This window comes from Callorhinus ursinus, unplaced genomic scaffold (genome assembly GCF_003265705.2).
Source record: "Callorhinus ursinus isolate GAN/ISIS: 27379988/994484 unplaced genomic scaffold, GSC_fseal_2.0 scaffold11, whole genome shotgun sequence".
Lineage (NCBI taxonomy): Eukaryota > Metazoa > Chordata > Mammalia > Carnivora > Otariidae > Callorhinus > Callorhinus ursinus.
This window is the reverse complement of record NW_027397073.1, coordinates 18,054,159-18,126,247: the sequence shown is the minus strand read 5'-3', so window position 1 is coordinate 18,126,247 and position 72,089 is coordinate 18,054,159. Positions and strand designations below refer to the sequence as shown.

General features: G+C 40.9%; 1 protein-coding gene and 1 long non-coding RNA gene across 2 annotated transcripts in view; one reads left to right on the top strand and one right to left on the bottom strand.

Moving 5' to 3' along the window:
* Positions 1-14,153: 14,153 nt before the first annotated feature.
* On the top strand, positions 14,154-36,545 carry LOC141373667 (uncharacterized). The gene is made up of 5 exons (XR_012379907.1): positions 14,154-14,263; positions 14,468-14,612; positions 16,200-16,237; positions 33,454-33,557; positions 36,260-36,545. It is a non-coding gene; the product is annotated as an uncharacterized lncRNA (long non-coding RNA).
* Positions 36,546-71,662: 35,117 nt separating this feature from the next.
* Positions 71,663-72,089, bottom strand: part of TXNL1 (thioredoxin like 1) — a 32,442-nt gene continuing 32,015 nt past the window's right edge. The window contains exon 8 of the mRNA XM_025886353.2: positions 71,663-71,897. Within this exon, the coding sequence (XP_025742138.1) occupies positions 71,868-71,897 (30 nt within the window). The 3' untranslated portion in view covers positions 71,663-71,867. The remainder of the gene's footprint in view (positions 71,898-72,089) is intronic.

Sequence of the window (72,089 nt, the reverse complement as noted above, 5' to 3'; positions counted from 1 at the left end):
CCTGCTCCTTGGGAAGCCTGCTTCTCCCTCTCCCATGCCCCCTGCTTGTGTTCCCTCTCTTGCTGTCTCTCTCTCTCTGTCAAATAAATAAATAAAATCTTTTTAAAAACTTAAAAATAAAAAAATAAAAATATGACTCCTGTTACAATAAAAAAATGCAATCTGTATAAAGACACAAAGGAAAATATGGATCTTTTGCATAGATAAATTTGAAGATGATAGTGACCCAAACAGATTTAAGCCTCCACATTAAAACAGATTATATATATATATATATATATATATATATACACAACAATAGATTACTTAGCTTTAGTCAAGAAAGGAGTCATAGTCTCTTTATGTCTTCATCAGCCTATTCAAAGGATTGGAGAAAGAACATTATGGGTACTCTATCAAGGATATAATGGATGGATGACACAATTAACATTACTGCAGCACGATGCTCCTTGGGTGTGCAGATAGAATTATCGAAGCACCACTCTCTGGTCATAAATCTGGCTTGTCTAGAGGCCATGCATGCTCTCTCATCCATATCCCTTGGGACCAATGACATGAACTATTGAATGGCTAACCAAAAGTAAGGTACAGAATATAGTTTAGAGCTAGCATGTGACCCACAGAGATATAAAACTCGTGACCTTGGTCTCATTGGTTTTTCTGCCTTGTCTGTCAAACACATTTGAGTTTAAGAGACTGAGAGACCACATCATATGAGAAGGAGAAGCTCCCTTTTTGCAAGCCCTCTGGTTCTTGAAATGCTTACCCAGATTCTCATGCCCACTTCTCATTTGCCATCTGGCCTTTTCTTCAACTCTGGCTCTTCCTGGCCTGCTCATTTCTCTTCCTTCTTATACCTTCTTTTCCTCTGCTTCTCCCTCAAAGTTCTCCGCTCATTCATTCCTTGTCCTCTCTTCCCATACCAAGGCCCTGCTTCCTCTCCAGCTCAGGTGCCCCTGCTCAGCTGCTGAGTTCTCTTTCTTGTATTTGAAATGTCCTGACTCCACAGTTATATCATCCAGGACTCAGCCACACATAGGCCTACATAGAAAGGAAATTATTTCGCTCTTTAGTAGACGCTTTTGACTCTACAAAATTCCATAAATAGAACTGTTTTGTTTTGTGGGGGTTTTTTTTTTGTTTTTTTGGTTTTTTTGGTTTTTTTGCTTTTTCTGTCTTTTGAATTACATATGATAATCCCCGCAGTGCTCTAGAACACCTTTCTACTCTGGGACTTTGGCCAGAAAGTGTTGATGAGGACACATATCTTTCCAACTGCCTGCCCCCTATTCATCTCCCTTCTCCTTTCTATGAACCCCCCTTCCTCTTTCTGTCTTACCCAGACCTCCCCTGTGTAAAACTTCATGGGTTTTTTTTTCTTTTTGTTTCTTACCAAGTATGACACCACACATTTTGGTTAGAATCACACACACACACACACACACACACACACACACACACACACACTAGCAGCAGAAACAGCAAACTTATTTTCAGGTAAAATCAATAAATGAGGATTGTCTTGTGCTATGATCTCTACCTCTCTGCCCCAACACATATTCTCCTGTATTCTGGGCTCTAAACAGCCAATAACTTATGCAGGGAAGGAGGGGTGCAGGGAGGGGTTTGTAGGAGCTACAGTCACATAAATAACACCATTTCCACGGGGGGAAGCTATGCGATATGATTTTATTGCTGCCCCTGACCATTGGCACTAAGTCTCTAGCCCCATCATTGGTAACAGAAACAGGACAAAAGCAAAAAAGGGGAAAAAAGAAAAGAGAGGGAGAGAATCTCTGGTTTTTAGCACACCGGCTTAGGCATGCAATCCCTGTTTCACTGTTTGACTTTGTTTTATTTTTCGCTCAACCATTTTATGGTCACTGTGACGACATAGTCCAAACAGAACCATTTAGAAAACAAAACAGTCAATAAATCACTGAGACTGCTTAGATGTAAGGCCTAGACCATCCCCTTACAATAAAGCCACTTGTGTTTTTCACTCTGGATCACTTTCCCTGGAAAAGAAACTTGCCTTATTTATCGGAGGTAAGAGAAAGGCAACAAATTAATGATTTATGTGAGCGTGATAAAGTTGAAAATCACATGTCTAGATCTTCCCAGACCTGGAGTCTCCTCAAAAAAGTCAGTCCTCAAATTGAGTGCTTGGACCACAGACTGCTCTCACCGGTCAATTGGTGATATATGTGTTTTCTGTGGGATTTTGACTGTGGAAGCAACAAATTAAATGAGCGATAGTGATAAAATAGCTCAACGGTTAAATAACTTCAAGATTTTGAGTTGCATGTGGGAAATCTTAGAAATTTGTTTTGCCTATTAAGGCCCAATGGATAACAGTTCATTAATTTATTGTTGTATAACAGACCTAATGGTTCAGAACAATTCATTATTGCTCACAATTCTCTGCGTTGGCTGAGCTCAGCTCTTCTGCTCCATGAGGGAGAAGCTGAGATCACTCATATGGTGGTATTCACCTGGGAGCTCAGCTAGAACTGGATCATCCAAGATGGCACCTCATCTTCCAGAACCCCTCTCCTGTGACTCTTCCTCATTTAGTGGTTGAGCCCAAGCTTCTTTATCTAGCAGCTAGAGCATCATAGAGAGGCTGGAGCCAAGGTAGATGCTGACAGACCTCTTACGAGTGAGACCCATAACTGGCCCAGTGTCACTTTTGCCGCAGTCTGTTGGTCAAAGCAAGTCAAGGCCAGACCAGATCAGAAGGGAGAGGAAATTGCTTCCACCTCTTGAAGGGAGGAGGAAGATGCATGGTCATAGATGGGAGTTTTTGGCCATCTTTGGGGACAATCTACCCCAGATGAACAGGAAAGAATGCAGACTCCTTCTCCTATAATATGCCACATTTAAAACAGGGTGATTTTAGCTGATATTGATAACATTTGGAAGTTAGTGAAAAATAACGCTTGTTTCCTTGCAAACAATATGATCTATTTTTCTAAGACTATTAACAAGAACTCCTTACTGCCCTTCCAGTGGGCCCCCAAATCCCCAGTGTTAGAGCCATTCCTTTGAGTTACGCCGTCTTTAGGAGGCTGCCCCCAAATGCAAACACCTCTGGTGTTGATTTAGTGTCAGCCACTAATGCCTTTGAGCGAATCAGAAATTAGCAATGAAGTGAATAAGAGACCTTTGGGGCAGAGTTCTTAGTCCACAATCCATCGTTGGGCTTTGGGCATTTAAAAGACCTTGAAATCACTTTCAAAATGTTGTAGTTATTGTGTGCATTTTTCTTCAGTTTCTCAAATGGGGCAAATACCAAAAAGGTTAAGACACACTATTCTGAGGGCACGGTCACAAATAAGTCTCCCTAGGGAAAAGGCAAACCAAACAATTCTCTTTGGTGAATACTTCACAATGTAGCAGGTAATTGTCTTCTGATTATCTAACACCTTCACCTATGTCTCCCCCCAACACACATTCTATCTTTATATGTGGAAGGAAAGGTCTTCACTTCTGCTCACATCCCCCACTCAGCAGAATCCTTTAGAGTCCTCAACGTGTATCTAATCTAGTTCTCAACTCATATTCCTCCGGATCCTTCTAGAGCTAAATGAGGCCAAGGAGGAGCATGCCTCCAGGGAGAACCCAGGCAGTGACTGGGGTCAGGCTTGCCCCCATTCAAACAGAGCAACTCTACCTTCCACTTGACCTTATACTTACATATACGTTTCCCTTTGAAGAATGAGTCCTGAGGCTAAAAGAAGTTTGAGAATTACTAACAAGCCCAATGCCTTTATTTTCCAAGGAATTAAAAAATGGTGTTCAATGGCTTTAAATAATTTTCTCAAAGTCTGGAATGAGAGCTAGACTAGAACTGTAATTTGTGTTTCCTGACACTTAATTCTGTAAGTGTTCTAGTCAACACACTATCCCCCACCGACCACCACCAAGGACAGACCCTACCACCTTCTTGGACACCAGAGTGTGCCCTCCCCAAACTCCAATGCACGTTTTCCACCCAAGCCACAAATGTCTCCAGTCAAGGAGCAGCCAATTGATGAGTCTAGAACTTAGGATAAATCCAGGAGGAAAGCAGCCTGCGCTAGGCAACAGAGAGGGAGGTGGGATGGAAGAATAAGGGAACTCCAAGGAGGCCATGGAAGAGGCTAGCTCCACGTTGGTCTCACTATTGGACTGTGACCTCACCTTGATTCGTCCTACAGCTTTCTTTTTCTGCCAAAGAATGAATTCAAAGGAGCAACAAACGGCCTTCTTTTTTCTTATATAATGCAAAAACACACTGTCCCTGATCACTTAATTCCTGACAGCTAGAAAGTACATTTCAAAGTCATACAGCATATTCCAAGCCTTCCAAAATGCCTAAAGGAGAGAATACTAGACAAACCCCAATAAAGATATGTGTATAGATTTCTATACTTGCAGTGTTAATGGGCCTTGATGAAGACCACTGTGATTTTAATGCATTGTATTGTTTTATTCCTACTGTATTTTTAAATAGAACATCTCAAAACAATTAGATTAATTAAATATCCACGGGGATGCAGGAAATGTTTTCTTATCACACTTGGGGACTTGACCAGCTCAGCTCCTCGGATTTTTTCAGAATGAAGGATTCTCACTCCATCGGAGCCTTGACAACTACTTCAATCTGTCATCAGGAAGAACATTTCAGTACCTGGAAAATTGTAAGACTTCTTGAGACTTAAATTTGCCAAATGTAGCTGCACAGTTTAGGGGGAAGCCATCCTTCACCATGAGTGGCGAACTTTTAACCTCCCTAGCTTATTGTCTGAGAACGCAGAGTGGGTCGTGGTCTTGGGGAGTAAAATACTGGTTAGAAAGGTTAGAAAAAGTCACTGAGCAATTTTTATTGTCTATGTTTCATCAAGATACTGAAAGTTGAAAATTTCCCCCCGTGCTAATAACACAGTATTAGTTACACTTGACTGCTTTGTTGGAGGCAAACCAACCTCACTTCTGTTCTCTCAAGCCTAAATTCCAAGAGCGGCCAGGTTTTTAAGAAAACAAAAGCTTCCATAATCTCTAGTAGAGGTTGGTGTCAAACCACAGGAGTTCTAGCAAAGACCACATATTATCATGAGCTGCAAACATTAAAGAATTCTGTGGCATGACAAGCTCTAAGAAAGAAACTCTTAAAAGAGACTCATTTTTCTCCACAATGCCAGCTGCAAGAATAAACTAGCAATGAACAAGAGGTTGAGAGTTAGAAATGAAAAGACCATGGGTTCCTCCATTTCATGGCCAAGTCGTTTGATAACCTTCGGTAAGGCATTTCATTCACCTAAATGTCTCTACCCGGGGACTTGCTGGTTATGCCCTTTGTGAATGGTGAGTTTGCACAGTTGCATGAGAGATTCTTTTTCCTTTTGTAGGATGATAGGGCTGTCAGTGTCCACCAAAGACTACCACTTCTCAGCCGAAGCAGTAGAGCAGACTGGTCAGGAGCACCGACTCAGCCCTGGAGGACAGGGCTCCACCCACAGCTTGGCTTTTTCCCTTGCAACTCTGTGACCTTGGACGGGCTATTCCAACTCCCTGCATCTCAGTGTCTGCAACAGTAAAATGTCAATGATTTAACTATAGTCCCACTGAAAAGGGTGTAAGGATTAAATGCATTAATGGCTTAAACCATTTGGAACAGTGCCTGGCATACCCAAAGTGATACAAAGTAGCCGTTAGCCTGCCTACTCTATAGCTTAAGTCAAAGGAATCAAACTATTTCTCTTCAGTGTTTGAAGATCGTCAATTTCAGGGCCTCCTGTAGCCTGCCCCTATTCTAGCATTTCAGGATCCTCACTGAGGAAATGAGATTGTTTAAAATAAATATAAGCCTATTTTTCTTAGAAACCTTTAGCAACTACACTGCCTAATAGGTTTCATTTGAGAATGCAGATCAGAGATGAATTACAGAGAAGACCAGTTCTTTAATTTTTTTACTGCTTAACCACCTGCAAACTCTGAAACCAACTAATCCCATTGTACAGAAAAGCAGAATCCAGGAATGACCAGAGCTCGTGGTATTAAAGAGGTAAGGAATATTAGCAATCATTTAGCCCAAACTCTTAGTTTTGCAAATAAGGAAACTGAAGCACAGAGCAAGACATGTCTCTGGTTCCTTTAATATACCAGAAATTATACTTAATAGCTAATGGTTTCAAAAAAATAATTAGTGGTATCCTCTCGATATGTTTACCTAGATGGCTATAATTTATTCTAGTATTACTGTGATTATTGGACTGTGTTTCTGAACTTCTTGCTTTTCATGGCTTGCTTAAATAAGAAAATCATCATCTATACTTAAAAACCAGGAGTCATAAGGAATGATGGAAATGGATCTTATCTCTGGAATAGACCAAGCAAAGTTGTCCTTTCTGGTTAGCCACACCCTAGAACCCAACAAGGGTGAGGAGATTTCTCAACCATTAATTACACTGTTCTCTGGGAACACAGGACTCAGGGAAAGCTCAATACCTTCATCACAAAGATGGTCATATCTTTGAGGATCATCAAAAAAAATGTACTCAAGCTCTTAAGACCACTAACTGCTCAGTCCACTAATGTGATCCCCTTGAAGTCTGTCATTTGAATATTGTATGATCTAGATGGGATTTTTCCCAACTCATTTTTATTATCTTGTATCGGACAATGACATCATTTTTTCCTGGTGACCCCTTTCCTGCATCGTTTATCTGAAACTTTAAAAAACAAAAAGGTGCCGCACCACTGCTAAAGCAGTTCAGCACTACCTGGACACATGAACCTGAGAAAAATGAGTAAACCTCTTATCCTCCATGAAGCCATCTTACTCATCTTGTTAATAAATCTTGCACTCTTCAATATAATAATCACTTCCCATACTGGGAATAGAAAATATGATGAACTGAATTTCTGAAATTCACTTGAGTCTTGAACATAGAAATAGTTGGTTCAATATCAGTAGATACGGATACTGTGTCCAAAATAGCATCACTATAATTTCCCAGTGATAGGGCTTGACATAAATAGTGTGTGTGTAAAAATTGAGAGTTTGAAATTTGATTTTCCTGACTAGTTAATTCATTCAGGTTTTCTCTGCCTCTCATTGTCTTTGGCTAGGCTATTTAACAATTCTGAAAAGATAGAAGTCAAATTGTAGGAACCTGGTAGTAATGCAACTAACTCCTGTCCATAAAAATGCAAAAATCTGGGGGCCCTGATTGACTCAGTCAGTAGAACATGTGACTCTTGATCTCAGGGTTGTGAGTTCGAGCCCTGTGTTGGGTGCAGAAATTAGTTAAAAATAGAGTCTTTTAAAAAAATGAAGGGACGCCTGGGTGGCTCAGTCGTTAAGCGTCTGCCTTTGGCTCAGGTCTTGATCCCAGGGTTCTGGGATCGAGTCCCACATCGGGCTCCTTGCTCAGTAAGGAGCCTGCTTCTCCCTCTCCCTCTGCTGCTCCCCCTGCTTGTGCTTTCTCTCTCTCTCTCTCTGACAAATAAATAAATAAGAAAAAAAAGAAAAGAAAAACAAATCTGTCCAGTGGAAGTTTGACATCCCTCTCCCACTGTGAAAGAAGTCAGTTTTGCATTTATTTACACAAATTTATTTTGGCATTCCTAATGACCTATAAATGTATCTGGTCTTTGGATTCTACTTTGAACCAGTTATAATACTTTTCTGGTTCTCTCATTTTTTTTTTAAGATTTTATTTATTTATTTGAGAGAGAGAGAATGAGAGATAGAGAGCACGAGAGGGAAGAGGGTCAGAGGGAGAAGCAGACTCCCTGCTGAGCAGGGAGCCCGATGTGGGACTCGATCCCGGGACTCCAGGATCATGACCTGAGCCGAAGGCAGTCACTTAACCAACTGAGCCACCCAGGCGCCCTGGTTCTCTCATTAATTAAAAAGTTAAATAAAATCTTTGACATGTGTTCATTTTATGTTCATTTCAGAATCATGGTTTTACCTTTAAGACAATCCTTTCACATATGTAGATAAACATATGTAAAGTATCATTAACTCGGACTTATTTTAGAAGGGGAAAAAGCTTTCTGATTAGAGCATGTCCAAAGAAAATTTCAATGCTTTTAATACATTCAAGTTTATACTAAGAGATATCTAACAGAAGTCAATATTTAATAAATGACTTAAAATGAGTATATACTTTTTCTAAATAAATTGGTGTTTCTAGAGCATTTAAACACAGCAGCGTATTTTAACTGATTTTAAAATCTTCCTCTAATTTTATTTATACTCTCTTTAAAAAGAAAAAATATGTGCTATGTAATGAAAGACTTCAGCCCAATTATTCCAAATTACAAATTAGTGAAATCTCACTTTAGTGAAATTTTACATATGTAAATTGATAGAACACTGATTCTTAGAATGCTTATAATTGATGAGATTGACACCTAAAACATCAGATAAAACACAATGCAGGAATCCCTTCTAAATTGATCTTGATGGGTAATCCGCCAGGCTCTGCCTGAACACATCTATTAACAGGAAGTTCACTCTTTCAAGAAGGTCGTGTCATTGTTAAAAGCTTCTAGGATTTGAACATTTTCCCTACAGTTAATCAAAATCTCCCTCCTTGAAACCACCACCCATTGGTCTTAGTTGCAGTTTCTATAGAAATAGACATGTAACCTGTCCTTTATCTTCTTTTTCCTCTAATGGCACAATTTACCTGGCCCTTGGGGACTCTTTGGGGGACAAAATAGGTCCAGAAGAATTATCATAAACTAGGTCTCACCACCTCAAAGGCAAGAACTAACAACTGGAAGCAAGGATGCCTTGGCTAGTGCTGTAAACTATTCAAACGAACCCCTCTTAAACACAGAGTCTAAATCACGTAGAGGTGATAGTGCTTTTCCTTAGTTCTCATGGGTATTTTTCTAGGTATTCTGTTAAACCCAGAACCTTTGATTGAAAATTAAAAGCCCCCCACAGCCAAAACACCTGATTCTTTTGAAACCAAAACAACAAACAATAAAATAAGATGTCGCCCCATTTTGCCCTATTACCCTATAATTCTAAGAATGTCATAGAACCTTTTCTGTGCAGATATTTTAGAATACTTTCATAGTTTGTCAGAGAAATAGCCAACCTACTGCTTCAAATGACACCATGATACCAAAAGTGTCTAGAGAATTCTTTTGTTGTGGCACCCTTCCTCCAATGTCAAGGCTTATTCAAAATAATGTAGAGTTTAAACACTAAGACATCTTATAGTTTCCTCCATGACTTTCTCCTTTCATCCATCTCTTTCCTCAAGAGGAAAGATTCAATGTATGGACAGATGACTAGAAATAGATTCCCTTAGAGAAGGGACAAGCTGCAGAATGCAGGATTTCCCACTACACCGGCGAGAAGAGAGAAGTCCTGCAGCTTTTATGGATTATTTTGCTAGGGAATAAAGAAAATCTTGCCATGTTCCCTATGTCAGATGTAAAAATAAAAAACATAGAGGAGAAGAATGGGGCCATAAACTTGATACAACGTATTGCAATAGAGTTTCATCAGATAAACTACGGAGACAGTTTCGATGATGCTCTTGTCAGAAAACACATGGTATGAAACACTGTATATGCGCCAGATAGCTTCTGCACTTTCAGAAATGTCACTTCTAAAAATGTCTATCCATTTGGAAAATAAGTATGCAATAAATCTGTAAATATTTATTATAAAAGCAATAAGAAAACAGTAAAGAATGAATGCAGTTTCTGACAACACTGCATAAACTGTTAACAACAGACCTTTGGAGCCGACAGCTCTGTTTCTAGATCAGGGGCCAGGGCTCGAATGTTGCAATAACTGGGGCCATATCAGTACGTGCCATCCCCGCCCTCCCATGCTAGGAGGTACACCTGATCGAGATGCCAAAGATGAGATGGAAAATGTATAGATCTTGTGTTTCTGATTCCATATGTCTTACTTGATCAATGGACCAAAATAGCTACTCTTTGGAATTGAAATGCAGTAAGAACTTGCTGCTCTTCTTTTTTGTTCGCAGTCCAATAGGAAAGGGCTGGGAGATGAGAACAGGAAGAGAACCTCCCAAAGACAAGAGAATAGTCACACTTCTGCAGGACTTGGGCCACCCGGAAGCTATTATTTGAAAACACCCCTTTCTCCTGGGCAATGAGCTCTCTGTTTTGCCTGGTAACCCAATCCTCCTGAACTCATGGAAGAAGAATGGTTAGGAACAAATTGCTGGAGGCATGAGGTATTAATGACCTCCTCTTAAAAAAAAAAAAAAAAACTTTCTATTTGGACACTTTTTTTTTTTTTTTAAGATTTTATTTACTTATTTGACAGAGAGAGACACCGCGAGAGAAGGAACACAAGCAGGGGGAGTGCGAGAGGGAGAAGCAGGCTTCCTGCAGATCAGGGAGCCCGAGGCGGGGCTCGATCCCAGGACCCCGGGATCATGACCTGAGCCGAAGGCAGACGCTCAACGACTGAGCCACCCGGGCACCCTGGTATACCTTTTCTAAATAACTGTCTTCTGGACATCTTAGCTCAACACTTCTTGACTTAATCCACAGAATTAGAACATCTGCTCCAAATCGAAGATTTACGGAGGGAATTATACCTACTCCATCTAGAGATTGTTTGCCTCTGATGTCATTCTTGATTAGATGATTTTGGAATTTTGATTGCTTCACATTAGATCATTATGATTTCAAAATGCAGCTTGTAAATGTATTCAGTTCATCAAGGGCTATAAATATAAATCTTCAACTACAGATTTCTCCCTTGCTTAGGTCCCCTTAGATGCTCTCAGGTTGGTGGGAGACCAAAAGAAGTCTCTTCAAGAAAAGGTGAGAAAGTCCTACATTAGAAACAATTTTCTAAACATCTGGTCTCATATTCAGGAGTTTGATAATCATGAGCATTTTCTGGTTTTAAATTTAAATTAATGGCTATAGGGTAATGAAATCTGGCTCTTTGGAAAAACAGATGTAAAAAATGTAAGGACTATTCATGCTCTGTTCAGTACAACAATTACATGATTAGATAATAAATTCCTCTAGATTTTTCTACGTGGTTTTGGGGTCTACCTTCAACTTTCTATTCCAAAGCTAACTATCCATTTCCTATTCATACACCCTTGCACTATAGTGAGATTTGGATCCAACATGGAGGTGGCGGTGGAGGAGGGGCGGAGTGTTATATCTATTTATAGGGAAAAAAGAGATTTCAAAATTCCTGAATTAAAATTCAATTTAATGTATTTTAAACCCCAAATTCCCTGGAACTTGACTTACTTCTTTCCTGATTTTAATCAAGTATATATACTCTAAAAACTTTTAGATTCTAGGATTCTACAAGTTTTATGTGAGTTCTACATGAAATCATGTCACTGCTTCTATTTGTGTTTAAGAACTCTAGGAAAGGGACGCCTGGGTGGCTCAGTCATTAAGCGTCTGCCTTCGGCTCAGGTCATGATCCCAGGGTCCTGGGATAGAGTCCCACGTCGCGCTCCCTGCTCTGCAGGAGCCTGCTTCTCCCTCTCCCTCTGCCTCTCCCGCTACATGTGCTCTCTCTCTGTATCTCTGTGTCTCAAATGAATAAATAAAATCTTAAAAAAAAAAAAAGAACTCTAGGAAAGAGGAATAACAAAATGTGTACCAGCAAGCTGGTGGGTCAGTTTGCAGGGGAAGGAGAAAGAAGCATCATTTATTTCCACAAGGCTGCAGTTCAGCATGAAAACTAGCCTATCTGACATGCAATTATGTGTCATGAGTTACAGTGGTAATTAAGTCTCTAGAACAGCAAGCTACCTCGGGAACCCCCTAGGACTTCAGGTGGCTGGCTCCCAACTCTGAATCATCTAGTACTTCACTGTGGATCATTCATCTACATCAGTCCTTTATTTATCACCATCCTAAGCCAGGGGACTGCAGTTGGCTCTAAAGCACATTTTCTTCTTTGCATGCCTACTTGCTCATGTTTCCATTTCCTGAACTTCCTTTGAAAAGGAAGCCCGATATCTCAGATGGGATAAAAACCAAGTGTCTTCATCATTTTCTTTTCTTTCTTTGCCACCCCTCCTGTCTGCCTGACCAAGGAACTGAGTCAAGGCATCAGTAACGGTCAGTTACATCTACCTCTTTTCAGTCCCCCTTGCACACCCCGAGAGTTGGTGCATATTGCCAGTAGTACTTTTCATTCATTCATTCAGCAAATATTTACTGAGGCACCAACAGCTGAGGCACATAGACTAATTATCTGAGAAGGGAGAGAAAGAAGGAAACAAATGAATAAAATGAGAGCCATAAATCCAAAGGGAGATGTGCTTTTATAGGAACACCCATAAAGCCAGGCTGTTTTTGAGCTTCTCAGTCTCTGTGTGGCCCCTCTTTGAATTTGGCAGCACTACCCGCCCCCGTGATGGAGTCATATGTAAAGAATTAAGCATCAAAGAGGTGTCATGTTATAGAGTGTATGAACTTTTTATGTACTCACCCAATGGGAATATGAAAGAAAAATGAGGGAAGAAATGCTCACACCATATCCAGTGGATCCATGTCTTGGTGCATGATAGGCAGAAGCAAATCAGTCCAGGTTGTGGCTGATGGGCCACTTATGTCTACTCTAGGCCCCATTAACTTATACTAGCAATTTTGGAGAAGTAATTTCTTCTGCCAGATGGCAGCCCAGAAGTAGCTCTCTTGATGAGTGAGGGAAGTCACTCCCCACTTCCTTCCTTGGCATCCCCAGTGCAGCCCCCTCACTTTGTCCCCACAGGCTGGGACTGGGCAGTGGGATCCACGCAGACCATTATTAAATGACTCATGTCCTTAGCGTGACTTGATTGTAAAGGTTACTCACAACAACAACAGCAGCAGCAGAGCCCCAGCTCTGCAGTGGGTATTTGTCACAACTCAGTCAAGATAATAGGGAACCATTGAAGGGAACACCTACTCTCGGGTAGGAGAAGAGCAGTGTTTGCAACCTGAGGTGATACTCAATTGAACACTTTCATCCACCCTTTAGAAAAATTTGACCCTTACAACAGAATCAATTCTTGGTTTACTGCTAGTTACTCAGTTGAGACCACAGACTCATTTCTGCCCATGACTTTGCCAATCATAATGGCATCCACACCTTCAGTCAAATCAATAGTGTGCCCGCTCTGGTTCCCTGGGTCCTCTTGGTGCTGCCAATTATGACAGGAGGTGAGAGAGTAGCAGCTCCAAACCTCAAAGCCAAATTAATCCTAACCCACTCAATTTCAAAATCATCAAGAAGAAATTAAAGAAAATAAAAATCAGCAAACCTCTTAAGTGGTGATTTATATTTAAGGAAGGCATATCATAAAATAAGACAAAAGCAGCCTGTAACAATCTTTTGTTGCAAAAAAAAATAAGGTTTGGAATTGTTCAACAGACAACAAAAAAGGAAGTAGGGAATTATTAGAGATGTCCTCTAGAGTTGCTATAACAGATGAGTAGCTCTAGAGGATGATGGGGAATAATCGGCCCAGTAAATGACTCAGAAACTAATAGCAAGAAAGGGGAGTGTACATTTGTTAAGGGCTAACTTATGTCAGGCAGCATGTGACTACACAGATCATCTTATTTAATCCTTAAAAGAGCCTTGTTTGGTAAATATTACTATTCTCAGTTCATAGTTAGGAATATTGGGACTTGGAAAATATTAAATATAATATTTAATATGTCATATATAAGTATGGTGAACATTTGCTGAGCATTTGTCCCTTTTTGGCTCCCTGGCAACCAAACATTTTGAATATTTGAGAGACCCTTTCTGGGTGATTCTCAATGCTCCTATTAAAGTAGCCTTGCCAACGAAGGCAGACACTCCTTCTTCCTCCTACTGGTGCACAGGGCACACAAATGTGACAGGTCCACTTCAAAACCCCAGGACTTGCCTCTTGAGTTAAGATGCAAAGGTCGCCCAACAGGAATATGAAAGTAAAATGAGGGAAGAAATTCTCACACCATATGCGGTAGATTCATGTCCATGGCAGCCTGGAAAGCCTGGTTATAAGGCAGTACTGAAAATTCAACAGCAGAAAAATTAACAATAAACACTGTGTATGATTAAATACCAAGAAGGCAGTATAGGCTATCACTAGTGGGAATTCTGAAATAGAACTCCCTTTATGAGTTAGAATAGTCAGGGAGAAGTTGATGGAGAAGCTGGGGCTTTGATCACACCTTGGAGTGAAGGTATGATTTGGAGAGGGAAGGTCATTACTGATTACAGGAATACTGCATGAAGATGAGCATGGTATGTTCCAGGGATCTGCTTTCAAACAGGAATAACACTGGGAAGGCCAGAGATTCAACATTGGGGTAAAAAGTCCTTGAGGTGCTACTGAAGGTCATTCAGCCAGGGGGCACATAAGGGGGAGCGGTGTTTTCAAAAGATTGCACAGTGTCAGACAACATGAATTTAAGGAAAAAGAGCACAGTGACAGGGCTTGTGTTTCAGGAAGAAGAGCTCCTGACTCAGAGTCTATTTGGAACTGAAGGCCCAGTTCTAGATGCTCAGCGACGTGGGGAAGACATGATGAAGAAGCTGCTACCGGCAGGACCGGCTTGAAGGAAGAGCCACCAGAGTGGAGAGCCAGGAAGAGGCAGGAGCAGAGGAACGCTTCCTCTTTATTCCTTTCACAGGGTGCCCCCCAGGCTCAGGGACTGGTCCTGTTCAATAGTCCAGAGGCTTCCTGCAGTAACCACTCCCCACACCACCACCCCAGAGTACCAGAGCTGAAATCAAGTCTCCGCTTCCAAACCCTGGGACCCATTTAGTCCTCACTAAATATGGCGGCCATCTGTTTCGCATGTTCAGGATCATCCTGTCTGCACTTGTATTTTTCTTTAGAATTGGCAAGACAGTTATAACTTCCCCTCTTCTCAAGAGAGGGACTTTGGGATCCAGAAAACAGAATTGCTCTCAAGTTGCAGATATGACATGTGCCCAAGGAAGAGCCTGAGGTCTATACTAGGGGGACTGATGATGCCAGGGGTGAGGGCAGGGAGGGATGGGGGATTTCAGATTTTAAAAACCAGGTAGGCAGTTGCACAATAGTTATGTAGAATATAACCTTTGGGGAAAATAGATAAAGGGTACAGGGGACCTCTCTGTACTCTTTTCACAACATTCTGTGGATCAGTATTATCTCAAACTGAAAAGTTAACCAAAAAAGCAGCATGTTTAGATGTCAAAGAAGGGGGGAGGGAGGTGGGGAGAGACTAGCAAAGAAAAAGGCTCAGAGGAGCAGACCTCCAGGTCAGAGGCCCAGGCAAATCTTTCTCCAACTCTTCTCAAGGCACCCCTTGTCCCCAGTGTGTCCAGCCACTAGCCTCACTCCCACTGCACATCCTCCCTCCCTAAACCCTGCAGTGCTGGCCTCTCCCTTTGGGGTCCTAAGCTCAGGTCTAGAAGGAACCACTGTGGGGCCTGACTGTTGGTGTTTTCTGTCAGTCTTCATGCATCACTGGCAACGACTGACAGAGGGGTACCACCGAGTGCCGTCTCAGCCCTTCTCCTGGCTCATGAGCCAAAGTCCCTGACTTTGTGTAGGGCACTGCGGATGGTAGAAGGAGCACTCAGACGGAGGGAGGGAGGGCGGAGCTCTACTCTCAGCTCAGCGGGGTCCCTGGATGGAAGAACCTCATCTCTTGGGGCCTCCATTCCTTGCCTATAAAGGAAGATGGTCAATTAACTCGCGAAGTGCTGTGCCCACCCTGAGAGGCTAGGATGTCCTGAGTTCTGTGCTTCTAAGTATTGCCTGACCTGCCCCACCTAACACTGGAAAGCTAACATGAGTGGCAAATTCCAATGAAATACATGGCCCTGGAGGAATGTATACGTCCCTCTGTGAGTAAGCAGTGAACCAGCCTCTCGGACTTCGTGGACTTCAAGTCCAAGTCCTGCCCCCCCTCAGTGCTCTCCCCTGTGTGATGATCTTTCCCCAACATCAAAACCAGGGCATTCTTCCTGGGCCTCTCTTTGGCATCAGTCAGTCTCTGCCATGAAGGTCATTTTCACACATGCCCCTCTCCCCTTGAGAGGAGAGTTATTCTTATTCGGGTATGTGTCCCCAGAGATGGCAATAGTAGATGCTCACTAAAGGTAAGCTTTGAGGAAATGAATGCATGAGTGAAAGGAGGTGAAAGGTACTGAAGTACCTTAACTGAAAATTCCCATCTTTGTGCAGGGAAGAAGCAATTTTATCAGAGGAAGACAAATTTCTGGGTAAGTAATCAGAGAAGCACATTACACTCCACATGAATCATTTTGCCAAATGGAAGATGAAAGCTGCACGAAATAGACAATTATGGCAAGCCTGAGTCTCTGGACTATAAGATGAAACTAACGCAACATCTGCCGATCCTGACAAATGCATCTACTCAGGCCAAGTTCGGAGCAGGGTCTCTGTCTTAGGGGCTGTGCTTAGGTCCAGCTGATCTGCTTTAGGAATAACTACAATATAAAAGAATCTCAGTTTTCTACTCGGTTTGTGGCATATTAACAGATCACAACCACCAGTGTCCACTTCTCCCTGGCAGGCACGTCTCTGACCTGCATACGTGCTCATGTAAGTCACGTGAAACTAGAGAGAAAAAAAAAATCTACAAGACTGTTGCAGAATGCACTCAAAAATCCAAAATTATTCTAAATGTGTCTATACTACCCCTCATTTGGGCGAATAATTGAACGTTGACTGGGTTGTAAAAGGAACATCAAGTATTGAGCACCGTCTGCGGCTACTTCCTGCCAGGGCTGATGGTTTGTGAAATCTAAAACAAACTTCCATCCTTCTCCTACCCTCCCTGGCCCCCTTCGTTTCTTCCTTCCTAACGAGACATGGTAAATCCATACAATGTGTGGTTCTGACCTGGGTCCTGTTGCTATAAAGGACATTGTTGGGACAACTGGGAAAATTTGAAAGAGGTCTGAGGATTCAGTATTAGTAATAAATCAATGCCAACTTCCTGATTTGGGTGGTTGTGTCATAGGACGTGGGAGAATTCCTCGTTTGCGGAAATTACACACTAAAGTGTTTGGAAGTAACAGGACATCAAGTTGGCAACTTGCTCTCAGAGGCTTCAGAATAAAAAAGTTCCTTGTGCTATTCATGCAACTTTTGTTTAAGGTGGAAATTATTGTAAAGGAAATAGAAAAAATCTGAAAGTGATAATATTAAAAAGGAGGAGGAAGAAAAAGAAAAGGAGGAAGAGAAGAAGCTGACCCATAAGATTCTCCGAGTCGGCCTGTCGCTCTGGCGCTTCTCTTCAGGTTGGCGTCAGAGCAAAGCAGCTAGCCCGACAGCTCCGTGAACCGTCTGGAAGTCCCTCCCACCAGAGCTTGGCCATCTGTCTCCCCTCCCCACGGACCCCAGGCCCTCCCCCGAACCTCACCTGAGAACTACAGCTCACTCAGGTCTTACTCGGAGGTCTGGCCCTCATGCAAGGCCATGCCACCTTCTCCTGGTGACCCCTGGGCGTTTCTTCTTCCTCCTCCTTCCTTCTGAGTTCCAAACCTCATTCACAGGCCCTTTTCATGCACTAAAGTCTCCCCGCAAACTACCTCAAGAAATTTCTGTATCTCTCCTGGCCAAACCCCGGGTGCCAGCAAACTGCTCCCTTCCTGCCTTCCAGAAAGACCTTGGAAACCCCTGCCTTCTGCTATCTGGAATGCTCTGCCCTCAGGATCCTCCCCATCCCTCAATGTCCATTTCAAGGGCCACCTCCTCTAGGAAGTCTCCCCCGACCTGTCCAGCCTCCTCTGAATTCCAGACCACTTGCTGTGTCTCATTTGGCTCTAAACACACATGGCCTCCTATTGCAAAGTTGCCTTTCTCCCTCAACATCTTGGATCCTCCATTAGGTGAAAGTTTTTTAGAGAGCAGGTATTGTTTTTCACATCTCTACAGCTTCCCACCATCACAAGTACCAGGCTGATTCAGAGTTTCCCATCCTTTATCAGCTTCTCCTCCCTCAGATCGCTAATGTCAACTGCTTATTTTGGGACATGCACAGACACACAGAAGACAGAAAGACACACACACACACACACACACACACATTCAGACAAAATGGCAATCAACAGATATGCCCTTCACCCCTCTTAGTTCTCCCACTGAGCCAGTTAGATCCAATATGTCCTTTAAAACAAAAGAAAGCACTTGTGGGGATGCCTGGGTGGCTCAGCCGGTTAAGCATCTGCCTTCAGCTCAGGTCATGATCCCAGGGTCCTGGGATCCAGTCCTGAGTCAGGCTCCCTGCTCAGTGGGGAGTGTTCTTGTCCCTCCGCCCCTCCCCCTGCTCATGTTCTCTCTCTCTCTCTCAAATAAATAAAAAAAAAAAAGATCTTAAAAAAAGAAGAAGCACTTACGAATCCTTCTCTCTGATTCAGTCTGGAACCTTAGGAAAAACAGGATGTTTTGGAATCTTTCTGCCACCCATATCATGACTGTTTTTCTTAAAGAAGACCCATTCCAATCCAGTTCCCTCCAGGAGCTTGTACTCCCTTCCTGGTCCACGACCGTGGCAGCGGCTGGCTACAACATTATTAGTTGGTGAGGTGGTCAGCTCTCAGGGGAGTTTCATGATAGGAGAAAACTAAAGAATGAAAAAATCTACAAAGCCCCATAAGTGGGGGATGTCAAAGAAAGAAGCAGTTAGCTACTTAAGGCAACTGTTGTTTCTACTAGCTCATTCTTATCCATATACTACACCCCAGAGATGGGGACTAGTTGAGGGGCCAACTAATTAACAGGAGAAGAAGAATATTTTCAGAAGACAGAGCAAGAATAAACTGTGAAATTGGGGGAAAAAAAAAACAACTTTGTGCCTCTAAAGAAAAGAATGATTTCACAGATTTGGGGTGTGGGGTGTATCATGAAGCCCAACCAAACTCCAGAACGTACGTCACTGTGAGAATCAGCAAAAGAAGGGGCAAAGATGAACTACTGGAGCCCAACCCACAGCGGAGGGGGGTCCCCAGGTGGGGTAGAAAGCTCATAAGGACACAGCTGTCCCTCTTGGCAGAGGGCAGCATTAGCGTATGCCATCTTCAATATCTATGATTCTAATTCAGGATTGCTCAAGGAAAACCACCACGTTTGGACCCATCTGTTCTTTACATCCCAACGACTATACTTGTGGCAGATTTAAACACAATTTCCAATATAAAAAAAAAAATTTAATGTGGCCAATCCATAAAACAGACTTCTAACTATACTCCAAGTTTATTTGATAATATTTAATATGTCAGTGTCCAAATGGCAAATTTAATGACTGGGAAATTATTTGGTCAGATTCTAACATAAATCACTCTTGGGGTACAGCATGAACTCTTGAGCTTCCCATTATATTTCAGAATCCTTCATAAAATAGGTCATTTTGTGACTAAAAAGAGTTCACACAGCCTTGCAGAAACATTCTCAAAACCCACTCTGCCCATCAGCTCTTGGAGCCTGCGTGAGCGCCTGTGGCCAGCACACCTGTGTTCACCTCTGCCTATTCTTACCCCATTTCTCTCACCCAAGAGAAAGTAAGAATCCATCTACTTCAGACCTGTCCAGCCAGGAATGAGTCAATGTCAAACCACATCACAGTTCCAACTGGCACAGAGATGACTCTTCACAGACTACCTCCGTTTACATGATCTCATCTGAGCCCACAGTTGCTGTCCTGAGGATAAGGACAATGAATATTTAATGAACCATATGCAAAGCACTGCACTGAGTAAACACACATTTTCATTCATTGAATCTGCACAAGAACCCACAAGGCAGGTGTTCAAATCCCCTTTGTTACAGATAAGGAAACTGAGACTCAGAGAGGTGGCATGTCTGACATGTCCCATGGCTAGTAATGGTCAGGTTGGGATGCACAGCTGGGTCCTCAGGCTCCAGAGCCCACAGCTGTCTCCCTGGGCCGTGAACAGTCAGCAGATGGTGTCAAATCTCTCTGCTTTGCCACTATGCAGTCTTGCTCCGTCTTGATGGGGCTTCCTCTAGGCCTTTGGTATAGACAATATGAGTAGTTTGGTGGAGAGAAGCTCAGCCTTCTAAGGAGCTGCAGGCTGAGTGTCCACCTCCATTTTTCTGGCCTGAGGAGAGGTGGAAGTGCTGTTCTAATACATAATGCTAAAGTCTGTGAGCAAGAGAAAGGGAGTGTGAGGCAGTAAGGAGAGACTCTCTCAGGTGAACAAGGCAGCAAGTTGGGTTGGCAACCATCTTTGGCCCAAACGCCATAGGTTTCTGAGTACTTGTGTCCTCAAAGCCACTTCATTGTTTCCACTGAGAATCTTCATTATAAGGCAATATTTCAAACTTCTAAGAAAATCTTATACCAATAAAACACTATTTGTATATTTTATAGATTGAGGACTTATGTATTATCTACCTATGTTAAAAAAAAATAGAGGTATCTGCTGCTTTAAAAAATAAGTTTGAAAACATGGCCCAGAGAAATAGACCCTTTAAAGACACCCCTCAAAACACATTTCATACAGTCAAACCTTTGATAAGTGAATTAGTTGGCGAGAGCCGCTATAACAAAGTACCAATACCAGAGACTGGATGGCTTAACAACAGGTGGTGGTGGTGGTGGTGGTGGTGGTGGTGGTTGTTGTTTTTCTCACAGGTCTGGAGGCTAGAATTCCAAAATCAAGGTATCAGCAGGTTTGGCTTCTCCTGAGCTATCTTTCCCTAGTTTAGAGTTGGTTGTATTCTCTGTGTGTCTTTATATGGTCTTCCTTTTGTGCGTGTCTCTGTCTAAACCCTCTTTTATAAGGACACCATGTTGGATTAGGACCCACCCTAAGGACCTCATTTTAATTTATCTTTTTAAACATTTTTATTTCCAAATACAGTCACATTCTGAAGTACTGGGGATTAGGACTTCAGCATATGACTTTTAGGGAGACATAATTCAGCCCATAACAATAAACATGGGGTAACCCTGAGCTAGTGTTTAAGGCCCCCCCAGCCACTCTCTAAAGAAGGGATATTCTCTGTGGCCAGTTAAGAGAAATACGACGCCCTAACAGATAAGTAACTGAACCAGACATGGAACTAACTCATAAAAATTGAAGGACCTGACAAGGACAAGGGCCTGAATCCAAAGTTGTCCAGCTTCTGCTTGGATGCGAATGAAGAAGAACCCCCAAGGAAAACAAGATACTTCCTTGTGCAAATTTTTCTTCAGTCTGTATTTCTATACATACATGAGAATAATTATAAAAATAAGTCTTTCTAAAATTAGAGCCAATTGCGTTTTCCAAAGATGGCCAGAATGATATATCCCATCATACATCCCCTATTTACAAAGTGATGTTGACACTCCTCCCATTAAGAGATGGGGTCTGCATTCCCTACCCTTGAATCTCTGCATCTCTGCGGGGAGGGGAGGTCATGTGACTTCAGGTTAGGTCCTAGGCGGCAATTCAGAGTCTACCTGACTCTTTAGGACAGGTGACTTTGGAGAGTGGAGCCCTCACCGTCCTGAAGCCACTGTCCCACATGGGAGAGAGAGCTACCCCATCAGCTGCCAGCTTCACCTTCAGCCATACCTAACCGGAGCATGTTAGACCCAGAGCCCAAGCCACTCAGCCAGATGCCCCTCAAATTCCTGACCAGAGAATCCAGGAGCATAATAAGAGGGTCATTGTTGTTTTAAACCACAATGTTTGGGCTAAATTGTTACACAGCAATAAATAACCAGAACAAAAAATATTCTGGTGAAGTCTTTCTGCTGCTAAATTCAGTTTGCTTTTTCCAAAAATTAGTCCAAATGAGTAAAATGATCATTGCCTCTTGATGGGTGTATAGATTTTTTAATCAGCATCTTCTACATCTGCAAGTGACAGGGTCAAATGACCTATTTGTAAAATCTGTTATGGACTGAGTTTCGTTCCCCCAAAATTCATAACTTGGGGAAACCCTAATTCCCAACATAACAGTGTTTGGAAATAGGGCCTTTAAGAAGGGAATTAAGGTTAAACAAAATCATAAAGGTGGGGCCCTAATCCAATGGGACTGTTTCCCTATATGAAGAAGAAGAGACCCGAGGAGTGCAGGTGCACAGGGAAAAGACCATGTGAAGACACAGGAAGAAGTCAGCCATCTGCAAGCCAGGGAGAGAGGTCTCATCAGAAACCACCCATGCCTGCACCTTGCTCTTGGACTTTTAGCCTCTAGAACTGTGAAGAAATAAATAAATACATTTCTGCTGTTTGAGCCCCCCAGTCTGTAGTATTTTGTCATGGCAGACTATCCAAGAGCTTTCCAAACTTCCTAACTCCAGTTATTTTTCCACGATTCTGTTTAAAATGCAAAAACAAAACAAAACAAAAAAACATTATCAATCATGAATAACTTTTTGTGCATCAATCTGTCTAGACTTTTCCAGGGGGAGATCTGATTTCATGGGGGTAAAAGGAGAAGGAAGGTGGGTAGAGAGGTAGAGGGGCAGAGGGGGAGGGAGAGGGACAAGCCGACTCCACGCTGAGCACGGAGCCCAACACGGGGTTCTTTCCCAGGACCCCAAGATCATGACCTGAGCCAGAACCAGAGTCGGACACTTAACGGACTGAGCCACCCAGGGGCCTGGGCACCAGTTCTAAACATACAGTTCACTGATCTTCCAAGTAAATTTACAGAGTTATGCAACTATCACCCCAATCCGATTTAAGAGTATTTTTATCATCCCAAAAAGATCCCCATGCAGTGCCCACATCTTAACCACTCAATCACTAAATTCATAGTCAGAGACACCACAGAGTGGAAGACATTAGTTGAAGCAACTGGGAGCTCTTCTAGAGTGCTGGCGGACATTTAAATTGGTGCTACCACTTTTAAGAGCAATTTGACCATATGAACTTGAAAACACTTGTATTCAATGACCCAAGACTTCCCCTGCTGGGTGTATGTCCTAGAGACTCCCTCACATCTGCACAGGGAATCACATACAGAAGTATTCACCATCACCTCACTTGTAAAGTAGACATTTAGAAACACCCCAAAATGTCTGTCAATGGGAATGGATAAACAAGTTGCAGTATATTCATATGACATGATACACACTTAAGCAGCCATCGAAGGGAATAAACTATAAGAATCAATATGAATAAATCTCATATGAAAATGTTGAGTGAAAGAAAAGGAAGCTGCCACACAAGGTATATAGTAAAATACTACTTGTGTCCACGTGTAAAACCATAAACAGCAGAGATTTTTGTAGGTTCATCTGTATTTAAGTCTTATTCCTTTAAAAAAAAAAAAGGTGACACAAATATGGCCCTAATGCTAAGATTCTCTTAAAAGTTTAGCGTTGATATTCTATACTCGTCTTCGTCGTATTTCATAATATTCTAAGAAATAAAAGGAAAGGATTTTTAAAATGACAAAAAAAAAACCAACAACACAGGATTCCTACTTCATTGGGCTCCCTGTTTCTTAATTGATTCTTTAAGCGTTCCTGGGCAGTTACTCTGTATGGACCAGGGGCCGAGCACAGTGTCGGGCCCACTTGCGTGCCTTATCTCATAGCCCCCCCCCCCGTGGGTCAGCGCCTCTAGGACTCCGTGTCTCCCGGGCGCACTTCCCCCTCCTCCCCGCCGCACCCCTCGGCCCCCGGCTGCCTCTGTTCCTTCGCCCCTATTCAACAGCCGAATGTCTGCGGAAGACAGATGATGTCTTTGTGTTTGATCAACAGAAACCAGGACTGTTGGACTCATAAAAAGATAATTAAGTCCTTAACCATTATCAAATGTGGCAGGGGGGAAAAACACAGAGCCTTTCCCCAGCCTTCTCAGAGGCCGCGCTGGGAGAATGAACAATTCTAAGAAACCTTCGGCCAGACAGGGATGGATTTAGACGTCTTTACCTCTACGGGCTTCTAGCAAGAGAGAGCATTTTTCAATCTCAGATTTTTACATCGACACATTCCCACATTTTCTGGAGGCAAAGGGTCTCTCGTGAGGCCCCTTTCACATGATTACCACAAAATGTAGGACCCTTGTAATGAAATTCAAGACCTGAGTTAATCGATCCTCTAACTCTTTGCCCCGTGCAAATAAAGCTGGGGCCGCAGGAAAGCCTGTGTCCCCGGACTCCCAAGCTATCACCCACGGCCCTGTCTCACTGTGGCCCCTGAGGTTTGGGTTCCCCTCCTGCTCCTTCCACACCTCAGCCTGTGCACCTCTCCCCAGCTGCAGGAGCAGATCCAAGGTCCCTTTCTCCTCAAGGCCTCCCCAACTGGGAGAAATGCCAAACCCCGTTGTTCCTCCCATATAGATCTTGAGAATCAAGGCAGAGTTTGCCATACAGTATTGTCATTCGTTTTACATTTTTTGTCTTTCTGATTATACAGTGAAAATGGGGGAAGTGATGTCTTACTCATTTTTAAATCATTCATATTGCCTAAAACAGAGCATAGAATACAAGTTTAGTAAACACTTGTTAAAGGAATATGTCTGTCTTAACATCTGCATTTCAGGCAAGATGATTTGCACTGTAGCGGGTGGGATAGGTTGACAAATTTGCTACGCAGGGAACCAAGATAAACCTTTAGGTTTCTGGTGACCTACATCTACTCGATTATAGAAATCAAAGGATCCGGATAATGGCATTTTTTTTTTAAGATTTTTATTTATTTATTTCACAGAGATAGAGCACAAGTAGGCAGAGCGGCAGACAGAGGGAGAGGGAGAAGCAGGCTCTCCGCCGAGCAGGGAGCCCAATGCGGGGCTCGATCCCAGGACCCTGGGATCATGACCCGAGCCGAAGGCAGCTGCTTAACCGACTGAGCCACCCAGGCGCCCCTGGATAATGGCACTGTTAATATATTCTCTTGACCAGCAATTCTTGGCCCCAGCTGCACATTCTAATCAGTTGGGGAGCTTTGAAAAAAATACCAATGTCCAGACCCCTCCTTGGAAGTAGTTGATCAGAGATAAGGCCTGGGTGTCTGGAATTCCAACCAGGAATTCTAAGGGGCAGACGGGGCTGCAGACCAGCTCTCTGCAGAGGCGTTTGAACTCCTGGGGCTGAGGTTTGGGTACTGGCTTTGAAAGGGAGCTTGAACAATGTGGTAAGCAACCGGAATGTCAACCCCATTTGCATCAAAGACCACAAACTGCTTAAGCACCACCTTCCCAGCAGTTTTTATTCAAAGGATGGATGAGCTCATTGGAAGCACATCTTATCTGTTTGTTAAAGCCCTTACAGGATTCTCTTAAATGCACAGGCAACTTGCACTTTCCCACTTCCCCTCGTCCAGTCAGCACTTATGCATGCATTTGAAAGTCATAAAACTCCTTTCCCTAAATAAATTTTTATAAGTTCTATAAACTATGTATCTCCTAAAAGAATATGAGGGTTGGACCATGTAGCTATAAGCAAATATGGATACGAAGTCATGTCCAGTGAAAAGAGTAGAACATAAACTAGTACTAAATGCAACTGTATACAAAGTAATGCAAATATTGGGTACTTTCATTTAACGGAATTTTTTTCATCAATCAGGTACAACCTACCATAAAGATTCAAAATTATTTTAAGAGTGTTATGTAACTCAAACATTTTCTGTAAGGTTGATTTGCCACCTAATTAGGGTATATTTATCATCAGTGTTTTTACAACATTCTCCAAGCAAAAGCTACTCTGTGTTTCTGTCTCAGATGAGTCTCTTTCTCAATTGCTCTATTTTGGTGGTCTCCTGACTGTGGGTTCTTTAGAAGGTTTTAGTTCTGTGATTTTTTTTTTTTTTATCTTTCTCTTGAAAGCATCCCTTCTCCCTTTAGTGATATCGCGTAATTGGACAACCCTGGAACCACATTCTTGCTGATCTGTCAGCCCGGAACTTAATTCCTTACAAACTGAGCATTCTTGTCAACTCACCAGGGTGAAAGGACACACGCTTTACCTTAAAAATAAGTTCTGTTGAATCACAGACCTGTACCTCTGAAACAAATAATACATTATATGTTTTAAAAAAAAAGTTCTTCATAAGCTTGAAAACAATTTGGATTCCCTTTTGTCTTCAGAGGAAATGAAATAGCAACCTGCATTCTTCACTTCACAAAATGCATGTTTTTTTGAAAAGTAGGCATCCATCTGGTTGCATTTTAAAATCTTTAAGCAACCTAGCAAGGAACCCTAAGATGATCTCATTGGGAAGAGAATAAATCTTTTCTAAATAAAATAACTGCCATTAATTAGCATGTAATCAATGCTATTTTTATTTGTTTTTAGCTTTAAACTATAAACTTATAACTACATATAATATATAATTCATTTTAATTCAAGTGGAAATGTCAATGTTTCCAAGTTGAGCTTCTCAATGTAAGACTTCGGCAAGGAAGCCAGACAGCAATAGGAGTGTTCCAGTTTTCCCCATCCTTTCCTTTGCCAGTGAGAAAACATAGTCAAAATTCTGATGCCCGCAAGGATGAATGAAAGCATTTCCACTTGCTCCGGTGTGAGGCTTTGAGATTTTCTTCAACTTCCTGATTTCCCAAGAGCTTTGTAACCCTGAGTGACTAAAGTATCTACCTCCCAAGTCCACGAACTAGATCAGTTGCTATTGGCACGCGGTAGTCATCGTTAACAGCAGGAAATCATCTATTCTGAAAGCATAGAATGAACACACACCATGGGCAAGGCTCCTAAAGATGAAAATCAAAATGCAGTTTCTCTCCCTGAAGAGTGCATGGATTGCTGGGGCAGGTGGGGAGAGATATGTTTGGGGATTTCAGAAATTCAGTCAGTCATGATGTACTGGTGGAAGCAGGTATTCTGCTGCTTGCTAACGATACTCTAAGAAATGACATAGCATGCTCCCTGCCCTCCTGGAGTTTACAGTCTAATGGAAGAAATAGGTACGAAAGCACTAACCACATAATTAATAAGGTAATTGCGATTAGCAATATGGGGGGACCTAATGCTGCCCGATATTTAGGGTAAAGAGAGACTGTGCAAGTAGTCCAACAATTCTTTCCATAATCTCATCATTCTCTGGATTTTCTCCCTTTGATTCCTGCCATTGGTACAACTTCCAGATATATCGTCCTCTTTCCTGAAAATCCCAGTCCAAGCAGAATAAAAATCTCCATTCTTCTATTACCTCAGCAGAGCAGGTTATCTTCCAGTTCATGATGAACTAAGGTGTGTGAGAGGAAGAGTTACTAACTGGACTTGCAAATAATATTAAAGAACAAGTTTCCAAAGTACAGGTTTCCAATCCTAATAATCCCCACAAATCAGGGGGGAGAAAGGTCCTGGAAAGTTGCTGAGACAATCAATGGGCATCTGGAAAAAAATAAAGTTGGATCCTTCTCCCACACCTAGAACAAAATGAATTCCACACATACCAAAGATTGCGCATTTAAAAAGAAACCATAAAAATACCCGGAGAAAATATGGGAAAATGTGTTATATTCTTGAAGCAGGAGAAGGACTTTCTAAAAGAAAGTATAAAACGACACTGAAGCCATAAAGTGTAAGAGATCAATTCGACTGCAACAAAACGGAACATGTCTGGGGAGAACAAAATCACCATGATCAAAACACACCATTGTCAAAAGACAACAAGGAGGAAAGTATTTGGATACCATATCACAGAAAACAGGTTTATTTGTTTAATATAGAAAAAAATCTTCACAAATAAAAAGGCTAAAAATCCAGTAGAAAATGGACAAAGGATATTGTCAGAGTTCACGGCAAAGGAAATACACAAGGCTTATTAACAGAGGAAAAGGAGCTCGAACTCATTTATGAAAAGGGAAATACAGAGAGAGAAAGGAAAAGAAGGGAGACAGATACATTCAAGCCAAGTGTAGTGAAGCGCCCATCACAAGCTACAACTGGGAGGGGTGTTAGCAGGCGGACACGCTCAATCATAACAGCCGGCATGTACGCCGATGGTGGAAAGATAAAATGGTATAGCAGCAATGGGTAAATGGTATGGTGGTTCCTCAAAAAATTAAGAACAGCATTACCGTATGATCCAGCAGTTCCACTTCTGTGTATATATCCCAAAGGACTGAAAGCAGTATCTCAAAGAGATATTTGCACACTATGTCCATAGCACCATTATTCACAACAGCCAAGAGGTGAAAGGAACTCTGGAGTTTGCTGACAGTCGAATGGGTAAGCAAAACGTGGCAGATGCATACAATGGAATACGATTCAGCATCAGAAAGGAATTCGGACGACATTGACAACATGGGTGAACCTTGAGGACGCTATGCTAAGTGAAATAAGCCAGTCACAGAAGGACAAATACTCTATGATTCTTATATGAGGTATCTAGAATATTCAAATTCACAGAAGCAGAGAGTAGAAAGACAGTTGTTAAGGGCTGGGCCAACAGGGAGTTGTTTAATGGATAAAGAGTTTTGGTTTTGCAGGATGAAGTTTTGGAGCCTGGCTGCACAACAATGTCAATATACTGAACACTAATGGATTGTATATTTTGAAAGGATTACGCTAGTTAAGTATTGTTTTATGTTTTTTACCACAATAACATTTTTTAAAGATTTAAAAAAAAAAGAGTAGGAGTGTAAATTGATACAACTTCCATGGAGAAAAATTTAGCTAATATCTATTTATAGATATATAATATAGATACCTATTTATAAATATATAACACCTATAAAAATTTTAAATTCACATACCCTGTGACTCAATAACTTATAGAAATTAAAACTACTGATATACTCACACATGTACAAAACTAAGTATCTCAAAGGATATTCCCTGCAACATTGTTTAACATAGAAAAAGACTGGAAACACCGAAGAAGTCATCCCTGGGGCTTTTAAATAACAAATTCAGAAAATGTATTCAAATAACCTATCTTTGAAATCATTCCATAATAATTTATATAAATGATGGTACATCTATAGAATGTTAAAAGAAAAAAAAAGTAGTCACTCTATATGAGTTTTTATGAAATGATCCCAATTAAATTGTTAGAAGGCAAACAGCAAGATGCACGCAGGTGTGCACAGAATGCCACAGTGTATGGGGAAGTAAAGATAGAGTTGCACCTTGGTATATGCACATCTCTAGCAAGAGACACAAAAAACTGATAACGAAATGCCTGGAGTACAGGAATCAGAAGAACATACACTTTTCACTACGTATTTCCTGTGCCCCTTTAGTTCTCCATCCCGTATTTTGAATCTGTGTCCTACTAAGACCTTGGGCCCCAAATACCCTAATCATAAGAAAAATTTTGCCATAAAAGTAGTTTCCTTTGCCTGCCTGCCCGCCTTCCCCTCCAACTCCCTACCTGTCCTCCTGCCCAGTCCCTGTCTCACCAAGTCATAGCACTTTTCCTTCCCTTCTGTTCCTCTCCAGAATAAAGTGAATCCCGTCAGTGGTAAATGACTTAAATTCAGTGCCAAATAATAATAACAGGTCATGCAAAAAACTAGCCTTTCAGTTTAACAGTATCACGTTACAATTCTTTATATTATGGGATAAAAGAATATACACTAAATTAGAAGTGTTTGTCACGGAAAAATCATTATATGTTTTTAAAATATTTCATTTTTAACACTTTCACAAGAATCTGTAATAATGATGTCAATTGCCTTTCAGTTATTTTAGATGCCATGAGAAAGCTAGGCTTTATATTTACATATATATTATGTTCTTTGATACACTCATAATATCATGGAAAGCAATTGTTAATACTCAGCCAAGTTGTTACCAGCTCAAACTCTTTCCCATTCAATAATCAGTTATATACTAATTTATATTTTAAAATTAATGGGGCAGGGATGCCTTGGGGGCGGGGCTCAGTCAGTTAAGCGTCCGACCGCTGGTTTCAGTTCAGGTCATGATCTCAGGGTGGTGGGATCAAGCACCTCCACTCAGTGCTAGAGATTATCTCCCTCTCCCTCTGCTCCTCCCCCTGCTAACACTCTCTCTCTCTAATAAATAAATAAAATCTTTTAAAAAATTAAAATTAAAATTAATGGGGCAAAAAATAGAGGAATAAGTATAACGTTCAAAATTACAAGGGCAACCAAAGAATTAAAATAACAATATAAATATCAAACGGAGGAAAGAATTAGTAAAAATGAGGTCAATTCTCACTTTTCACACGGGAGAATCAGTATTATTGTCTAAGATGATAAATCAAGAAATAGCTGTGTAAGCAGACGACAGAGACTACACTTACTGAGAGAATGACCCATGGAACTAACAGCTGAAACTGGAAGAGAAATGGAGTGAGACCCTGTTCCTTTCTGTCATTTGCTCTTCTTCATTCTTTGATGTATCCTCATACCCATGTTTTCCTTTAATAAATTTTTTGAAGCAGTCAATAAGTTTTTATTCACATAAAGTCTATTATAAGCATACAACTAAGTCAAGCATAAAGAGACTCTTAAAATAGAGAAATAAAATTAAAGGAGGTCATGTTCTCATAGGGTCAATATTTGAACACAGGTGAACACACAGACATGCATGTACACACCCACCTATACATGTATACACATGAATGCGTTCAGGACTATATAGGAGAACTAAAATGGAATGGTGTTTGGAGGAGAGGAGACCCAGAGCGTGGGAGTGGTCCAGGGGCACATCCCTGACCATCCCTGTGACCAGCTGGACAGGGAAGGAGAATGGAGGATGGTTATTCTAGACAGGAAGTTGTGGTGCAAAGAAGAGAGTGGGCCTTACCTGCCTGTGGGACAGTGAGGAGTCAAACCCGAGTAGAGCAGAGGATGTGACAAGAAAACGAGATTGGCAGAGTGGCCTGGGAAAGCCATGAGGGAGCAGATGACCGAGGTCTCTGAAGTCCAGACAGAGGGCTAAGGTTTGGCGGAGTACATAGGTGGTGAGCTGTGGAGGTGCCTGGAGGGGGACTGAGGTTGGTCTAACAGCGTGGAGAGGATGTTTCCGCCGAGAGAGGAGAGTCCAGGGTGCATGTTGAACTAGGTGCAAGGTGATGATAATCTAATAGAAGGGAGAAGGGAGAGACATGGAGACACTTCCTTTACTCCCTGACCCCGGCAATCAGTAGCCCCCAGAGGGCAGCTCAGGTGATTTTGACAAAGCTAAATTGCAAGAGTTCTCATGCCGGCAAAGATGCTATTCCCCCACCCTTCCTACAGACAAATGTTTCAGCATCTTCCCGGTCAGGGAAAAAATGGAAAATGGCAAAGAGCTGAGGAGGATTTGGTTAGATGATCGGTAGTGCCTGGTTTTTGATGTTGGCTAGATGCATAAAGAAAACTGAGAATCAGAAAGCACAGGTTCAAACCCCGGCTCTGCCACTTACTAGTGTGTACTCTCACACGTGTGATTTACCTCTCTAAGTTTACTTATTTACAGGATGGCGCCAATTGGTTCAAGGATGAGCATGTGACTTAATTCAGGGCAAGGAAAATTAGACCCAAGATTTTTTTGTTCAACTGGTGGAGGGAAAGAAGCTAAAATATTTTACAGACAGAAATCTGGAATGATATTAGCCTGGAGGTACAGAGAGCCATTGTACCAACATGTCAAGTTCAAGAATGAAGCAATCATGGAGGAGGGCAGAAGGAGAGATAGAAAGACAGAAAGTTCCATACCTATTATTGAGGTCCTGGCTGAAGCTATCCCTGTGACCAGACTGCCTGTGGACTTCTCCATAAGGGAGATTACAAATTCCATTTTTTTTTTTTAAGCCAGTCTGGGTTGGGTTTTCTGGCACTTGCAACTCAATGAGCACTAACTTCTTTCCCATCTCCTGCCCTTCAATAACTGCAAGCTCCCAAAATTTGAAGTTCTTCTGTGGGAAGAGAAAAGGCGTTTTTCTCTTTGTCTTCCCTCTTCCCAGTAATAGAGCAACACAAAGAAACAGCTTGCCAAATGGCTCAGACTTCCCTTCCCAAAGGAGCACCTTTAGGGCCCGTTGGAAACAGGTCCATCTAGAGTCAAAAATAACCACCTGCTTTTCTGTTCACCATCTTGGAAGGGGTAGGCACATTTCTCATTCTTTTCCCCTCGTGTTTCTCCATCGCATCCCTCCCCCTCTGGTTTCCCCGTCAGTGAAGGTCCCCATATGGGTGCACTGATTCTAACACGGTCCTTCCTGTGCAGTCTTTCATACTGCTGTCTATGGCCTCAGTAGCTACTGCCATAAGTTTCCTCTTTTCCTCCATATTTCAGGGCCGGAAAATGCTTGTTAAACATTTGCTCCCAACACCTACCAGTGGATCCTCTTCTATTAAGGAGGGAGCTCTGTGTGGTAGCGAGATGGTTTCACTCAACCTTGAATTTATAAATAGCTAACACTCCAATTGGTTGCAAGCCTGGCAGAACGGGTAACATATGCATGCCCCCATTTGAGTGGGCCCAGCTTATGTTATGTTGAGCAATTTTTTTCTAGAAATGAATAAAAATCAAATTATGACAAAATGCCTTAATTTCCCATCTCAGATGCTAGTTTTTGATCATGCAGTCCATGACTTTAATCAAAATCCCCCATCATTTGAAGTCTAACAGCAACTCTTTCCATAGAAGGGAACTGCAGAATATACATGTGTGCCCTCTAGCTTGTCACCATGTATTAAAATTGTAGTTTGCGTTTGCTTTTCCCCAAAGCCCTGAAGTAAAAACAAAATGACAAAACATAAAGCACAATGAATCCTCAAGAACTGAGGAAATTTTGGCCAAATTTATTTCCTCTTCACTTTCCTTAAAAATATCATAAATCCTTTGGGAAGTTCGGCCGACCTTGCCATAATAATCTCTGGTAATTAGGAACAGAAAGAGGCTGAACAAATAAGATTCACTAATCTACCTCACCTTTTCTGTCAGTTTTAACCTCCTCTCATGGAAAAAAAAAAAAAAATGTAATGCCTAATGCCTAGGAGTAGCCAAATTGACTGACATTGTTTTTTTCCCCTCTACTCCCAGCCCCTTCAGGTCATGAGGAAGAGATGACACCTAGAAGCAAAGACCAGGAAAGAAAGAATGAAGTAGTTGTGACTCTAGGCTAGGATAATCTGCTGAGTCTCCAAAATGAAAAACTGGTTCCCAGACAGTTGACCTAGCTGAACTTAGTGGTTAATTAGCCCAAGGAAGACATACAAACAGACCTAGAGAGAAGCCACCAGCAAGCCAAAAAGCTTCCATGCCAGTGGAAGGAAAATGCACCACTGAGGGAAGAAATTTTTCCTTAAAAAAAAACAAAAACAAAAACAAAACACAAAACTATTCTACCTCATACTCACAGAGTGGTTTTCTAACTACCTAAATGCTAATGAATCTTTAGTCACGAAATACTAAATACCTAGGGTCACCCAGCTAGTTAGTGACCTGCTGAGACAAGAGTCTGGACTCCTGACCTCGTGAGTGATCCTGCTCTCCCTTCTACCTGTAAAACATTTGCAGTGTTTCCAGAGATTCTGTCCGGGTGTGTTCTGGCCATTCAAATCTCTCTCTTTCATAGGAGCCTTCAAATGTGATTAAAATGAGGGAAGAGGGGAGAAGAGTCTCCTGGAAATAGCACTGTTTCAGGAGTCATTGGACCCAGTCCAATCATGGTTCTAGAAGGTTGGTTGCGCATCCCCTTTTCCTTGCTCTGCTTTGCTCAGCTTTAAAATTGGCATTCCATTTTCTTTTCTCCACCTCACAAAAGTGGCCAAAGGGCAAAGGACACAACCTTAGGCAGTATTCCCAGAGCCATTCTTTTCTTCTTATTTTTTATTATTATTGAGATACAATTGATACATAACATTGTGTTGATTTTAGATGTACAACAACATAATGATGTGATGTGTGTATATTATGAAATGATCACCACCACAGTAAGTTGAGTTAATGTCCATCACTTCACAGAATTACAATTTTTTTCATGTGTTGAGAACTTTTTAGATCTACCCTCTTAGCCACTTTCAAATACACAGGACAGTATTGTTAACTGTAGTCACCATGCTGTACATTGTGTCCCCAGGACTCACTCATTTTACAAATGGAAGTTGTACCCAGAGCCATTCTTTGACTATTATTAATTTTATGGCTTGGCAGCTGGAGACTCAAACGAAAGGACCATCTTCACATGCAGAAGCGTAAAAATAAGTTCAAATATTCACAGTATAACTACTTATGATAAGACAAAGCCCTATTTTTGGTTGATATATTTTAATGCTGGAACCAATCGATGTCCAAGCAGATGATACATTTTCTACTTATTCCTAACCAGCCTTGTGTTTATTTCTGTTCTCATTAGTACTCATTTGCTTAATCAAGTCTCCTACCTCAGAACTCTTAGTATAAATGCAACATTTGTGAAACCTGAACATGATCAGGAATTATAATCACTCTTAAATGTACCTATAGCCAAATAATAAAATACATTCCCAATAAGCCTTAAAAATAGTCAAATGTTTTAAAAAAAAATTCATAGGTCCTGGGATGCAATTTGTGACTGGGCCAGGCTGTAAAAATTAGTGACGTTCAGTCTTTGGCCATCAGAAAAATTTTGAGAAATTAGGGTATCAGATCTCAACGACTTCAAACCCACTTGAGAAATAAGCAGTCTATGAATAAATGCATGGAAGATACACAATATATCAAAATGGATTCCTTTCTGGACTTCGACATTTCTGTCAGTTTTTTATTGACATCTGTCCCTGCCCACCTCTCCCACCGCATCCCCCCAGTGTGTGTCCCCAACCCATCCTCTTCACGTGCAGAGGGGCGAGCCACGGTGCCCAACGGCGTGGATTCCCGAGTCCAATCCCATAAGCTCCAACACCAGTTCTGTCTGGTACTGTGAGACCTTGCTCAAGTTACACAGACTTGCAAGTCTCCACTGTTTTATCACGTAGAGGTAATGACAGCATCGACCTCCAAGGAGCGTTGTAAGCAAAAGTACAGATCAACGTCCCTGACAGAGAAAGGACCCAGTAAATTCTAACTATGTGGCAGCAGTGGGGGTTCACGCTGAGCTTCTTCCCAGGGGCATCCGTCTCTCCAGACTCTGCCCATTCCCGTCCCTCGGGGGCGTCTTTGCCAGGCTGTCTCCCATTGAGCAGGGGTGCGAGGGGGCCCACCTAAACTGCCTATGGGCTCTCTCCTCTCCCTGGAGACATAGACAGTGAATCATGGGGAACCTCGAACCCTGGAGTGGCTGTCAGTGCAGAGAGGAGAAGAAAAAGGGAACCTGAGCCCACCTCCCCCTCCCCAGCCCACCTCCCCCTCCCCAGCCCACCTCTGTCTGATGCTTCTCCAGCCCCATCTCAGATCCTTGGACCAGGACTGGCTGCACAGCCATCAGCCCAGCCTGCCACACTACCTTATTCACTTGCTCTTCGTAGAGAAAAGCTCCTAAATAGGCATTTTAGAACGGGGCTAGAATATGAGCTCTCTTTTCAGACTCTCCAAAATGCATCTTGCAGTCCCTTCCAGAGCACGGTTTCTTCTAAACTGTTATTTTATGCTTCTAAAATAAGCCATTTTCCCAGAAGACAGTGCCATAGATTGACAGAGCCAAAACACATGCTGGAGAAGACCTCCTGCGACCTTCTTTTGAGAGAGGAGGGAATGCGGGCTTGTCTATAAGGCTAGGATTCTTTTGGGGTCATGGCGATTGGCCCCAAGGAGTGTTCACTTGATTGACTTTCACACACGGACATGTATCTCCCATGTTGGTTGATGCCCAGGCAGGCAGTGTCTTGTATGAGAATTCTCACTACTTTTATAGAAGAGCATTTATAGAATAAGGTTCTATCCTTATCTTCTAGTCTCTCTTTGGTGGTTTTGTTTCTTTGTTTTTTAAATAGACTTGCAGGGTCTAGCAGACACTCCAAAGTTATACTTACTAGTCATTATAACATTTTTCTATTATTGCTATTTTTTCATTCTTAAAGTTATAACACAAGTATTCTGCCTTGTGAATATGTATATTAAAATATTTTTAAAATAAGCTGCATATTCTTATATAGGAAGATATTTATGCTAGAGTGCTAAGTGAAAAGAGTTTACGAAATGACATGTATCCTTTGATCTCATCTTCATTCTTTTTTTGCACATTATAAAATCTGAAAGATCAGTCATTAGAATGCCAGTGGTAGTTATTTGTAGAAGGACAAGCTTACAGGGGTCTTCTCCCCTTCTTTCTAATAAAGTTATGCATATTGTTCAGTTACTTACATAATTAAATACATTGATGCTTTCCATTTCAAATAAACATGGAAAGAACACCCCTAAAGCATGTTTCGTAACACTTCTCTCTTGTTCATTTCTCCTTAAAGTCAGTTTGGAAGTATGAGTTTTGCCCACCCCTCCGAAGACCTCTGGATGCCCACTGATGTCACGAAATCTGTGATAAAAGCCTGCCACTGAGAACAGCACCTTCTTTTCAAGTCCCTTAAAATGAAACTTGGTGATGTATTTGTCTGACTGAATCATTTCATGCAGTCTGCCTGTAGGCTCTTACCTGCAACGCTTTTCTCTGAAGAAGGAAAGTTCTTTCTGCCTCTCACTTGCAGGGATTCCTCACTCACCCTGCAACGTCCAGCCTTCCCAGCCCTCTGCTGCTGCACCTGCTGCCCCAGGGGAATTAATCACCTGCATCCGCACCCACCTCACACCTGGAGGGACGTGCTGAGCATGACTTGCCGGGCTGTCTCCCCCATTCAGATAGAAGCCCCTTGAGGACAAGTGGTACACTGGGTGGCTGTGACATCAGCTCAGGACCCGTTGGCTAAATAAATGCACTAGATTCATGAATCCATCTGGCAGACCTTTCTCGGCTCCCCAGAGCAAACCTGGTTACAGGTGAGCAGCATCAGAAGGAGTGTGGGGGGGGGGGCAGGGATATAAGGCTGGAATCACAAATATTAAAATCATGCTTCAAAATCTCCCAAATCTCCCATGAAGTTTATAGTACACAGTTTTGTGAGTAAAACCCACTTTTATAATACGCAGGTATAGATTTCTAAAATATATAAGAACATAGAGTATATGATAGAATGCATGTGAAGAGATAGCTGCCCAGCATACATGAGAGAGAGAAAGCAGACTGTATCTGATCTGACCTCGGAAAATTAAATATCACTGTACCGTATGAATCCCCATGTCCTTAGAGCACCTTGAGCTTTCTATTATGGCATGTATCACACTGTTTTATGATTGTTTGTCTACATGTCTGTCACTGCCATGTTTTCCCTTTTGTCCTCAAGAGCTTAGCGCAGTGCCTACGGCAGCTCACTAATGATACCTAAATCTTCTCAAGCACTTATTATGTATCAGGCACTGTACTAGGTGTTTGTACGTTATCTCACATTATACTTCAACAACCTAAGAGGATTAGTAGCCTAATTTTACAGAGCAATTAACTAACTTACATAAAGTGACCCAAGTAGTCTGAGAACAGCTAGGATTCAAACACAGGTCTTTTCTGCCTCCAAATCCCATTCTGTGACCATGGTACTATTCTGTATCTCCATTACAACAAATCGGATTTAATGAACATTTACTAATTCATAATCACTTACTAGAGAAGCTTGGTATAAGGACATGTTAGAAAACTTATAATAACAAAGGTGATCAATTTGATGAGAGTAAGAAGAACTTACTTATTAAAGTCCAATCAGAAATAAGAATAGCATCAGAAAATATAATTTAAGGAGAAGATAGTCAACTCATAAAAAATGACCGCGGGGCACCTGGGTGGCTCAGTCAGTTACGTGTCTGCCTTCGGCTCAGGTCGTGATCCCAGGGTCCTGGGATCAAGCCCCACACTGGGCCCCCTGCTCCGCGGGAAGCCTGCTTCTCCCTCTGCCTGCCCCCTGCTTGTGCTCTCTCTCTCTCTCTCTCTCTCTCTCTGACAAATAAATAAAATCTTAAAAAAGAATGATTGCCCACCATCCTTTGGTAACACATCCACTACTTGAAGCAGAAGTATTGAATGTGTAGGAACAACAGCTACTGTATGAGAAAAGCACAAATCCAAATGGATATAAGATGCTAAGGTACATTGGGAGTGGCTGAGTGGTGTTAAGTATATTTTGTTTATGTCCCAGCGTGATAGGAAAATGGTCGGTGGCACCAATCAGGACAGAGAAGAAAGCACCAGATAGGTTATTAATGTAGTTTATTTTCAACAGGGAAGGACCCAGTCAGGGATTGGAGATCAGAACCCCAGGGCCCTTTCTGCCTCTACCACAGTTAACTCCAGGAACTCGGGCGCATCCCTGAAGTTTGTGCTACCCATCTGGGAACGTGGGATAAATTAAAAGTTTCAGGGTTGTTGGTAGGCAGCCCTATGCTTCTTTTCTCATGTGCATCTCCAGTAGTCCTATCATAGGAACCACGGGCCATGGCAGAGCACAGTGGAAGGCAGCCCAGCTCCCCCAGCTGCAGCTCACCTGCATGAAATGTATGCAGGAGTAATTGAGTTTCCCCAGAATAGGATGCTGGCAGAGGTGGCCGGCATGCTTCCTAAGATGCAAAACATGGTGCATAGGTGAGCAAAAGTGAGGACCACTTAAAACAAATATTCCATATACTACATGTGCATTTTCCCCATTTATTAAATATATATCATTCATATATACACATATCTATACACACACATACATGCACATATATATATATCACACCCCTCAGCGCTCTGGTGTAAGCAAAATTCACAGCTTCTTGTATTTCATACTTTGTGCTTGGGTGAATTGGCTAAACATAGAAAATGTTCAAAAATAGCTTCTGGATCCACTTGAAAGGCACTAGAGGTTTGTACTTGCCCAGGGCGGTGACTAGAATACAGAAACCTGCCTAGGGGGCCCCATGAAGAAGCAGCCAGGACAGGGAGGGAGTCCTCGATCCCAGGACCACAGCGAGGCTGAGGATCTAGGCTGTGGTCTGTGCATGTCTCTCTGCCTGTCCCTTTGCCTCCTGTAACCTCTGCTTTAACGACTGGACTCCTTCACAGCACAGCAGGAAGAAGGAAAGAAAGAAATTGAAAACCACATTGATTAGTGCGGCTTCTTGTCAGCAGTTGTGAGAAAATATTTAAGAAGGAAAAAAAAAAAGTTGAAAGCTCTAAATATATACGGACTTGCAGATGGCTGGCAAATTAAGTACCTATGCTGCTCGTGCCACGGTCAGCCCAGACTCCGTGTGGCAAAATGGTAACTGAGACATCAGGATCAATCCCACCGCCTGCCCCCTACATCAGCGGAGTTCACTAGATGGGCGTCGGTTTCATGCCACTTCTTGAAGGCAACCTATACATCAGTTCCCAGAAGTGGCGGGTATTTGAAAACACACTGACTGTCAAGAATGTTTGGGAAGCAGAAGCAGAGCTGAATGAACTGATTTAAACTTTTTTTTTTTTTTTAAGATTTTTGTTTATTTATTGAGAGAGAGAGAAAATGGTAGAGAGAGAGCATGAGAGGGAAGAAGGTCAGAGGGAGAAGCAGACTCCCTGCTGAGCAGGGAGCCCGACGCGGGACTCGATCCTGCCACTCCAGGATCATGACCTGAGCCGAAGGCAGTCGCTTAACCAACTGAGCCACCCAGGCACCCCCAATTCTACGGATGTGTCCCTGACTAGTAACTAGACTCAACTATCTCCACCTGTGGCTGCAATTCGCTTATTCGGTTCCAACGGCATTTTCACGCGAACCCTTTATGCCAGACAGTATACCGCCCCCACCTGGCGGCTTCCATACCCATCTAGTCGCAGAAACAGCTCAGGAGAGCCTAGAAAGCGGGCATCATCCTTGAATATGAAAGATAGGCGGGAAACTCTCTGCCCTGGGACTAGAAAATGAGACAATGAACGGGATACCAGCAGCAGGTGGAGCGCCAAGGGTGACCTGGATTCGTGGATTGAGCACTGACTTGGGGACAGCCCCCGTCCGGCCACCAGTTCACTGGCGCTTTGAGGGAGTCACGTTGCTTTTCTGCCTTAGCGTCTTCATAGGTAAAATCAGAGGATTCGCGGTATGCATTGTATCTTGGCTGATTATTTACCCTACTTCCCAAGAACAAAGCTCTGCGCTGGCCGGTAGCAGAGATCCTATGAAATGTACATGAAAGCGCTCAGGAAAGTGTCCAGAGGTGCCGTCATAACCGTGAACCATCTTGACCGTTAATGTTTCCAGGACATTCTATGCAATCTGCAGACATAAGGAACAGACTCGCGTCGCCAGGGAGAAGGTGTCATCATGGCAGAGAATCGGCGAAAACCACGGGGAATTTTCCTGGCCCTGACAACGGAGGAGCTACTGAGGGGTCTCCGTTGGGCACACAGATCAGGGGAAAGGAGAAGAGAATTAAAGTTTAGAGGCTGACAAACGAGAGAAAACGAGAAATCTCAGCAGAAGAGCCTGAGACCGTTTCAACACTGCCCTGCCATTTCAGAGAAGCTTTTCGGAGCTGCCAGACATTTTAAATGCTGACACATTCCAACCCTCTCACTTAATAGATGAGGAAACTGGAAACCAGAAAAATGCAGTGTGACTCACCCAGCGGAGCCACTGCAGGACCCGGGCCTGGAACTCCCTCCAGTCTCCTGACGCTTGGGTGTCTTCTCCCCAAACTGCAGGAAAGTTTCATGCTTTTAGAGAGATGGTTGTCATTTGATTATCCATTGCTGAGCTAGGATTTTGCCTAACCCAAGAAGGCGGTTATTTTGAAGTTTAGAAAAAGAGAGAGCGCAGGGGCACCTGGCTTGGCTCAGTTGGTGGAGCTCACAACTCTTGATCTCGCGGTTAAGTTCGAGCCCCATGTCGGGTGGAGAGAGTCCCTAAAAATAAAATCTTTAGGGGCGCCTGGATGGCTAGGTGGTTTAAGCGTCAGACTCTCGGTTTCGGCTCAGGTCATGATCTCAGTCGTGAGATCAAGCCCCATGTTGGGCTCCCACTAGGTGTATGTCTGGAAGCTGCTTGAGATTCTCTCTCTCTCTCTCTCTCTCTGCCCCCTCCCCTCTCCTGTGTGCACACGTGCTCTCTCTCAAAAGAAAATAAATTAAATAGGGACACCTGCGTGGCTCAGTTGGTTAAGCATCGCCTTCGGCTCAGGTCATGATCTCAGGCTCCTGGGATCGAGTCCTGCATCAGGCTCCCTGCTCAGCGGGGAGTCTGCTTCTCCCTCTGCCTCTGCCCTTCCCCCGTTGCTTGTGTTCTCTCTCTCTCTCTCTCTCTCTCTGACCAATAAATAAAATAAAATCCTTAAAAATAAAATAAATCTTTTTTTAAAAGGGAACAAATTCTCAAAACTATGAATAGAGCCATACAAATTGTACAGTAGACAACTAGAGAAAAATTTTGAATCATGGAGGCCACTAAAAAATCACCTAGATGAAAAACAGGAGATCTATAGAAAGCTTTTTGGCAGTAGGGAGGCAAAACCAGTATTCCTTCTATTATAAATGCCAACCACTACACTTAAAAAATATGAGACAACAAATTTCGGTGCCAGAAGGCTGGACCTCAGATTTTCTAACCTGAGAAAGCTGTCAGTATGTCAGTCACATACAACAGACACACTTTGGGCAAACTGTAGTCACCGCCATGGAAAGCAAAGAAACAGGGAAGCTGGTCATCCGCTCCACGGTAACCTGGAAGGCAAATCCAGTGCTGTCAGTGAAGGAATGGTGACGGCACACCAACCTTGGTGATGACCCTTCCGCCTGCTGTCCCCAGTAGTTGGAAGAGAGCAGACCCCTCCCCAGCTTCTTTGAGCACCCCAGGAGTGACTGTAGCATCTCCAGAGGCCTCCCATGCAAAGTGGCTCAAGTAGGGGCTCCCACGTCCAAGCCCCAGCCCTGCCACGTAAGCTGTGTGACTGGAGGCAAATTACCTCAGTTTCCTCCATTATGAAATTAAAGATAATAGTATTGTCTACCTCGTACAGTTGAGATGAGGAATTTTTTCAATTACTGTGCGTGAAACACTTAGGATAGGGCTTGGCACGTAGAAAACATTCCATCGAAGGGAGCTACCATTATTAGCTATTGCCCAGGCCAGAGCATTTCTGCTCTAAACACTAACCAGAGTCACCTGGGTGGCTCAGTCAGTTGAGCATCTGACTCCTGATTTCGGCTCAGGTCATGATCTCATGGTCCTGGCATCAAGCCCCACGTGGGCTTGGTGCTCAGCACAGAGTGTACTTGGGATTCCCTCCCTTTGCTTCCCCCACCCCAGGTTGGTGTGCATGTTCTCAGTCTCTCTCTCTCAAATAAACAAATGAATCTTATTTTTTTTTAAAGAATTTATTTTTTTGTTTGACAGAGAGACACAGCGAGAGCAGGAACACAAGCAGGGGAAGGGGGAGAGGGAGAAGCGGGCTTCCTGCCAAGCAAGGAGCCCGACGCGGGGCTCGATCCCAGGACCCTGGGATCATGACCTGAGCCGAAGGCAGATGCTTAACCAACTGAGCCACCCAGGAGCCCCTAAATAAATGAATCTTAAAAAAAAAAAAAAAACATTTAGAGCTCTTAAACTGGAGTTTGATTGAGTTACACAACAAAAACACAACCGTAACTAGATAGTACTTAGCAATGAAAACGAACCATGAATTGCAGCAGTCTCTCTGCAAAACGATTGACTTGTGGGTTGGATTGTGAGTCCCAGTTCCTTTTGGCAAAGGCAAGTCGCTCATACCACAACCACTTCTCCCCAGTGCTGATCACTGGGTCACTGGATGGGCTGCTGAGGAGGATATTTTAATCACTGTGCTCTTAGAGAATTTTGTACAAGTCAGTCCCCCACTACCAGCACCTCTTGCCTTTCTGGTAAATGCTCATCCCCTCACGCCCTCTGCTTTCTGCTGTGACCCACCCCCTTCCTCATGCTGCTGCAGCTATTCCCTCACCTGTGCCGGGAAACACAGACTGTTTCTAAGCATCTCAATTCCCCTGGCCCACCCCAGGGAAGACAGTCCTGGGGGCAGAGGGAAGGCCTTTCCTGGCATGTTTCCACTGCATTCTAGCCACCTTGGACTCTTAGTGCCCAGGGTCATGTTAGGTACAGGATCCCGAGATCAACAAGGTAGGCCCAGTGCTTGTCCAGCTGGAGCTTACAGTCTAGTTTGGGGTGGCGATGAGATGAGTAAGCAGGTAGCGACGGCGATGCGTCCTAAGCGCCACAGAGATCTGGGGGCGGGGGGCTTGGGAGCTTAGGGAAGGCTTCCAGAAGGAGGTGATCACTAAACTGGGATTGAAAGCAGCATGCCAAGAATTATCCCTCCCCTCAATTTCTGGCCGTCTCCTCTGGCTTTTTGCACACCCATACTCCCTTTCATATCTGGGCAGAAAGGAAGGGGCTGGGGACAGTGGCAACGAGGGGGAATTTCACTGGGGGAAGAAGGGCCCAAGGGACACCTTCCCCTGTCCCCTCAATGCTCCATCATTCTCCTTCCCCTCCTAAAAGCAAAGCAGCAGCATCCCGTGGCTGAGAGCAGAGAGTGGGCCCAGTGCTGACTGTCCATGGCCTGGGCACTAGAGAAAAGCAGCAGGGTAACTTGACAAAAGTCCATTTGACTTCAGTAGGAAGGCAGTCTGAGAAGGTTCAGTTCCCCTTATTGCCACCATGTGGTTACCTGTGCCCCTGGCAGCCAGTCGGCCCCCTCACGGCCCCTGGCCAGACAGTCCCACATCTCCCACAGGGGCTGCAGATGTCGCTGCTCTATTTTAGGCTGCGGCGCGAGGAAGTGGATTGGAACCAAGGGCCCCACCCCTCGTGGGACAGCACCAGGACCTTGGCTGCCTGTGTCCCTTGGGGTCGGAGTCCTGCCACTCTTTACAGCACTTTACCGTTTACAAGGCGTGGATGGCTCTTGCTGTCTGGCAGAGCTGGGGACCTTGAGAGCGTGAAGTGAACTGTCAAAGATCACACAGCAGGAAAGAGATGGTCTGGATTAGGTCCATGCACAGGGTGCAGCTGCTGCCCAACTGGAGGGCGAGGGCTTGGGGGTCCATTTTAAAGGAGGAAACTCTAAAAAGGCTTTGGTTTCTCCAATAAAAGACACATGTTATACACACACATATTCAGCTAGAGGAACAATTACGTTTTTTCAAATCCTTAGGAGTTCGGGAGGTAGAGATAGAGAAAATAGTACAGAATTGTGAAGAAAGAGAAAATTTAGTATTTGTTTGATCCCTAGTAAGAGCTGTGCCCTCCCCATGCTTGACACATCATTGGCACCCAATAAATATTTGCTGAATGCATAAACCCCTCAAACACATGCCACAGATAGTGGTAGGTTTCATAGTCAGATATTTTGGTTGAGGCTTGACTCTTAGGTAATGTTGACAGCAAGAAAAATAGTCAACACACCCGTGAAGTAACTCGACTTCTGTGTTTGTGGTTCAGTTTCACCGTGTCTTTCTATTCCACTCTATCCTTTTCTCCTAATATAGTTCAAGTTTGAAAGTACCAGCTGGGCCACGTTTCCCAGTTGTCTATGACCCAAGAAATCAAATATTCTCCCGAATTACTAATGTGCTTTTATACTTTAGAGGTCTGTAATCAATGCAGACCTTGTTAGACAAACAAAAAGTTGCCTCCTTCGCTTGAAGTTCAAGTGTAGGCTCACAAATCAAATTATTTGCTCGCCCTTGCTGTCAGCATTTGGTCTTTAGCTCCGGCCTGTATTAAAATCTATTGTGCGAATGGTTCGTGCGTGTGTGTGTGTGTGTGTGCACACATGTGTTTGTGCGTGAACATACGCAGTGCGTTACGTTCACTGCCCAGACCCATGCAAATGCATACGGCATATCTGTGATTCCTGGGATCAGTAACGCGCCAGATTCTTACACAGCTATTGAGATGAAACACACATACCCTAAAATTTGTACAGCTTCTCAGTAGGGGAAAGCTCCAGAGCAGCATGAAAAGTCACACCAGCTGCTGAAGAGGAAGCTGCCTGAGCTCTGAAACACTGCCGCAATTGGCCTAACAGCTCCAATATTATGTCATTAATAAAAGTCTTATCACCCCATCCGTGTGCATCTGAATCTCATTTTTTAAATGTGCTTTTAATTTTTGTCCCCAGACTAATCCACATCTCCCTGGCCTTGTTGAATTCTGGGTGGAAAGGAGAAAAGAGACAGGTCAGCCCTCCCTCCCTTTCCCAAACCAGCCCACAGGCTTGGAGCATTTAGCAGGCTTTCGAGCTACCTAAGGAAAACCCTGGAGTGTTTCAGATCCTAACAAATGATAACATGTTATAGGTTTTAAAAAAGGGGGGGGGGAAGACACACAAAGAACCCAAAATGTAATCAGAGCAGGTTTTGATGTGTGCAGTTTTCTTTTTACTGGCAACTAAAACTCATCTTGCATTTGAGAACATTTTGAAATTTGTCCCTGTAATGTTTTCAATTAGAAGCTTTCTTGCATGTGACGTACCAAGGGAAAAACAACACTTGGAGTTAGAGCGAAGGTACTCCCAGAGACGAATCTGATTAATGGGATAATCTTGTAGATTACAATAGTTAGAGGCATTCCCCGCTCTCTAAGGACGGGACTCCTCACTCCCATCCGAACAGCTGCACATTCCTCAATACCATTATTTTCCAGCGCAAGGCCGCGATCCCCATGTTCAAATTCCTATAATAGCCACATTTGGCAATTTCCTATTGTGCAATTTGAGTTTCAGAAGTTAAAGCTCCAAGTTCCGTGTGATTACTTGATAGAGTTTACAAACGGAATTGATTTTCTAAAGCATCATGAAAGGTTGCTCTGTGAGAAACCAGACAAAAGAGTGCCCCCAACAAGCAAAACGGCTTTTATGTGGCACGCTGAAAACGGAAAGGGCAGCCCTGTCATCTGCCAGTCAGTCCCCCAGAGTCGCCCTGAGGGGCAGGTGAATGTTTTTATTCCCAGTTTACAGGGAAGAAACAGCCACAGAGAAGTTAAGAGACAAGCCCCCGGGGCTTGGCTGAACGGATGGCGGAGTTAGGATTAAGAACGCTGGGTTCCCTGTCTCTCATTTCCATGCTTAGCCCACCAGGCAAGCCATCGTCTTCTGGGACCACCGCTCAGCTGCACAGTGAGTCAGCGAGGAAAAGAGAAATTTCCTTATGTCTCCATAGCAGATGCAAGCTATAGTGATATTGGCTGAAATTTGATTATAACCTCTTTCTTTTTTCTTTCTGTGGTGGAGATAAAGCCTTCGAAGAATCCTGAGTGAAAACGTCCAGGCAAATTGTCATTCCCCCTTATATCTGTCCCACTCCATTTTCCCTGGTAGTTTCTCTTCCTCATTGTTAATATTTGGGGGCCACACTGACTAACCTTCAACTTTTCACCTCTAAGCAAAGACTCTGCCCTGTTTAATGTGCTGGATCCTTCAGTATTTGTGCTGTTTGCCCAGGAGTTTTTAGTCCTTTGACGTTCCTCTGCAAATTGTCTCAGATGAACAAGACGTGAAGCTCACACTGAGTAAAACCAGAACTTGAAGGGAGATTTACTCAGGTCCCCGCTCCCTCCTGCTTGTACACTTGTCCTCTCGAAGGCTGGAGAGATCCCTCTGCACCTGAAGGTCATCATCTTGAGTCTGTCTTTCTGTAAAAACCGAAAAATATGAAACTGTTCATACTAAGATATAAATGACTGATGGCAGCTTAAAATGCCCGTAGCCATGTGTCTTGCAGGATCCAACGCTTTAAACGACAGAGAAGATGTTAATCCAGTGAAGTTCAGGTGTGTAACAGGTGGAGGGAGTTTTGAACGGTGCGGAGCGAGGGAGGGAGAGGGGGAAGTCGCCATAGTTCCTGAAATCATCACATATACCCGTGGTTCTTAGTCGTGAGCGCGGATCAGCGTTACCTGGAGGGCTTGTTAAACCACAGATTGCTGGCCCTGTCCCCAGAGTTAGTGATTCCTTAGGTGTGGGATGGGGCCCAAGAATGTGCATGTTCAACAAACTCCCAGGCGCCGCTGCTGGTCAGTTAATCACACTTTGAGTTGCACGGACACGGACACCGTGTGCGCCACGGACACCAAAAGACAGTCTCAGCGAGAACTGTCCATGATGCCCAGAATCAAATACATCAAACTTTTAAAGAAAGGGTTAGCACCCCAACCTGAGTCGGTAAAATGACCTAACAGAGGTGAGTAGGTGGAATGGAGATTTGGGCTAAATGGCCTTGCTTTGCAAATCTTTCCGACGCAGACCATCCAGGAGAGGAGATTCGTGAGCTAGGGGTACTTTATCAAGGACAGCTTTTCAGGGTGTTTGGAAATGAGGATTGTGAGCCAGCACTCTAATTGACCTCAGCTGTCACAATGGTAAACAAAGAGATGTAACTTGGTACCCAGGGATCAACCATCGGGGGTTTATAGATCAATATCCACACCTTGAACTGCACTTGAAAGCAAATTAAAAGCCAGTGAGGACTGCACAGTGCACAACCCAAGATGTAGGCAATGATTTGCAAAAATTTTTTAAATGGAGTCAATAGGAAATGTCTCTTGCTTTGTTTTGTTTTATTTTGTTTTTTTCCCCTTCCATTCCATCAAGCTTGCTAGTGATTTTATTTTTCTTCCAGACATCACAAGATGTTGGTTAGGGGGATGGTGCAACACTAATAATCTACACTCCTGAACTTTTATTAATTTATACAAATTGGAACCTATTACCCACATAGGAAGTGTGTAAGTCAACGTAAGTATTGCAAGACCTGAGAAAACAGTTACTAGAATCCAACTGGCCTTTAACATGAGTGTTGGTGATGTCACCTAATGTCCATATTATAAGGAAGTTATAATGAGAGAGAAAGAAAGCGAATATTTACACGCACACAATACAGACTGCCTCCTTCCCTCTCCACCTGTAGAAAAATAAAGAACATGTTTCCATTGTGTATAGTGAAAAAAATTAAGAAATGTGAGATTGATCTGCAATGTCTATAGTATATCCTTTGGTATAAAATACATCTAAATTAAATTCTGTCGCCCGTGGAGTTGGGAAGTACACCAGAGATTGTTCTAGGTTTAGAAGAACATAGCTTGTCCTGCTCCTCTGCCTTCAAAAAAAACTTCCTCAGGACCTCTCGAAAGTCAGGCTTGGCTTATAACTTCTGTTTAGATACATATGTAGACTTTTGAATGAGTATAAACATCTTCATTACATGTGTTTTCCTCTTTTTTTTTTTTTTTCCTAGCTACGTCCACTGTGGTTTCGGGCTTCTCAATGCCAAGTTGTGGGCAATCGTTTTCTAGTCAGTTAAAAGGCCTTTAGGTTAAGCAGTAATTCAAACTATAATAGTCTGTGGTGGTTTCCCAATACAATCCTGCGGAAGGAAAGAAAACATCAGTTCTCTGAAAGTTGGCTTCTCTTTTTCCAGAGCTCAAGTGCATTTGAGGTGCCTTAAACCATGAAGATCCCAGAATTATACAATTGGGTAGAAAATTAGATCAACTTCTTTTTTATATGTTGTTCATATTTTGGAAAATGAATAACTTTCCCTTTTCTGAGCTGGAAAGTGCAAAAATGAATTGATACATCAGTGTGTTTTGGGTGAAAATGTCTAAGTTTCCTGAGTCTGTTTAGGTGTACAAAGAAAAGTCAAGACCACCACCATCGACTCATTCTTATAAAATTCCTTAAATGGAACCTTCTCTACCTCACAGACTTCTCTAATTGAATATTCATTTCCTTTTGGGGGGGCTGGGGGAATGGGATGAAGAAGCCTCCCAGAAATGGTCATGTGGCTGTTTAATAGCATTCAAAAAACGGAATTCATTTAACCAAACAAGTAATCAAGCACGGTAGGTGCTATGGGAAGTGTTAGGTACCGTGGAGTTAAGTACTAAGTGTGTGTTAGTACCATGGGCAATTCAAAGCCGTTTAAAGAGACAAGATTAACACAAATGCAAAGACTGGAGAATGAAGAAAGATGGCATTTCATTAGGTCCTACACTGTGAGATGCTAATTATAAGGAAGAAAATAAGACTTTAACTTTATAAAAATTCCTGATTTCGGATCTAGAATCCTGATTCAGCTTTCTTCTCTCGTACTCGGCTGAGAATGAATGGAAAGCAAGGCTGCAGGGCAGAACATGGACAGGTTTGACATCACGGGCACTCGACTGTGTGTACTTGGTCAGATCCTTTCACTTCTCTAAGCCTCAATTTTTGACCCATAAAACAGAGATCATAATCCCTACTGCAGAGTCTAGTGAGGATTAACCAACTCAGTTAAAACCCATAGAATGGAGCTCATAATAGAAAGTGAAGTAGGTGGTAGCTATTATTATTAAAATAAGTGGTCATTATTACAACCTGAATCAGTCCTTTTCATCACTTGGCCTAAAGTGCTTGTGCGAGGAATAATTTACCTCCCCAGGCCTGGCTGTGGATTTCTGGTGTGGGTTGCAAGACACAGACTTTGAACCTCTGCTGCTCCCAAATTATCTCTGTTCGGGATGTTACATACTGAGCGCTCCATGTAGACCTTCACTGCTTTTCAGACTCCTCTCTCAACACTAGATCCAGAAGCTCTCTTCAATCTTTCTCTCTTGAAGACACAATTACCCTTTGAAAGAAGAAGAATCCCTTATCACTGAATGGGATGTCTGACTTTTCAAAGTGCTTGTACGCCTTGTCTCATTTTATTACTATAAATCCTTGTGAGAGAGTTAAGACTAATATTAGTCTCCTCAGGTGTAAAGTAGGAATAGTAAGTTACGGAGAGGTAATACAACTGGCCTAAAGTCACACAGTGAGACGCTCATGGAACCCTGATGACAGCCCAGGGTCTCCCACCCACAGTTCTGTGTGATTTCCACTAGGATGGTGCACCCAGAGCTTACTGCAACATTTCATCACTTCCCCATAAGATCCTAGCCTGGTGTTGTACAGAACATGCGAGATGCTTTGCATTCATTCGTGTAATCCCTCAGGAAAGGTTTACTGAGTGCCAGCTATGAGCCAAGCACACGTCCCAGGCACCAAACACTGCAGGAAACAAAAGAGACGGTGAGTTCTGTTCTCATGAGGTCTACACTCTGCTGGGAGAGACAGACAGTAAACGAGGAAAATATTTGGTTTCTTTGATAAGGAGAGGAATCAAGCATGGAAGAGGGGTGGAAAGTGGGGGAATTGGTGTGGGGTGTTGTAGTGGGGAGAAGGGTGCTTAAAGCCCTGAAGCAGGTGAGGGGCTGGGCTTGGAGCTCCTCGGGAGAAGAGAATTCTGGAGAGTAGCAACAGTGAGCACAAAAGGCCCAGAGCTGGGGCTCTTCCTGGAATAACTGAGAAACAGCAGGTTGGCCAGGGTGACTCAGCCCAGTGAGCTGAACAATTTGAAGAAAGGAGTGGGAGGAAGAGTCTGAGGAGCAAGGGGGCGGATGCAAGATGATGGTGGTTCGTGGCGTGCCCTCACCTCATACCTACCCCATGGTGAACCACCGTTAACTCAGACACCGGTGGTAATGGAATTGAGGCCAAGGAATCGTGGGAGTGTCCTTCGGGCCAGTATTATCAACCAGAGCTTCCAGACTCCTGGAGGTCCTCGACTGATTTCAATACTCCTAAAGGAAATCATCTGGAAGGTGGTTCAGGCTAGCACACTGAGTTTCTTTGCAACGAGCTGGGTTTGTGTCACCCTGGCTCTCCATGCTGATCAGAATAGCAATGCCTGTCTTTAATTCTTCTTTTTAGTAGGAAAATAAATGAATATTTAACAAAGGGGGTTTGTTTCATAGACATAACTTTTCAAAGCAGGGGGCCCACTATAGGTGGCAGTTAATATGTTCATTTCTCAGTGATAAGATAGGAAGAACCACTGAGATAGCTGATGGCAGTAGGTCCCCTTTCCACCCCACACAGCTATCTCTGTTTCTCTGTTCTTGATTCCCAGGGCGGGGCAGATGAAGGCGTGTCCCTGGGTCAGCACAAATGTGGGTCTGCGTTTTCAGCACACACCCTCTCGGAAGGAGACAGCATGGTGGAGGGACAGTGTGTTGCCAGTCAGAACAAGTGACTCTGGGCCTCAGTTTCCTCATCGGTGAAAGTAAGAGATTGAGCTAAATGACCCCTGTGGTTCACCTCCACTCTAAGAATCTGTGATACCTTGGGTGGTCTCTGTCTGTGGGGAACGGAAGAGAAAGGATTTCATTTAACATCTGGTCCAGAATCCAGGTAAACAGTCCATCACTTAACTCTTTTGTACACCTAGAAAATGTGAGCATGTGTAAATCTTTTTCAGTCTTGGCATAAGAAGGATATTTTAAATCCATCTTACAGGCTAACCATGTGATGTTCTACCAAACTCTCAGTTCAGAAAGATGTGATAAAACCTGCCTTTTATTGAATGAATTTGATGGACAGTCAAGTCATACTCCTGAAATACATCGGGGTCAGACGCTATATATACCTCAAGGTCTTGGGTGGGCTTAAGTTGTGGCTCAGCTGTAATTTGTTTTGTTTTTAAGAGCAAAGAATATGTGGAAATATTCTGTTTTGTTTTGTATTAGTTTCTGGAGCTCAAGTGATATACTTCAAGGGCCAGCCATACTCTGGGGTTATGGTCTTGGCACAAAAGGCAACTGTTAGGAGGTCAAACCAGGGCTCTTTTCCTCCCCTGCAGGCCAGCGGACACCCTCCATCCCCAGACTGACTTTTATTCCATTAGCGTAGCCTTGAGGCATTATTCCCTAAGAAAATGTAACACATTAAAAAGAATGTCACTGAAGTTCTTCTCAGATTTACTTTTTAAAGACTGGGTCAGATCAGCTTTTGGTTAGGAAGAGCAAGTGGGGCATGTTTTCCTGGGAGAGAAGAGATGGGCCCTGGGGATGGAGAGGATTCAAGAGGCAGAGGCTGGGAACAGCAGAGTCCAATGGTGCCTCCCTGCCAGTTTTTCCCAGGCAGTCCCATTGTAATTCCCCTGTGTGGCTTCAAGAACCCAATTTTTCCTGGTAAAGTAAACTCAAATATATATTTGTATTTACCTAAGGACCCATTTTCAGCTCTTTCCTTGCTGCCTTCTTAGTTATTAAATAATGGACATCCCTGGGTATAGAATTGTAGCTCTTAGAGAATCTTAGAGGTCACTTAGTCCAACTTTCAACTCCAAAGAGAGATTCTTTCTGCCCTACTGAGGGCCACTCTGTTGGTGCTTAAATCTTTCCATTGACAAGGGACACCACTGCGTCATAAAGCACTGGGTTCAAATGATGGGCTATATTTTATTTAGAAAGTTCTTCCTTATATTGAGTCAAATTCTCTCTCTCTAAACTTCCACCCATCTATTTGTCTTCCTCCAGAATTACTCTGATTAGTGGATCTCAAAGTCTAAATTCAAACATCCTCAACCTGACCATCAATGCCCCCCCCCCGCCGCCATCGTTCCTTTCACTGACCTAATTTTACCAAAACTCCTATGAAGTCTTGGTGACTGCACATGTGACAAACCCATGCCTATTTCAAAAGGAAAGGAAGACTGGGGATCCTAAGTGAACCGTAGTCCAGAACAGACTTTAAGCACAGCTCAGGCCATGGGGCAGACAACATTCTCCCCAGAGACACTTCCAATGCTTTAATAGCTGTGCTTCCCAGCAGTTGATAACCGATCACATTTTCTAATAGTTTCTAACATCTTACTTAACATTAATCCACAATGAATATTTTGACACAAATCCCAAAGGAAATTACTTCCTATCCAAATTAAGTACAAAATTGGGGAAAACGTACAAAGGTTCTGTAACAGACCTACTCCGGAAGACAGTCTATGATAGTTCACTGGGCTCTTCATGACATCTAGTGGTAAAAGCTGAAGTGTCTACAGTACTCCAAAAGCTATTGAGAACATGGAGGGGGGGGGAATCTTATTTAATATTTGCTCTTTGGATATTTTACTTGGTGAAATTGTAAACTGAATCCGTTTTTTTAATCCACAGTAATAATATCCTTATCCTTATTTTAGGCATCTTTGCCGCTTTATACCTTTTACATCTGAGCTTACTTTGATATCAATCAAGCCCCTTTTTTTTCAAAAGATAGCAGAGAAACAACACACCATCCTCCTTTAGAAAAAAAAGGCACTTTGGATCAGCATAAATAACTATATTTTGATCTGGAAGCATACTACGAAAATGTTTTGTGTAAATGTATTCATCTTCAAATGTGGTTTTAAGACTTTGGATTCCTGTGAAATCTGAGTCATTTATAGCTAACCTTGAATGTATTGTTATTCACCATTAGAAGTAGATAAACTTCACAGGCAGAGAAGCTGACAAGTCTTTAAGACTTCACACTTAGTTTTGCAGGAAGAGCTGAAGTTAATTAGAAGTGATTATACATATATTGCGTGTGTGTGTGTGTGTGTGTGTGTGTATTGTTGCACACAGACACTACAAAGGCCTTGGGAAGGTTGCATTTTTTTGCGTTTTAAAAATAAACATAATCTCCTTCCCATGTGTTGCTGTAAGCCCAGTAAATCTAGGAAGCTCAGCAGGATTGAACAAGGTCATTTCTTGTCAGGACTCCAAGGGGGAGCAGGAAGCGACCCTGTGCATCAGATGCTGGCATTCTAATCCCCGCTCAGCACCGGCTTCCCGGGCGTGGGGGACGGGTCGTGCCAGCGAGGACACACCGGCCGACTGAGGCTTTGACGTGAACACCATCAGTGTCAGAACTGTGGCTCTCTACCTACAATGCCCCTTGTGAGGCAGAACTATATTCTTACCCTGGCAATAAAGGCAAAATGCCAACTGACTCTACTCACTTCTTAGTTCTGGTAAACAGAAGAGTAATCATGAAAAGATATGTCTAATCACTACCTCAAAATCAAAGAGGATTTATTTATTCTAGTTTCTGTTGAATTTAAATATATATTTAATATATTTTTAAATTAAATGTAAGTATTTAATTCAATGACAAAGCCTTTCACCAGTCAGCTTTTCCAGACATTCAGAGTGTGCTGTCTGTAATTGTTCTCTTAGGGGGTTGTTGCTAGAGCCCTTGGGTAGACGGGGCTGGTGCCTGGGTCAGCAGGTGGGAGGTCTGGTGCCTGGGTCCACAGGGCAGTCCTAGAGCCTGGGTTCACTGGGTCGGGCCTGGTGCTTGAGCCTCTGAAGAAGAGCCTGGGACCTGGGTATATGGGGGTAGACTTAAATACTGGGCCCACAGGAGCCAACCAGGCACTGGGGGCCATTGGGATAGGCCACCATCTGTGTTGGGCCTAGACCCTGGTTTCACTCAAGCAGTGCTGGAGGCTGGGGCCACATAGGCCAGCCTGGTGCTAGGATAACTCTGGAGCCTGGGGCTATGGGCATTGGCCAAATAACCTGGGGCCTCAGAGACCAGCCTGGATTTGGGTCTGCATGGGCTGTTTTGGCACTGGCATGGCCCAGGAGCCTGGGTTCATGGGTGCTAGCCTGGTGCTGGAGCAATAGGTCTATAGCTTGGGTCCATGGGACCAGATTGGTACCAGGGTGAGCTGGGAATGTGAGTCACCAGAGTGGGCATGGTGCTGGGGCAGGCTGGGTCTGGGGTCCACATGCTCACTTCATTCTCCTTCTCCCACAAGGAGGGTGTCTCTCTCCACGCTGAGCTGCCTGGGCTTGAGGGAGGCAGGATGAGGGTAGCGTCAATTTTTTCTACGCTCCTCAATGCATCTTCTCTTATGTGTGTATGTCACACAGGTGCTATAATCCCTCACCTGGAATCCCTGGCTCTTGTGAAGGTATTTTTTAATGTGGATATTTGTTCCGATTGACATTTCTGGGGAATGATGAGCATTGGGAATTCTTATGCCATCATTTTGCTCATGTCACTCTAGCTCCTTTAAAGAACACTTAAACTCAATAATAAAAATACAAATAACCTAATTTTTTAAATGGGCAAAGGATCTTCAACTAAAGACATTATATCAGTGAACTGGCTAATAAGCACATAAAAAGATGCTACACCTCATTAGTCATCAAAGAAATGCAAATCAAAACCACTATGAGATATCACTTCATACCAACTAGGATTATTAGAATCAAAGTCATCTAAAGACAAGTTTTGATGAGGATATGGAGAAACAAGAACCCTCATACACTAATTGTGGGGATGTAAAATGAGGTAGCCACTTAGGAAAAGAGTCTGGAGTTCCTCAAATGGTTAAACAAAAATATCATAAGAACCAATGATTCCACTCCTATGTATATACCCAAGAGAAATGAAAATATATGTGTATATAAAACTTATATATGAACTAAAACAAAAAAATCCTAAAACTTATATATGAATATTTATAGCAGCATGTTTATAACAGCCAAAAATGGAAACAACCCAAATGTCCATCAGCTAATGAATACATAAATTAATGTGGTACATTCATACAATAGAGTATTATTCAGCCATATAAAAGAATAGGGGACTTTAATACCCCACTTACATTGATGGGCAGATCATCCAAACAGAAAATCAACAAGCAAACAGTGGCTTTGAATGACACACTGGGCCAGCTGGACTTAACAGACACATTCAGAACATTTCATCCCAGAAGAACAGAATATACATTCTTTTCAAGTGTATACAGAATACTCTCCAGAATGGATCACATATTAGGCCGCAAAACAAGCTTCAACAAATTTAAAAAACTGAAGTCATACCATACATCTTTTTTGACCACAACTCTATGAAACTAGAAGTCAACTATAAGAAAAAATCTGGAAAGAACACAAATACATGGAGGTTAAGTAACATACTACTAAACAATGATTGTGTCAACCAAGAAATCAAAGAAGAAATAAAAAATTACATGGAAACAAATGAAAATGAAAGCACAATGGTCCAAAATCTTTGGGATGCAGCAAAAGTGGTTCTAAGAGGGAAGTTTATAGCAATATAGGCCTACCTCAAAAAGCAAGAAAAGTCTCAGATAAACAACTTAATCTTATACCTACAGGAGCTAGAAAAAAGAACAAGTAAAACCCAAACCAATCAAAAGGAAGGAATAATAAAGATTAGAGCAGAGATAAATGAAATAGAAACTTAAAAACATAGATCAATGAAACCAGGAGCTGGTTCTTTAAAGATTTTTTTTAAATTAATTTAAGGAGAGAGAGAGATTGAAAGAAAGCATGAGTGGGGGAGGGGGGAGGGAGAGGGAGAGAGAGAATTTCAGGCAGATGCTGTGCCTGACTTGAGGCTTGATCTCATGACCCTGAGATCATGACTTGAGTCAAAATCAAGAGTTGGACATTAACTGACTGAGCCACCCAGGCGCCCCAGGAGCTGGTTCTTTAGAAAAATCAACAAAATTGCTAAACTTTTAACCAGACTCATCAAAATAAATAAGTAAATAAAAGAGAGAGAGATAAAAAGGACCCAAATTAACAAAATCACTAATGAAAGAGGAGAAATAACAACCAACACCACAGAAATACAAACAACTGTGACAGAATAAGATGAAAACCTATATGCCAACAAACTGGACAACTTAGAAGAAATGGATGAATTCCTAGAAACATATAACCTACCAAAGCTAAAGCAGGAAGAAATAGAAAGTTTGAATAGACCAATTACCAGCAATGAAACTGAATCAGTAATCAAAAAACTCCCAAAAAAGAAAGTGTAAAACAAGATGGCTTCACAGGAAAATTCTACCAACCATTCAAAGAAGAGTTAATACCAACTTCTCAAATTATTCCAAAAAATAGGAGGAAAACTTCCAAATTCATTCTATGAGGCTAGTATCACCCTGATATCAAAACAAGATAAAGACACCTCAAAAAAAAAAAGAGAACTACAAGCCAATATCTCTCATAAATATAGAAGTAAAAATCTTCAACAAAGTATTAGCAAACCAGATTCAATAATATATTTAAAAAAAAATCATATACCACAATCAAGTGGGATTTATTCCTGGGATGCAGTTGTGGTTCAATATTCGCTAAACAATCAATATGATATGTCACATCAATAAGAGAAAGGATAAAAACTGTATGATCATTTCAATAGATGCAGAAAAGCATCTGAAAAGTACAGCATCCATTCATGATAAAAATGCTCTGTAAAGTAGGTCTAAAAGGAACATACCTCAACATAATAAAGGCCTTATATGAAAACCCACAGTCAACATCATACTCAAAGATGAAAAACTGAGAGCTTTTCCCCTAAGGTCAGGAACAAGACAAGGGTGTCCACTCTTATGACTTTTATTCAACATAGTACTGAAAGTCCTAGCCTAAAGTTTTGGATACAAAATCAATGTACAGATATCTGTGGCATTCCTATACACTAATAATGAAGCAGCAGAAAGTGAAATTAAGAAAACAATCCCATTTGCAATTGCACCAAAAGCAATAAAATATCTAGGAATAAACTTAACCAAAGAGTGAAAGATCTATACTCTGAAAACTATAAAACACTGAGGAAAAAAATTCAAAACAACAAAAATAAATGGAAAAATACTCCATGCTCATGAGGTGGAAGAACAAATATTGTTAAAATGTCTATACTATCCAAAGCAATGTACATATTTAATGAAATCCCATCAAAATATCAACATTTTTCACAGAACTAGAATAAACAATCCTAAAATTTGTATGGAAACACAAAAGACCTCAAATAGCCAAAGCAATCTTGGAAAAAAAAAAAAAAGCAAAACTGGAGGTATCACAACTTCAGTCTTCAAGTTATATTACAAAGTGGTAGTAATTAAAACAGCATGGTATTGGCATAAGAATAGATACATAGATCAATGGAATAGGATAGAAAATCCAGAAATAAATCCACAATTACATGGTCAATTAATCTTTGACAAAGGAGGAATGAATATACAATAGTAAAAAGACAGTCTCTTCAACAAATGGTGCTGGGAAAACTGAACTGCTACATGCAAATAAAACTGGACCACTTTCTTTCACCATGCACAAAAATAAACTCCAAATGGATTAAAGACCTCAATGTGAGACCTGAAATCATAAAAATGTTTGAAGAGATCACAGACAGTAATTTCTCCAACATTGGCCATAGCAACATTTTTCTAGGGAAATAAAAGCAAAAATAAACTATTGAGGCTATATCAAAATAAAAAGTATCTGCAAAGCAAAGATAACAATCAACAAAACTAAAAGGTAACCTACTAAATGGGAGAAGATATTTGCAAATGACTTATCCAATAAAGGGTTAGTATCCAAAATATAAAAAGAACCACTACAACTCAATACCCAAAAAATAAATAACCCAATTAAAAAATGGGCAGAAGACATGAACAGCCATCTCTCCAAAGAAGACAAACAGATGGCCAACAGACATATGAAAAGATGCTCAACATCACTCATTATCAGGGAAATGCAAATCAAAACTACAATGAGATATCACCTCCTGCCTGTTAGAATGGCTAAAATAAAAAAAAAAAAAAAACAAAACACAAGACACAACAAGCGTTAGCGAGGACGTAGAGAAAAAGGAAACCTCATGCACAGCTGGCGGGAATGCAAGCTGGTACAGCCACTGTTGAAGACAGGATGGAGGTTCCTCAAAAGTTAATAATAGAAATACCATATGATCCAGTAATCACACTACTGGGTATTTACCCTAAAAATACAAAAATACTAATTCAAAAGGATGCATGCACCCCTATGTTTATTGCAGCATTATTTACAATAGCCTAACTATGGAAGCAGCCCAAGTGTTCATCAATAGATGAATGGATAAAGAAGATGTGTGTGTGTGTGTGTGTATGTGTGTGTGTGTATAATGGAATATTTTTCAGCCATAAAAAAGAATGAAATCATACATTTGCAACAACATAGAGCTAGAGAGTATAATGATAAGTAGTCAGAGAAAGAAAATACTATATTATCTCACTCACACGTATGAACTTAAAACAAATGAGCAAAGGGAAAAAGAGAGAGAGAGAGATAAACCAAGAAACAGACTCTTAACTCTAGAGAACAAGCTGAGGGTTACCGGAGGGGAGGTGGGTAGGAGAATGGATGAAATAGGTAATTGGGACTAAAGAGTATACTTACCATGATGAAAAAAATAAAATTAAAATTAAAAATTAAAAAAGGTTAAAAAGTACTGATATATATGGATGCATCTTGAAAAGATGTTAAGTGAAAGAAGCCAGACACAAAGACCACATATCATGTGGTTCCATTTATATGAAATAGCCACAATAGAAAAACCTACAGGGGCAGAAAGTAAATTAGTAGTTACATAGGAGTGGGGGTAATGGAGGGATAGGAGGTTGATAGCTAAAGGGAATGGGGTGATCTTTAATAAAGGTGTCTTCTATCCTAATACATTCTATCACTAAGTAATATCTATTTTTCTCATTTGAATGTTTACATTTTCTTATAATATTTTTTAAAAATTTATTTATTTATGTGAGGGGGGGCAGAGGAAGAGAGAGAGTCCTGAAGCAGATTCCCCGCTGAGCATGGAGCCAATGTGAGGCTTGATCCCAGGACCCTGAGACCATGACTGAGCTGAGATCAAGATTTGGCCACTTAACTGACTGAGACACTCAGACACCCCTGTAATATTTTTAAAACCTTGTTTTTCAATCTAAATGATGGCTAAAATATAGCTATTATAGAGGGACCTGACTTTACATTCGAAATTATTCTTTACTATGGATTAAACAATCCCAGGAACAGTCTATAAATAAAATTGCATTCATTGGAAACTTGTACTTCTTGTAATGACACCATAGGTGATTCAGATTAGCCATCCCCTGGTGATGACTAAATATGCTAGACAAAATGTTTAGAATCTTCTTGAAAACACCCAAGAGTTTAGCCAAAATCAACAAGGCTAATTTTTTCCTGATGGCATTTGTCAGTCCTAGGGAAGAAGCTAGGTAACTGAGTTGCATTTTTGCACCCTCCTGGGGAAGCAGCTATGAAGCTTGGGGCATGTCAGGGATAAGAACAATAAGAAACCATCCGAAGATCTGAGCAGGAACCACAAAAGACATGGTCCTTGGGGAAGAAAGGGAAAGAGGGCATGAAATAGAAATAAACCTACCCTAGGTATCCAAAAAACACATTTATAAAACATTTACCAAAAATGTATTATCATCAATTATATTACATTAATTAATACAAATTATGTTAAATAACTGTATTAAAATTTATGTAATTATCATATGTATTATAGTACATATATAGGGCTACAAGTCAAGTTTCAACAGATTTCAATAACTAAATTATATAGAATATGTTTTCTGACTTCAATGTAATTAAGCTGGAAATCAAAAACAAACATATCTAGAGAACTTCCCATTTGTTTGGAAATTAATAGATATTCTAAACAGTTCATAGGTCAAAGAGAAAAATAGAAAACATTTGGCCAAGACAATAGATCTTGTGGAACGCAGTTAAGCCAGTTCTTAGAAATACATAGCTTTAAAGCATATATTTTAAAAATAAAGCTGAAGGGGCTCCTGGGTGACTCAGTTAGGCATCTGACTCTTGGTTTCTGCTCAGGTCATGATCTGAGAGTCATGAAATCAGGCCCCACCTTAGGCTCCACACTGGGCATGGAGCTGCTTAAGATTCTCTCTCTCCCTCTCCCAACACTCGCTCGCTTGCTCACTTGCTCTAAATAAATAAAAAATAAATAAATAAAGCTGAAAATTAATGAGGTAAGTCTCCACTATGAAGAGTAGGAAAAAAAGGTAAAACAAATGTAAAGAAATTTATAACAAAGGAAACAATAAAGATAAAAACATAAATTAATGAATCAGAAAAAAACATGCAAATACAGAGATTCAACAAAACCAGAGTTATTTCATTAACATCTAATAAAACTGAGAAATCTTTAGATAGACTAAGAAAACCCAAATTTTGATCAACAGGTGAATGAATACATAAATTTTGATATATACAGTAGAATACTATTCAGCATTAAAAACAGAATATACTGTAAGTATACATAACATGAATGAATCTAATAATAGGTTGAATGAAAGAAGTCAGGCCTTCTGCAAACAAGAAACAGACTCTTACCAGACACTGAATTGGCGGACACCTTGATTTTGGGCTTCCAGAGCTCCATAAGTGTAAGAAATATATTTCTGTTCCTGATAAGCCAAATGAATAAACAGAAAAGACAGAAAGTAGGAAAAAAAAAGGAGGTCATACTGTATAATTTTATTGACATGAAATTCTAAAAAATACAAACTCCTCCATTGTGTCAGAAAGTTGACTGGTGGATGGTTGAGGGGGAGGGTAACGGGTTACAAAGGGCACAAAGAAAATGTTGGGTATGATGAATATGTTCACTCTCTTCAGTGTGGTTATGGTTTCACAGGTGTATACATATGCTAAAACATATCAGACTGTACATTATGTATAATTTACTGTGTCAATTATACCTAAAGTTATTTAAAAGACCATTAAAAAAACAAACACATGAATAAAAATGAAAGAAACAGCAGTCCACAGAAACAGACTCACAAGGACTCCAGGTAATTGAATCATGAGACACAAACTTTAAAATAACTCTACTGGGGCACGTGGGTGGCTCAGTCAGTTAAGTGTCTGCCTTTGGCTCAGGTCATGATCAGAGGATCCTGGGATCAAGCCCCATGTGGGGCTCCCTACTCAGTGGGGCTCCCTGCTGCTCCCCCTGCTTGTGTTCTCTCTCTGTCAAAGAAAAATTAAAAAAAAAAAGCTCTATTTACACTTCTTATTATCTACAGATTCCAGTTCTATTATGGAGCAATTTGTAGCAAACCAATGCTCCCATGAAAACAACTAGAAAACCAGATAAAATGTTATTGCATCTACACAGGAGAGCCCTTGAGGCAACCAAGACTTGAGGGGCTAAGGTCACAGAGGGAGGAACTACTGAAAGGAGTGTCAACATCCTATAGTCACATTTTTAATTGCTGTATGAGGCTGCAAGTCTGGACAGGTTACAGGCAAAGGCTCTTGCTGGGAAGCAGAGAGGCCAGACAGAAGCTTTTGGCCATCTCCCAGAACTGGACAGACAAAAACTGGAGATTTGAGGACCCAGGATCCCATTGAGAAGGGAGGAACAGAAAACAAATCTTGACATACAGCTGATATTTTCCTCAAGACTTTAGCCAAATTATGAAGCTATATGGAACTAGAGATAAGAAGTTAGAGAATTTCTGAAAGCAGAGTGCTCATTAGTCTTGCAGTGTTGAGGTAAGAATTAAGGTTCAAATCTTCCAAGGGGAGAGGTCTCAGTGAATACATTGGACTGCCGGCACTCTGCTTATTAGATAAGCCCCTGGATAAAGTAATCTGCCCCACTGTGTCTACCTAGCAGAGGAAATTGTAAACTCACTCTGAAGGATGACAGTATCATCCAGCGGCTTTACTAACTGTTCATACACAATGTCTAGGATGCAATAGGTGTTAAATAAATAGTGGATCAGGTCTGTCAAGAGATAGGACCAAATGACTGAAATCCAAGAGAAAAAAGATAAGCAATAGAAACAAACTGACAAAATGATTCAGATATTGGGGTTAGCAGAAAAGGACTTTAAATAAATACAATTTCTATGTTAGAGGGAAAAAATGAAAATGTTTTTAATGACATGGGATAAAATAGAGAAAATCACCAGTGATTTAGCATCTTTTGAAAAAAATCCAGTAGAAATTCTAGGGATGAAAAATATACATACTGAAATTAAAAACTTGATAGGTTTAATGTAAGCTCAGGATACCAGCAGAAAGGATGAGAAAACTAGAAGAGGTATCAGTAGAAAATATGTAGACTGCAATGCAGAAGGTAAAAAGATGAATACAGAAGAAATGGCAAGACACAGTGAAAAGGACTAGTATGCATATAACTGTAATTCAAGAAGGACAGGGGAAAGAAAATGGAACAGAAGCAATATTTGAAGAGATAATGGCAAATAATATTTACAACTGTTAAAAGACATCAGGTAGAAGTTATAGTATTGGGTGCCTGGGTGGCTCAGGTGGTTAAGCGTCTGCCTTCAGCTCAGGTCATGATCCCGGAGTCCTGGGATCGAGTCCCGCATCGGGCTCCCTGCTCCTTGGGAGCCTGCTTCTCCCTCTGCCTTTCTCTCTCTCTCTCTCTCTCTCCCCCTCTCTCTGTCTCTCATGAATAAATAATTAAAATCTTAAAAAAAAGTTATAGTATCATATTATGGGGTTTATTATTTGTAAATATAAATGTGACAACACTACCACAAATAATGGAAGCTAAAGAGAACTAGAGTGCTTCAACTTTGCTGTATTTCATGAAATAGTATGTTAAATCTAAGTGATATATTAAGGATACATAATGCATTCCCTAGAGTAGCCACTAAAGAAAGAAAAATTTAAATTGAATTATGAAATTTTTGATTAACATATAAAAAAGCAGGTAAAAAAATGGAAAAGAACTAAACACAGATGGGACAACTAGAAAACAAATAACAAAATGGTAGACTTAAGTAAGTCATATCAATCATTAATGTAAATGTAAATAGAATAATTCCAATTAAAAGGCAGATTGTCAGACTGGATTTTAAAAGACCCAACTAAATGCTTTCTACAAGAAACATATTTTAAAAACAGACACAGATACATTGAAAGTTAAAAAGCTATGCTATTCAAACAATCAGAAGAAAACTGGAGTGACTATAACTTCAGACAAAATAAATAAATCTCAAGACAGGGTGTATTACCAGAGATATAAAGAAACATTTATGATTAAAGGGTCAATTCATCAGGAAGACATAATATATATGTGCTTAAGTCAAACATACAATCATAGCTGGAGTTTGTAACACTACTCCCTCAGTAATTAATAAAATAACAATAAAATTAATAAGGATATAGATGAGCAATATTACCAACCATCTTGACTTCACTGATATTTATAAAAAATACCAAACTCACAACTGCAAAATACATATTTTTTAAGTGTACATGGAATGCAATATTCATCAAGATATTATGCTGGGACAGAAAACAGGTCTCAAAAAATTCCAAATGATTGAAATCTTACAGTATGTTCTCTTAATAAAAATAGAATTAAAAAATTTTTAAAAGATATTTAGAAAATCCCCAAATATTTGGAAATTAAGAAATAAATTTCTAAATTACCCTAAGTGAATCAAATAATAAATTATAAGAGAACTTTCAAATATTTTGAACTGAATGACAATAAAAAAATAACATATCAAAAATTTTGGTATTTACCTGAAGCATAGCTCAGCAGGAAGTTTACAATTATAAATACTTATATTAGAAAAAAATGAAGATTCCTATTTATGATCAAAGTTTTTATATTAATAAGGTAGAAAAAGAAGAGCAAATTCAACACAAATTAAGTAGAAACAAGAAAATAAAGAGAAATGTATACATTAATAAAATAAAAAAAACATAGCCAGAAGTTCGTTCTTGATAAGATTAATAAAATTTATAACCCCTATGCGACACTGATTTACAAAAAAGAAAAAAAAAATACCAATAATGGAAATGAAAAAGGGCTAGACAAATCTTTCAGGCATTAAAGAGTAAGTAATAAGGGGGTATTATGAAAAACTTTATGCTACTAAATGAAAGACAAATTCCTTGGAATAAAATTTACTGAAGGGGACACAGAGTGATGCAGAAAATCTCAATAACTCTAATATCTATCCAATACATATTTAAGAATTTTCCACCAAGGGGTGCCTGGGTGGCTCAGTTGGTTAAGCATCTGCCTTCGGCTCAGGTCATGATCTCCGGGTCCTGGGATTAAGCCCTCAGTCCAGAGGGTCCCTGCTCAGCCAGGAGTCTGCTTCTCTCTCTCCCTTTTGCTCTTCCCCCTGACTTGTGCATTTGTACTCTCTCTCTCAAATAAATAAATAATCTTAAAAAAAAAGGAATATTCCACCAAAAAAACTGGTGAGTTCTATCACACGTTTAAATAACCAGCATAATCCTGATAGTAAAACCTGGTAAAGAAATTACAACATAAGAGGACTATAGAATAAAAGCCCCCATAAGTATAGACACAAAAAAATCCTCAGCAAACTAATCTAGCTAATTTAATTCAGCAATATATGAAAATGATAATACATCAAGAGTTAATCCAAGGAAAACAAGGTTGGTTTAACATTTGAAAATCTATATTATTCACCATATTAACAGAATAAAGAAGGAAACACACATAATCATCTCAATAGATGCAGAAAAAGTATTTGGCAAGATTTATCACCCATTTTTTTTTTAAGTTCAAGCAAATTAGAAATAGAAAGCAACTTCATCAATTTAATAATGGACACCATTCAAAAATCCACAACTAATATTAATAGTGAACACTAAATGCTATCTCCTTAGGACCAAGAACTAAGCAAGGATATTTACTCTCACTACCTCTATTCAACATTGTACTAAAATCCCTAGGCTGTGCAATAAGGCAAAAAAAAAAACAAATAAAAGATATAAAGTCTGGAAAGGATAGTTGAAACGGACTCTATTTGCATATGGTGATTATTTACATAGAAAGTCATAAGAAATCCATTAAAAATTAAAAATTACTAAAACTGATAGAGTTCATGAAAGTGCCAAGACTACGGGGTCAATATACAAAAATTAACTGTTTTACTATACAGTAGTAACAAACAATTGGAAAATAAAATGTTTAGGAGGAAGAGTTAAGATGGCAGAGGAATAGGGGGACCCAAGCTTGCCTTGTCCCTCAAAGCCAGCTAGATAAATATCAAATCATTCTGAACACCCAGGAAAATTAAATGTTTAAAATTTCATTTGCAATAATGTCAACAAACATCAAATAGCTGAGAGTAAATCTAATGAAAGAAGGGCCTCTATATGGAACTATAAAGCATTGGCTTGAGAAATTAAAGATCTAAATAAATGGAGATTATGTTTGTGTGTATATATATGTGTGTGTGTGTGTGTATATATATATATATATATATATATATATACTCAATACTATTAAGATGTTATATTCTAGGCAATCCAACCATAAAGCTATTTTTTTAAGAAATTGATGAGCTGATTCTAAAGTGAAACTGCAAAGGATCCAGAATAACAACAAAAAATCTTAAGAAGAAAGTTGGAGAAATTATACTACCCAACTTCAAGACACACTACGAAGCTCAAGTAATCAAGACAATGCTATTCATATAATAGTAGACAAACAGATCTATGGAATAGAATGGAGAGTCCAGAAATAGGTTCATTATTTTCAACAAGAATGACAGAGTTTTACGTTCATAAAAACAACTAATTCCTGAAATGGCATACATATATTAGAGTCCCAGTAACAATTGTATTAGGATACTCTTAAACCAAGTATGTTTGACCAAAGTTTTTACCATTTCCCAAATTCAATGGATTCCATATTTTGATGAGTAAGCAACAAAGCAACAATGCTTCCTCTTACATAAATTGTGGATTAAGAAGTTTTAACTTCCAGAAAAAAATTTTAAGTAAACCAAAATGTGAACACCCAAATATCTTCCCCTTGCAGTTGCTAGATTCAGTTAAAGAATCAGATGAAGTCACACCTATTTACTTCTGTACAAGCCTATCCCAGTGGTTTGAGTTGGCCTATCCACTTATGACCAGGCTTCCTGCCATTGTCCTTTTTGAAGTTAATACCCATCTTTAAACTGAAAATGTCCTCTGCAGTTAAAGCTGAACCAATGCAGAAGCATTCTTAATGCTGTCAGTGTGCTGATTCCTTTGAGAGAATTATGTGGCTAGGGAAATGAAACTACGAAACTGTTTTCACTACCCTTGGTCACAGGAAGACTATAGGGATCTAGTGAAGAAATTGTGTATTACTCAAAAACTCTGAACAGTGGTATTAACAACATGTGCATTCAATACTACCCCATAAAATTACAAATCTTAATTACCAAGGAACCTAAATGACCCATTCAGACTCTGACAGAGGAATTATCTTTGTGAAATGAGGAACTTTTAAGAGAATAAAAGCAGTCATGAAAGAATGTTCTAGAATGACAGATGGACAAAATTTAAAATAACAAACAAAACAGGAAAAAGTCACCTGATTATAAGGAAGTACTAAAGCCTTTAATGACAACTTCAGAGCAGTGTTTCATATTCTCCTGTGGAATGTTGCCATCAATCTCCACGCTTTGCTAATTGTCATGTAAAACTGTGTTCAATGGTAGACTATGAAAGCTTCTAAATTTCTTTGCCAGAATGGTTTCAGAATCATTCTGTCTGCTGACACCCCCTTCAACCATAGGATTATTAATATAATCAATGATCCTAATAATTAAGCACTACAAAATTGTTTCCACAACTTAATGGATTGACAATTGGATATGTCTACTAATTTCAGTATTTCCACACATGATAATGATGACTACTCTCTCTTGAATTCATTTAACATTCACTATACCAAGTCCTCCAGTTTCCCCTTCTACATTCCTGATGAATATTCTGCTTTTCAGGCTCCTCTTCTGATAATTCCTTAGTATTTCTTCATATTCCCTAGCATTTGTTCCTTAGTTTCCTTCTTCCCCTTTATATTCCCTCTAGATACTCCCATTCATATAACTATTTTCATCACCTAAGTGACTCCTAGTTCCCTATTTCTAGCCCTAGGTTCTAAAACCCCATTCCTATCTACCTATGACACATCTCCACCAGAAAGCCAAAAAAACGTTTCAGATATACTGCTCAAGGGAAAGCCATATTCATCAACCCCTTCCGACTTGCTGCTTTTCCTTGGAACCAAGATTTCTACAACCAACTGTAAAAATGACACACTTGAGAGTCAGTGTGGGCTCCTCTCTCTACTACCTTCCTCTTCCCATAAACTAATAAGAATTGTCTGATCTCTTTCACATGGCAATAGGAGCTTCCATTCATGGTTTCTACTTGCTCTTCTAGCTTCATCTCCTCCTTCACCTCCCTAAATCTTTTATTTAAATGTCATTCTATGCCTACAACATGCACTTTTTCTTTACAACTGCTAAATTCTCTTACCTAACTAAACTGCAAATTCTACAGTCTCTCAGACCTCAAGCATCTCCCTTCTTGGAACCTGAGAATTTGTTTCACATTGTGTTTATTGATGATAGAGATCAAAGTAACAGTTTGGTACTAGGGGAAAATCCTTGCATTACTGTTCATAAGCTAGTAGAGCAAATAAGACTACACATAATTACAGTGTTGTTTGCTAAGTACCAGGATGAAATAACCACAGGGTGCTATGGTAGCAAAGGAGGCATACAATCATTGTGTGTTACCACTATCAGTTTTGCTTGGACTGGGCCTCGTAGATAAGTAGGAATTCATCAGGTGGGCCAGTTGGGTCAGAGGAAGGCATTAGATATCAAGGTACATTCTGGGAACTGCTAGTGCCGGAAATGAGGGGTAAGGTATAAGGCTGGAGGGAATCACATTATGAAGACCTCAAAAAGGCAAGATAACTAGCAGCCATAAGGAGGGCACATTACAGAGGCCAGGTCAGAGGCAAGGAGACAATCTGGAGGCTACTGCATTATGCCTTGCAAGAAATGATAGCCTTTAAAAAGCAGTGGCAGTGAGATGGGACAGCAGGGTACAGAAGAAACACTTATCCTTGCTGCAGATACAAAGTAACACATTTAATCTTCATAACAAGGCTAAGAGGTGATGTTCCTATTTTTACACAAGAGGACTCAAACTCCTAATATGTTACTTGCTCAAGATGACACAGCTTACAAGTAGGAGGAGCAGAGATTCAAACTTCAAAGATCGTGCTCCAAAGTAGCGTAATGTGCCAATATCTCAAATGCATGTCCAAGTATAAATCAACAAATCATATATTTACAACTAATTCTGCCCTGTTCGACTTACCAGAATTAAGTCCTGGATAAACTTCCTCTTCCCATAGAGAAGCATAGCAAGTGTAGAGGAAGGAGACAGACTCCAGCAGGTTTAGGGTTACATACAGTAAGATTTCAATATTGTTCTAGGCTGTCTACAATTTTTGTAGTATATCCAAATTCTAAAGTCATTTTATGGACAAATTTATTTACACATTCTCCCAATTAGTAATTCTGCATGGGCCACAAGGTCTAAAAGTAATCTTAATAACCTGTAAAATGTCCACTCTGCCCTCTTATAGTGCTGGGCATGTAAAAAATGAAGTATTGATCTAAAAATAAAACAAAGTGAAAATGTTTAAAATGACATCACTATTCTTAAGCAATATAGGCTTCACTGGGTGGTAAAAGATTCAGCATTTTAAAACTCCTTTGCCTAACAAACATGCTATATGTTATAGAACATACATGTGTTTGGAAAACTTCAAAAAATGCAGAATAAACCTCTATTAATGGTGTTAAGCTAAGTGAATGCAGTATTCCTTCAAGGTTTCCCTTCAGTGATCAGTGAATGGATTTCTTATTCAAAGTTACTTTTCTTTCAAAAAAAATTATCTAAGGTTAGAAAAGACCAATTCCATATATATCCTACACACAAAACCAATCTACCAATTTGAAGTATGAGTATTAATACAAGCAACATGGAAGCCCTAAAGTTTTGTTCTCTAATGGTTACAAAGGAGAGGGCTTAAGTTGCCTAACTCAGTTCCAATGCTTTCTTATTTCAGAATTGAAGATTTACTTTAGAATTAAGGGGAACACGGGAAGATCTGAACTATTTTATGTAAAAAGCCCCCCAGTCCTCCATATCCAGTGGTTTTTTTTTTTTCATTTTTTTCAGGTGAATTAATAGCAGCCATAAATAAAATAGTGAGGCCAAATGTGCAATACCCACACCAACCTGCGAACGCTGCAAAAAAACAGAGTGTCCATCTCCAAGTGGCAGACAGGTTTCAACTCACATGGCAACTCCAATGGATGACGTAGCTACTTCCAATACGAGACTGGGGGTAAATTGGCCAAAAGAGATCATAAAGGTCTGCCAGGGGCACAAGAGCATGTGCTACTCTTGACCTCATCTGCAAGACTCTGTACTCAAAATACTTTTGTTTCTACTATGGGTTATTTCATTATTGTTTCAAATCAGATAAAGCATCCTGCTATGAAATATAACAAAACATGCAAATCAAGGGAAAAGTTTTGTGGAGTGTTTTTTTTTCTGCTATGTCTGACAAAACAAATATTAATATTAATATCAGGGATGGTTTTGGTTAAAATAACAAGGGCTACATTTTTCAGATGCTTATTTTTTAATCTGAAAAATTCAGCATGTATATATATATATATATATATATATATATATACATACACACGTGTATGTATATACACACACACACACACACACACAAATATACTGTTTTAGGAGAAAACAGCATTTCAGCTTGGTGATTTAAGTAATATCAACTACGTATGTTTATTTGTAAAATTTCCCATAGTGAAACATGTTATAGTTACCTATAAACATTCATTTTTCACTATTTACAATTTGAGTAATCATGGAATGTTTGTATAATGCAACCAGTTGAGTTATAGAAAAGTCACATAAACAATATAAATCTGATGCCCAATCCTTTACACATATGAAATTACTTTCAATGGGTTTTCAAACTGTCAAGTATAAATAGGATGAGGTCAGCAATACTTAAGATGAGGCACTTTGACAATTACCCAAAAAGGTTAAGTGTACAAAAGTGTAAAACAAAACTCTCGGTATTAATCGTACCCCTAATTTCAGACGTAATTAATCTGAGATGGTCTATATTAAGGAATGTTACGAACTTTTATTTCTTGCCCTTCCCCCTCCAGTTGACCCAAGGCAAGTTAACTATGACATACATAAGGATATAGACATCATCACAGACCAGTTAGTGTGCTTACATAGAGAAGAACTAAACACCATGTAAAAACACTGGGTATTTTAGAAAATGACTATTTTAACACAAAAACTTACGCATAATTTTTTCCATAAATGTGTATAAATACATTAGTTTCCCAAAGGCAAAAATGCTATCTCAACCATATTCCTAGACAAAAATGCCCTCAAAGGTATTAACTAAATCAAAATTAATAGTCTATGTACTGTTTTCAAACACTGAATTTTTAATATTCAGAGAAATTAAAATTAAATTTTAATTTTAAAAATAAGAGAAATTAAAAAATTAAATTTACTAATACTTTCTAGATTAGTTTTTTTAAGATTAAAAATAGTAGTAAGGAACAGATGTTTTGTTTTGCTAGCCTTTTGTGAAACACCTTTCAAACATATTATTTGGCCAATTCATTTTTAACCTTAAATCATGTTCTCTGTGTATTAATACTACATCTTTTGGTAGCTAAGATAATAAATACTTGATTAAAAATATTAAGTCCTGTTGCTACATGAATTCACAGTAGTGTCTTTTGCCCCATGGTCAGTTTCAACAGTAAAGAAAAAGGCTGACTCAAATTTTTAAAGGTCATCCAGAAGGGATTAAAATCTGTGGTCCCATTAACAGTTTTAAGTGAAAACAGTTAAATCTCATTAAACTTGTTTATTTCTGGTAGGTTATAATCTGAGTAACTTCTATAGCCCAGATACCCAAATGTTTAATAAACATGAGTTATATAACATTTTAACATACTTAACTGTTCCAAGTCCATTTATCAAAATCACTTGCTCTGTGTATGTACATGAGCATAGCACATGCACTCCTGAATTCCCTAAAACAGTCTTGCTCCCCTAAAGAGAAAAACTGGCTTTCAATCAATATGCTACCAGACACATAAGTCTCTTCACTCTTCAAAAATCAGAAGTGGGCCAATTTTCATATAAATGAAAAGAGGAAATACTTTAGAATGACAAAAATTAAGCTTGGCAAAAGTAGTGACTTTTATTTACAATTGCATGTATCAAGATTACAACAAAAACACTAGTGATACCATCCGAACAAAAGCAATGATTTATTGGTAATGGCAATGAATGGAATATTGACAGTCTCTGATGAGAATCAAGCAATTATCCAGGAGCTGTAGATCTGATTGCAATATGGTCTTCCAGTGTCTTTTGTACCTTAGTGGCTTTCTCCTTTTTTGCCAACTACCTAGAAAACAAAAATAACTTTACATGTACATCTTACTGATTTAGAAATATGTGTTATTTTTAAAATAATATTAACTAATTGGTAATCATCTTTAAAACCTGGTATTAATTTTTATCCCTGTGTTTTGTTCTGTTTTTTTTGGCATGCAGTGTACTTTCACTGTTGAAGCAAACTGTGACCTTCCCTTTCCTC